This window comes from Natrix helvetica, assembly GCF_964273705.1.
Source record: "Natrix helvetica genome assembly, chromosome: 9".
Classification (NCBI taxonomy): domain Eukaryota; kingdom Metazoa; phylum Chordata; class Lepidosauria; order Squamata; family Natricidae; genus Natrix; species Natrix helvetica.
In genome coordinates, this window is record NC_138560.1 from 14,781,763 (window position 1) to 14,853,851 (window position 72,089).

At 45.1% G+C, this 72,089-nt stretch overlaps 2 protein-coding genes across 2 annotated transcripts; both read right to left on the reverse strand.

Annotated features, from left to right (window-relative positions):
* Positions 1 to 36,177: 36,177 nt before the first annotated feature.
* LOC309396521 (metal transporter CNNM4-like) lies at positions 36,178 to 46,839 on the reverse strand (the record flags this gene model as incomplete). The annotated part of the gene is made up of 7 exons (XM_081961679.1): positions 36,178 to 36,336; positions 39,401 to 39,573; positions 40,767 to 40,866; positions 41,055 to 41,224; positions 42,583 to 42,711; positions 44,092 to 44,232; positions 45,579 to 46,839. 7 exons carry the CDS (start codon positions 46,837 to 46,839, stop codon positions 36,178 to 36,180), a joined length of 2,133 nt encoding a protein of 710 aa, XP_081817805.1.
* A 4,748-nt stretch (positions 46,840 to 51,587) lies between these two features.
* TRNP1 (TMF1 regulated nuclear protein 1) lies at positions 51,588 to 54,001 on the reverse strand. Its single transcript, XM_081962313.1, has 2 exons — positions 52,084 to 54,001; positions 51,588 to 52,033 (listed from the first exon to the last, which is right to left on the reverse strand). Exon 1 carries the CDS (start codon positions 53,754 to 53,756, stop codon positions 53,130 to 53,132), a length of 627 nt encoding a protein of 208 aa, XP_081818439.1. The 5' UTR covers positions 53,757 to 54,001; the 3' UTR covers positions 51,588 to 52,033; positions 52,084 to 53,129.
* Between the last annotated feature and the right edge of the window lie 18,088 nt (positions 54,002 to 72,089).

The window sequence follows — 72,089 nt, forward strand, 5'->3', positions numbered from 1 at the left end:
AAAGGTAGTGAAAATTAAATGAAATAAATCTAATAATAAAGGACCTTGGGTCACTTTAGTTATCACTAGTTTCCTCCATTTAAAAAATAGCCAGTCATGGTTTTATTACTATGATGAAAAAAGATGACCCAGAAGGAAGAAGATTTAATCTGTGGTCAATTCAACCTAGCAAGGTTGAAATAGAAGGGGGAACAAAGTAAAAAATGTTTGTGGAACAGCAGTTGTAGAAGTAGCGTATGTACACACACATATATAATTTAAAGTGATTAAAGTGGTTTTTCCATTCCTAAACTTAAGTCTTTAACCACTAGGCCAGGGCTGCCAAGCTCAAGGCCCGGGGGCCAGAACTGGCGCACGGGGTGCTTAGATCTGGCTTACGGGGCCACCCTGAAAACAACAAGGGACTAGCCCGCAATGCCTCTGCCAGAGAAAACGGAGGTCGGGAGGGTAGCAGGTGGCCCTCCCGAGCTCCATTTTTGATGGCCGAGGGTTGCAGGAGGTTGGTGCAGCCGAAAACAGAGCTCGGGAGCCCATTTTCACGGGCAGAGTGCTCTGGCCAACACAGGTTCACTAAGCAATGCCAGCGGGCGGTGCCCAGGAGTAGGGCCTTCTCTGTGATGGGCCCAACCCTCTGGAATGACCTCCCCCCCGATATTAGAACCACCACTGATCTCCGCTCCTTCCGCAAGAAACTCAAGACCCACCTGTTCCAATTAGCTGGCCTGGCCCATTTATAGTCCTATTCTTTAATCCTCCTGGCAGTTATTTTTTAATTTTGGGGTAGATTTTGGGGTAGATTTTAATGTTGTTTCTAATTTTATTATTACTGTACAGTTTGTATATCGCCTCCTCTATGTATATGTATGTATATGGTGTTTTAACTCTGACTGTACACCGCCCCGAGTCCCTTCGGGGAGAGGGAGCGGTTTATAAATCTAAATAAAGTAAAGTAAAGGTGCCACCAACACTAGTGACGTCAAGCTGGCCACGCCCACCCTGGCCATGCCCATCCCATCCCCCGAAGGTCAAACACAACCCTGATGCGGCCCTCAATGAAATCGAGTCTGATACCCCTGCACTAGACAAAACTGGTTGTCCTCATTTAACCGTGCCATTCATAATTCAGTCATCACAGCTATTCTACTTGACTTGGCTAAATCCTTTTGCCATGAAAATATCAGGACTGGTGGAGACATTAGGTAGCATCCTCAGAGCTATATGGTGAAAACAGATGAAAACAGAAACTTAAACCCACATTCTTCGGAGCTAAAATGATATGTCCAGACAAAATTCTTTCTCGTTTTTCATTTAAAGAAAGAAAGAAAAGAAAGAAAGCTCGGGTATCTTCTATACCAGTTATGAAGAAACGTGGTACGTTTTTTTAATCGAAAAAAAATGAAAGCAAAGTAAGTTCTAGGCATATTTTATTCTATGCGCAGGGATCAATTTAATTCCTCCTTTTTCATCATTTTGAAACTCAGAGAAATGCATACAAAATGTGCATTTGGGGGGAAAGTATGAAAAAAACACCATATTCACATAAATATAGAATACTAGCTGATAACCCGGCAGTGCCCAGGTATTTATTTATCCTATTCCTGTATTACACAAGAAAAGCCCTGATTTTGTTGAAAATGTCCAGACCAACTCCACCGTGCTATAAGTAGAAGCCATTTTACGGCAGTACGGTAGAAGCCATTTTAAGGCACAATAGGCTGTATCTTAACAGAACACCCCCCCAAAGGGGTGTTATGGGTGTCTTACCCCCACAGTATTTGTTTCCAGAGAGTACGTCATCTGTGTACCAAGTTTGGTTGAAATTGCTCATATATATATGAGCAATAAATTATATATATATAATTTATAAGTGAACTCACTCCCATATTTGGGCATACCAGGGGTTGTAACACAAACACATACTTATTTCCCTGGCTTAGCTGATAAAGGAGGAGAACCGGTGGTGTAGTGGCTAGCAAGTCTGCCTAATATGTAACACATCCCAGGTTCAAATCCCAGTAAGGTTATGGCTAGCTGATGAGAGCTAAACAGCTTGAAATGGATCCATACTAATCTCCCTTTATTTATTTATCAGCACAAATAAAACACACACACACACACACACACATATATATATTAGGCATACCAGGGGTTGTAACACAAATACATGTGTGTGTGTGTGTGTGTGTGTGTGTGTGTTAGATATGATATATCTGAGAAAGCTTGGAAGTAGTGCAAATAACTGTGAAAAAAATCCCCACAAAATTAGCCCACATTTTGTTTTCTACAAATTCTCCAGCTGAAATGAGATAAGCGTAGAAATAAATGAATGAAGAACCGATCAAGATCAAACCTGTATAAAATTTGCCCTTTCCATTGAAGGGGAATCCATTAAAAGTAAAAGTGAATTCATTCTGTGCTCATGATGAAAGATAACTAAGATGACCATTTTTCACAGTTGCAACCGTTTGAAGTTATAATAGCACTGAAAGAAAAAGTGACTTATAACCAAAAAGTAACTTACGGACGTTGTGGCATTCCCATGGTCATATGATTAAAATTCAGACCCTCGGGAATTGACTCATATTTATGACAGTTACAGTGTCCCAGGGTCATGTGATCACATTTCGCGACAAGCAAGTCAATGGGGAAGCCAGATGGATTTAATAACCGCGTTACTGACTTAACAAGTGTGGCTAGAAAGATTGCTAAACGGGGCGAAATTCACTTTACGACTGTCTCATTTAGGAACAGAAATTTTGGACTCATCCGTGGTCATAAGTTAAGGGCTACCTGTATTGGCTTTTTATTAATAATAATAATACAATTATTAATAAATAAAAATAAAATAAGCAAAGAACATTAAACTATAACACAGTTACAGGTTTCCATCAATCTTAATTAAAACGGAGCCATCAAATTCACAGCTCTTGGGTGTTTTTTCCCGATTGAACTGGGATGAAAGGAAATTCAAGGCGCCCTAAGGCACGCACATGCCTGCCAATAATCTGCTAGATATTTGCATTCATTTTGAAGAACCTGACATCCAATCATCAGCAATGTAAAATCTTTTGCCCCCCAAACAAACAGGTGTGCACTGACAATCTCCTTCCAATTTTTAACTAAACTCTCTCCCACCCCACCCTTCTTTGGTTGCCAATTCAGGCAATTCAATAAACTTATTTCCCAGAGTTACAGTTGGGGAAAGTTTCTATTTGCAGCCAAGGAACTAATTCCAAGAGAACAAAAGTATTCATTTCCCGCATGTTACAAATGGTGTTGGGGTGTGTGTGTCAAAATTTGTTGTTAGTTGCAAAGTTGTGTCCAACCCATCGCAACCCCATGGACAACGTTCCTCCAGGCCTTTCCATCCTTTACCATCCTCTGGAGCCCATTTAAGCTCACGCCGACTGCTTCGGTGATTCCATCCAGCCACCTCATTCTCTGTCGTCCCCTTCTTCTTTTGCCCTCAATCTTCACCCAGCATCAGGCTCTTCTCCAGGGAGTCCTTCCTTCTCATTAGGTGGCCAAAGTACTTGAGTTTTATCTTCAGGATCTGGCCTTCTAAAGAGCAGTCAGGGTTGATCTCCTCTAGGTTTGATTGCCTTACAGTCCAAGGAGTCGCAGGAGTCTTCTCCAGCACCATAGTTCAAAAACCTCCATTCTTTGGCCCCCAGCCTTCCTTATCCATTGGGTTTATTTAAGCCCACCATGTGTGGACTTGAATCATCTGGAGAATAAACTAGGCGTCCAAAGAGCGATTCAGAAATTTCTGGCTTTTATCTCTTTGACAGCAAATCCCAAGTGTGTCACCTACTGATCCCAAACTGACGTTGTTTGCTGGTGATGCGCAAAGAATCAGGATCATTCATAAGGTTGCAACATAGGAGCTTTATCCAAGCTAAGAATCTGGTCAACTGAAGCACAACATTAAATTGCCATTAGATAAGGGTCAACGGAATTCAGGAGGGATGGACTTAAAGGGACACAATGACTCTAAACTGATGACATATTTAACTCCGCCCCCGCCCAACTCTGCCTGTTCTTCTCCTACATGATGTGACTTATGTGGTGACTCCTTCGACATGGCACCAAGAACTTCAGGGTGTTCTGGAAAGACCTTCAAGCTGGCATTCTTTCAAGTTCATCTGGATGAAAAATAGCCAATATCTTTCTAGAAAATAAATCAAACAAACTATTGTTTTCCCAAGCCATGAACCCCTGACACAGCTGCACATACCCCTTAGTGGCCAAGTATCTTTTCCTGAGATAGATATCAACTAAAGAGACAGTAGTACACATGTACATTTAATTGGCATTTTATGAGTTCTGCTTCTTGGAAAATGCCTGGTGAGCAAAGGTCAAAAAACCCTCAAGATAGGGGCTATGATGACATAAGAGTTGATCTGGCTGGTTTTTATTTTTTTTAAAAACCCAAAATGTTGATTGTTTCGACCATACTCTCTGAATAGTCTTGTTTATCTGGAAACATTACAGAGCCAGAAGTATTGCAGGAGAAGTCAGGACCTTCAGAAAGATACACCTACAGCATGAAACAAAACGTTGGATCACACCTGTGAGGGTTTGTTGCGTTGTGTCAATTTTGCAATAATTCTAAAAGGGGAAATAGTGCAGTCATTGGATGTAGATCCATTTGAGATGAACCAAAGGAAAATTCAACTTCTAAATTCCTGGGCAACAATAGTGTAAAGAGTTTGAGTGAGCTTTTTGTTCAAACGAGGTTGTTTTTAGGCATATGGATGATTTAAGAATAGATACACAGCCTTTTAATCAACGTTCACCAACTTGGTATACTCCATTGGACCAACTCCAATGCTGGGCAAACTCACGGGAGGCATTTCATTCAGGAAAGTTGGTTTAAATCATATTTACTGAAAACCCCAAAGTACTGTTGATGCTAGAGTAAGCAGAACCAATCACTTTGGCTGCAGGTGGCCAACAAAGCTTCCTGCAATATTTTGTGAGCATCCAGTGGTTGTCCAGATGTTTCCTGCCCTGATTTGGTTCACCTAAGAAAACTAGTACTCAGAATAGCCACATTGGTACATTTTGATGACTGTAGACAAAATGCCACCTACATTACTGGAACTGGCAGATACGGCAGCCATTTAGAGGGCTACACCTTTTAAACTGGTAATTTCAAAGGATATGTCACAGAGGACAACAAACACTGGGGTGGGGCTCTACAGAAATCAGGCACAAAGGTGTGCCGCTTGCTCATAAAACAGCAGTCCTCTTAACTACAGAAACAAACATTCAAAGTGTGAGAATCCAGCTGGTAGCCAAGTTAAAGACAGCATCTGTTTATCTCTCCAGGTGTGACACCTGTGTCTGACAAACTAGACATGAGTTTTGGGGGTGGTAATATTTCCCAAATATTACATCATGGGTGTATACTAAATTTTTCTCTATTGTTTGTCTGCAATCCCTTATCTAATTTTGGAAAGAAATGTGTTTACTTCATGTTTTGTTAAGAGTAGCAACTTTTTAGTGTGCAGAGGAGATACGACGGAAATACACAAAACTATTGTGCATGGCGTGGAAAATGCGGGCACCGTGTTCAGCTTGGTTTCTCTTTCATTCTCCATTACAATGCTAGAATTTGAGAGGCATCCATTAAAATGAAATGTGGGAAGATCCATGAAAGGAAGTAATCCTTCATGGAATGCATAGCTAAACTGTTGCACACACCCACTGCTATCAGATGTGCTGATGGCCACACTTTGAAAAGAGGATTGGGGGATCAAGCAAGCAGTGGCTATTAGTTCTGATGGCTCTTTATCCCTAGAACTACAGTCCACATCCCTCAAATCCTTGTTGCTCAGGAGTTGACAATATGACTCGTTCTTTTTCCATGCCCCACAGCTCCCTGAATGTGTCCCTTGGTGGGGTGCAGAATCCAGGACTTGATTCTGACAGATCCTTCTCATATTCTTGTGATCCTAAAGAAAACAGTGGTTAATCCATCCTTGTGATCTTCTTAAAAAGCAGTAACATGGGCCAATTGGAGGAGACTCAGGGGTTCAACTGGTGAAAATGTATTTGGTTTTGAGAGTAAACTGCACACTCTGGCTAGTTATCTAAGCCCATCTTATGGGCGTGCGTGATTAAGGCACCTCACTAGAACTGAATCTGACTGTCTGGTCCAGAACTTTAGTAAATTCCTGCTGAGCAGTTTCCCTTAGGACCGTGTTGGTGAACCTATGGCACGCGTGGCAGAGGTAGCACACAGAGCCCTCTCTGTGGGCACGTGCACTGTCATCAGCTGCTCTTCTGGTTTGTGACTGATCTGTGGCCCGACAAATGGCCAAAAAACAGGCCATTTTCAGGCTCTTTGGGGGCATTTTCAGGCCGTTTTGGGGGCGTTTTCAGGCCAAAAACAGCTTGAAAGCCAGAAAAACAGCCAAAACCAGGCCATTCTTCAGGCTATTCTCAGGCCATTTTTCGGGCCAAAAACAGCCTGAAAACAGCCAGAAAAATGGCCCAAAACAGCCCAAAAGCAGTCATGCACATACCGGCCAGCTGATTGTCGGGTTTCCGATGCTCTGGGGCATGCACATGCGTTCCAGCTTGGACACTCGGTGCCAAAAAGGTTCGCCATCGCTGCCCTAGGATGTGAGGTGGCAGGCCTTCTTGGTGATAGTCCCTTCCATTTGAGACACCCTTCCCTTCTGTTGCATTGTTTCCCAACCTCGGTGCATATTATTGTTGGCACTATCGTTGCTTTCTTTTGCCAGAGTTATCATTATTTCTTCATTCTGAATCTTTGTACGTTTGAAATAGGTAAACAACTGTCCTTCTAGTTGTCTTGTAGCTACTGGCCCTGGTTGCTGAGCCAAGACTCCCGAGTCTTATAACCCATTTGTAACCAGAGGTGGAGGAACTCTTACATAATGCAGTCTATGCTGATCCAGGCAATGACCAAACTAGTATAGGTTTCTGTATATTATATCCCACCATAATGTTTATGCCAGAGATTCTTGATCTGGCTCCTCTGATGAGACCTGATGTAGATCACCAGGCTGAGTCCTGAGGGAGGAGGTCAAACACATCATCAGTCTCGAGTCCCTTCACGCCCACAAGAGATCTTGTGGGTATGTTTAGCTAAACATGGGTATGTTTAGCTTAAGAGAAAGAAGGACTAGGGGAGACATGATAGCATTGTTCCAATATCTCAGAGGTTGCCACAAAGAAGAGGGAGTCAAACTATTTTCCAAGGCACCTGAGGGTAGAACAAGAAGCAATGGGTGGAAACTAATCAAGGAGAGAAGCAACTTAGAACTGAGGAGAAACTTCCTGACAGTTAGAACAATTAATCAGTGGAACAGCTTGCCTCCAGAAGTTCTGAATGCCCCAACACTGGAAGTCTTTAAGAAGATGTTGGATAGCTATTTGTCTGAAACGGTATAGGGTTTCCTGCCTAGGCAGGGGGTTGGACTAGAAGACCTCCAAGGTCCCTTCCAACTCTACTATTGTATTGTATTGTATTATTGTATTGATCTAAGTCCAGTCCATCTAGAATTCCCTTGACTCTTATCTGCCTCCAATTTGCTTTGACTGTTAGTAGTTCAGATTCTTGTAGAGAGCTTAAGCTTGCAATAAACATTTGTATTCATTTCAATGGTCTGGATTTCCTGATTTCCTCATACTTGACACCTGTCCAGGATGGATGAACCTCTGGCAAACGCTCATCTTCCTCAGAGCACACAAAACCCACAACCACATCAGGATAGTGTCTGACTAGAAGGCAAGGTATTATTATCATCATCATTCCCAACCCATCACAGCTGTTTATAAGCGAGGAAAAAAGAGGATTTGTAGCTTTCTACAGAAAAGACTGGATAAGCATGACATGGAACAGTTCACCCAGATGTGCACAGCGAAGAACTAGACCAGCAAAATAGAGTATGTTCAAACAACATATCTTTTTGGATGGTTCTGGATAGAAGTTATGTTGTCTTTCCTTGCCAGGCCTGTAGGATATGGGAGTTAAAAAGAACATATTTGTCTGCCAACAATTATGTGCTACACTGTTAAGCACATGGCTTATCGAGCAGTTAATTACGCAAATAAAACTTGTGTGATGGTTGCACGAACCTGTCAAAGTAACATCTGGCCCACAGTACTGGATAAGGATGAGGATAAGGGGAAAGGGCACCATTCCCCCTGACAGTCGCTGTTCCACACAGCCATTCAAATGAAGAGATTAAAGGGGGACGTTTCCCAGCCTTTAAAAACGGGACCTCCTGTCAGGCTTCATATTTATGGATGAACTGCTGCCCATCCTTCACCACTCCTAGCTTCAGAATTCCTGAGGAATTCTTGGAAAGATCCATGCCTTTGCATTGGACTTGCTTATCTGCACAGTTAAATAGGTTGGAAAGGCAAAGAAAAGAGGGAACGTGAAAAATCAGCTTCCAATTCTGGCATATTGTAGGCTACAGTGCGTATGATACAATGGTGGGATTCAAAAAAAATTACTATCAGTTCTGTGGGGTGTGGCTTGGTGGGCGTGGCAGGGGAAGGAATCTGTAAAATCTCCATTCACTCCCCACTCCAGGGGAAGGTTACTGCAAAATCCCCATTCCCTCCTGATCAGCTGGGACTCGGGAGGCAGAGAATAGATGGGGTGGGCCCAGTAAGAGGTGGTATTTACCAGTTCTCTGAACTACTCAAAATTTCAGCTGCCAGTTCTCCAGAACTGGTCAGAAGCTGCTGAATACCACCTCTGGTACGATGGGCTTCAACATGTACGGAGGAAGATCTCATTGTTCTGACCTAGGCTTCCCAAGATCATGAATAGTGTCCCGATAAAACCTCTTATTTGGGTTAAAGGGAATTCCTCTCCAGCAAAGTCCCGGCAAACAGTTTTTCATGAGATTTCACAACGACAGACCTTTATCAGGCTTGGAGAGTTGCTGGGCTAATATCTTCCAAACGCCACGCTGTAATAGCAATTACTTGGCAAGAAGTCAGGAACAGATCTTCACCTTAATGAATTGAACTAATTTTCTCCTGCAAACTCCACTCCCCTTTCGCTCCTCTTTATTCCCTATGGGAGGGGCCATTCACCTTCCACCTGTGCCTTTACTGCTGAGTTGGCTCTTGTTCCTTAGCATTTGCTTCTCCTGGCAGCTCTGCACATGCACACGCTGGGAACAGTCTCCAGCGGTTCTTCTGCCCCACTGAAGGCAGCTGATAACTGTTGGGCAGCCCTGGCCCCATCTCTGCCTTTGACGCAGAGCACTCATCGGAGTCTTCCCCAGACTCCAGGACTGGCCCATGTTCCTCCCAAACCTTCTCATTGTCTGAGTTGGCCACCAGCTCCGCTGGCCGCTGGCTGGCCACAACACTCATGTTGGTGAGAGAATATGCCATCAATATGGCCCAATCCTGGTCCATCGTCATTTAGTTTTCATCCTATGTATTTTACATACAGGTAGCCCTCAACATACAACAGTTTGCTGAGAGATTCAAAGTTACAACAGCGCTGAAAAAAAGTGATTTATGACTGTTTTTCATAACATACAACAGTTGCAGAATCCCTGTGCTCATGTGGTCAAAATTCCACTGCTAGGCAACTGACTGATGTTTAGAACGGTTGTGGTGTCCCAGGGTCATGTGATCCCCCCTTTGCAACCTTCTAACAAGCAATGTCGGTGGGGAAGCCAGGTTCATTTAACAACTGTGTTACCAACTTAACAACTGCAGTGATTCACTTAACAACTGTGACAAGAAAGGTTGTCAAATGGGACAAAGCTCACTTAACAAATGTCTCGCTTAACAACAGAAATTATGGGCTCCATTGTGGTCATCGGTCGAAGGCTAGCTGTACTATAGTTTTATTATCTCTTTTATGCCCGTTTTACTTGCTCAGTGTTGAATGTTGTATGTCGATCGTTTGAAGGCGCTTCTGAGAGAAAAGGTAGGAAGGAAGGAAGGAAGGAAGGAAGGAAGGAAGGAAGGAAGGAAGGAAGGAAGGAAGAAAGAAAGAAAGAAAGAAAGAAAGAAAGAAAGAAAGAAAGAAAGAAAGAAACAAAGAAAGAAAGAAAGAAAGAAAGCTTCAGATTGAACCTTCATTTCACATCTGACATGTTTACACAACCTCAACCCCACTGCAAAGTTTGGTGGTGATAAAGATCTGAAAAGACATGTGTCAGACCTGGAAGCCATCTTTTACATTTGGGTCTTCAAACCTGCCACGTTTCCTGCTGAGGGAAAATGGGAGGGGGGATTATATGGAGTATGAGAGATATATAATCATAATAACATTCTTTCTCAGGTCAAGGCCACCTGAGCAGCAGCGATGAGGTGAACGGGAGGCATGTCCAGTTGGGATGGTGCCTGATTGGGCCATGTGACGGACATGTGAGTTCTGGGCAGGGGCTTGGGCTTTTTTTTGGACGGGGAAAACCTGGAAATGTTCAGATTCAGGTTTTCCCAGAGGTGCCAATATGACATCGCTAATAAAATGGAACTTTGAGGAAACTCAAGCCTCGGAGTCTACTTTCGTTGGGGGTGTTACTTGGAACCCTGACTAAAACGTTTTGATTATGCATTTTCCTTTTTTCTACATCACATTTCCAGTTTTGCAACAACAGTATACTGGCTGTATCAAGTCCTTTTTAAATATACCTAGTATTATACACCCTGATTATAACCGTTATTCTCATAGTCATACAGCATAGTCTCTTTTAAATACATGATATTGTATATCATAGTTATATCCCTTCTTTTCATGGTTGTACAATAACACTCTATGCATTTCACATTTTATACATTTTAATCCATGGTCGCGTACAGTCCGATAGTAATATTGCTTACAGTATATATTATAATATATATCTATACAACTGTATTTATTTCTAGTTTTTTAATCTTCACTGGTTATTAAATTTCTAATCTCTGCACCTGTTATCCAGCCATAAGTCCTATGTTGAGTAATACTCTCCCCTTTATGTTTAAGTCCCATCGTTAACCTGATCAGTTCGGCACATTCTAATATTTTCTTTATTGCCATTTCGTCGGTAGGTATATTTACATTTTTCCAATTTTATGCACATGTAATCCTAACTGCTTTTATTGCATGTAACACAGTGGTGGGATTCAAAATTTTTTACTGCCGGTTCTGTGGGCATGGCTTGGTGGGCGTGGCATGGCTTGGTGAGCATGGCTTGGTGGGCGTGGCACGGGAAGGATACTGTAAAATCCCCATTCCCATCCCACTCCAGGGGAAGGATACTGTAAAATCTCCATTTCCTCCTGATCAGCTGGGACTCGGGACGCAGAGAATAGATGGGGGCGAGGCCAGTCAGAGGTGGCCAGAGGTTTACCGGTTCTCCGAACTACTCAAACTTTCTGCTACTGGTTCTCCAGAACTGGTCAGAACCTGCTGAATACCACCTCTGATGTAACATTAAGTATATGATTCTTTTATTGTATTTCTCCAGTAGTATATCTAATAAGAATAGTTTTGGTTTTAGATCTGTTTGTTGTGTTGTCATCTCTTCTAGCCACCCTTTTATATTTTAACCAATATTTTTTTGCCGATGGACAAGTTCACCACATATGATAGTAAGATCCCTGTGCCTGTTTACATTTCCAATACTCTGGTGATAAATTTGGGGACATTTTTGCCATTCGCTGATGGCAAGTGCCATCCGTAGAACATTTGGTACAGGTTTTCTTTGTATGCTGTTGACATTGTTAATTTGTAATTTCTTTCCCACAATGTTTGCCAATTATCCAATTCTATACTGCACCCAAACATTTTTGCCTATACTATCATGGTTTCCTTTACATATTCTCCTTCCATTTTAGAATTCAATAGGTAATTATAAAATTTATTTAATAATTTTTCATCTGTCCCTAACAGTATCTTGTCCAGTTCTTGGGGTTCTCTATAGTAGCCATATAATTCTGTAAAGAATGTTGATTTCTGAAAGCTAGAGATTAAAGTGAGATTATTAAATTTAAAGGGTTACATCAGGAAAACCTACATTAAAAACGTCAGTATCACAATCAGTTTACATAATAGGGATCATGGGGAAAGTTTCTGTTTAAAAATAATCCTCAAAAATGTTAATTACGTACATTAGGAGAAATTGCATGCAAAAATAAGTTGGACACTTATGAACGAAGCATATTTGTTGCTTTAGACAAAAGATTAAGTTGACAAGTTGAAGAATTGCTGCATGTTTCAGTTGGTGAAGTAGACCACATATTTTCCAATCCATGCTTCCCTAAAGGGGTATATTATGATTTGATCTGGCCTCACCCACTGTGGCCCTCCACATCTCTGCAAACAGCCATAAGAGGTTTATCAATTAACAATATTTCTTTGCAGCTTGATGAATTTTGTCTTTGCATTGCATAGAAAATTCCAGAATCACCCTGTATTCACTCAATTTTTTTTTAAAAAAAATGCTGGGTCTGAAAAGTTCTAAAGGGATTCCAAACTATTTCTGATTCCAAAAATACTTGTTTTTCAAAGTCAGCCTTGCCTGGCGGTGAAAAGTTATCATAGAGTACATGAGGATAGGCAAGAAAACCTCAATGTAGTCCTATTTAATATCTGGGCTTTTCTTACACATGTACAATTGCCGATTGCCCATCTTCTTTGGCAAAGCAGCTGTTGCCTTATCACAGCCATGTCATTGAATGAAGACGAAAGATTGCCATGCCAACCCTTGCTCCAATGCTCTAACTCAGGGGAGGGCAAGTCTGGCTCCTTTATGACCTGTGGATTTCAACATCCAGAATTCCTGATCCCTCAGGAATAGTTGTCCACCCCTGACTGATTGATTGATTGTGTCTGAAAGTTCAGCTAGCTTGCACCGAGGCTCTCTGTGGTTTGTGCTCTGTGCTCAGTAAGTTTCCCAGGCATGGGAAAATCTAAAATAGGTCAGCCAATCCATTCACACACACACACACACACACACACACACACACACACACACACACACACACACCACAAAACAAATAAGCAAACATCCTTTCAACCAGTTGCTAAACTTAGACTTCCAAGGTAAAATTCCACCCTGTTATTGTGTTGTGTTGTGTTGTGATGTGATGTGCTGTTCTAATCTAATCTATGATATTCTATTCTATTCTATGCTATGCTATGCTATTTTAATCTATGATATTCTATTCTATTCTAATCTATGCTATTCTAATCTATGCTATTCTAATCTATGCTATTCTAATCTATGCTATTCTATTCTAATCTATGTTATTCTATTCTAAACTATTCTATTCTTTTCTAATTTATGCTATTCTATTCTCTTCTAATCTATGCTATTCTATGCTATTCTATTCTAATCTATGCTATTCTATTCTATTATAAACTATTCTATTCTATTCTATGTTATTCTATTATGAACTATTCTCTTCTAATCTATGCTATTCTATTCTCTTCTAATCTATGCTATACTATTCTAATCTATGCTATTCTAATCTATTCTAATCTATGCTATTCTATTCTAATCTATGCTATTCTATTCTAATATATGCTATTCTATTCTAATATATGCTATTCTATTCTATTCTATTCTAATCTATGTTATTCTATTCTAAACTATTCCATTCTAATCTATGCTATTCTATTCTATTCTAATCTATGCTATTCTATTCTGATCTATGCTATTCTATTCTATTCTAAACTATTCTATTCTAATCAATGCTATTCTATTCTAATCTATGCTATTCTATTCTAATCTGTTATTCTATTCTAAACTATTCTATTCTAATCTATGCTATTCTATTCTATTCTAATCTATGCTATACTATTCTAATCTATGCTATTCTATTCTATTCTAATCTATGCTATACTATTCTAATCTATGCTATTCTTTTCTAAACTATTCTATTCTAATCTAATCTATGCTATTCTAATCTATGCTGTGCTATGCTTTGTTTTTTGTGTTGTGTTATCCTACGCTTATAATTGTTATAAATAAATCAAGGTGACGAACATACTTAATGCTCCTTCCTCCTCCTATTTTCCCCACAACAACAACCCTGTGAGGTGGGTTGGACTGATAGAAAAGGACTGGCTCAAAGTCACTTAGCCAGTTTTCATGCCTAAAGCGGTACTAGAACTCACAGTCTCCTGGTTTCTAGCCTAACCTTAGCCCTAACCATTACACTAATCTGGCTCTTTGGAATGATCTGTAGAATGATTCATAGGTAGTCCTAATTTAAATTTGAAACCATATTCATTCCTTCTTAGAAACCAGAATGATTCCAGCTGGGTGACTTGTAGTTCTACAGATCTTTGCATGTCTATTACAAATTTTTAATAGAATTCTAGTTAACTTTCCACACCCTTGGGAGTGTTGCACCATTCCTCTTATGTTCCAATACCACAAAGTTTTCCTGCAAAGATCTTTAATCATGAAGCTTCCGTTCACTTAGGATCTGGTAACTCATTTTTTTTTCTAACGTAACATCTGGATCCTGGTCTATACTAATCTTCCTTGTTTTTGTTAGTTGCAAAGTCATGTTCGACCCATCGCTACCCCATGGACAACGTTACTCCAGGCCTTCCTGTCCTCTACCATCCTCTGGAGTCCATTGAAGCTCACGCCTACTACTTCAGTGACTCCATCCAGCCACCTCATTCTCTGTCGTCCCCTTCTTCTTTTGCCCTCCATTGTTCCCAGCATGAAGCTCTTCTCCAGTGAGTCCTTCCTTCTCATTAGGTGGCCAAATTATTTGAGTTTCACCTTCAGGATCTGACCTTCTAAAGAGCAGTCAGGGTTGATCTCCTCTAGGACTGGGCACTTTGATCACCTTGCAGTCCAAGGGACTCGCAGGAGACTTCTCTAGCACCTGAGTTCAAAGGCCTCCATTCTTTGGCACTCAGCCTTTCTTATGGTCCAACTTTCACAGCCATCCACTGCAACTGGGAAAACCATAGCCTTGACTATACACACTTTTGTTGGCAGGTGTTGTCTCTGCTTTTTAGTATGCTGTCTAGATTAGCCATAGCTTTCCAGAAACAAGCGTCTTTTAATTTCTTGGCTGTGCAAATCCAAAATCAGAGTCGTAGAATTATAACAAGACCAGGCAAGCAGGAACTGGAACATTCCATTTTGCACGTTTAGCACACAGAAAGGAAGTGATTCAAGATGTTCCTGATGTTTTCCCCCCAAAAAAAGTCCTTCCCCAAAGCTCCTCTATTTTTCTGCCCTGATGGAATTGGAGCTTCTAGAAACGTTCACATTTATGCTTTCTAACAGCTGTGAGAGAAGCCCAAATCCAACTGGCAAAAATTGTTCCAAGTCGAGGAAAAAGAAAAGAGACCAAGGGGGAAAGAAGAGACCATTTTGGAAATTTTGACCATTATTTATTTCCTAGACTTATCTTCATGAGGGACATGCTGGCTCAGTGGCTAAGACGCTCAGCTTGTCGATCAGAAAGGTTGGCAGTTCAAATCCCTAGTGCCGCATAATGGAGTGAGCTTCCGTTACTTGTCCCAGCTTCTGCCAACCTAGCAGTTCGAAAGCAGGTAAAAAATGCAAATAGAAAAATAGGAACCACCTTTGGTGGGAAGGTAACAGGGTTCCGTGTGCCTTCGACGTTTAGTCATGCTGGCCACATGACCACAGAGATGTCTTCAGACAGCGCTGGCTTTTCAGCCTTCAAACGGAGATGAGCACTGCCCCCTAGAGTCGGGAAGAACTAGCACATATGTGCAAAGGGAACCTTTATCTTTAGACTTCTCTTCCTTCTACTCAGAAGGAACATTTGAATGGACTTTCCACTTAAAACAATGCAAATTGAGAAGTGCATAAAGTACAAAAGAGTAAAAGGAGAGAAATGGGCAGGGGAAACAAGGAGTCATTCTGAGGCAACATGCATCTTATTTGCAAAAGGACAGCTCGCTATTTTAAAGGGCTCCTTATCTGAAATCTGCTTTAATTTTAAAAAAAAAAAAAAAGTCAGCAAGAAGGGAATTCGAAGTCTTGACAATGTTCTAACTGAGAGCCAGTTGGCTGTGTTGGAAGGTTGTCTGCATGAAATAATGTGTTTCTGTTTAAATCACTCTTAAGTTTCCTCCACTCTGTGCTTGCAGTCAATTCAAATCAGTGTCTTATTTTGCCTGGTTTTGGGGAGGAAATGCTCACTACTTGAAGAGTGGTTAGGCAGAGAGGCTGGCATGCAGGCCTTGCTGTTTGCTTACACACACACACACACACACACACACACACACATCAAAAAGAAGTGGGAAATCTGTATTCTTTAAATCCCATGTTAAATATTAAGATTTTATTTTCACACACACAGAGACACACTATGATGAAGGGTGGTCTACAGGGTCTCTGTTCTGACTGAGGCTTCCCGAGAGCATGAAGCAAACTCCTTGTCCTGACAAAAACCCCTTTTATTAATTTCCTGTGAATTCTGCTCATTCACATCCAGCAAAGTCTTTCAAGGGAGGCTTTACAGTCACAGACCTTCTCTGGCTTGGAGAGCTGCCAGGCCGGTATCTGCAAAACTTGGCCAGGAGTCTCAGAGAGTCACAAACCAATTAAGTGAACTAATTGTCTCCTGCAAACTCCACTCCCCTTTTGCTCCTCTTTTATTTCCTCTGGGAGGGGTCATTCATTGTCCACCTGTGGTCTTACTCGCAAGTTGACCCCTGTTCTTTAGCTGTTCCCTTTGTCTGGCAACTCTGCGCATGCGCACACTGGGAACAGGCTCCAGCTGTTTGTCTGCCTCACTGATGTCTGACTCTGAAGGCAGCTGATAACTGGCATATGGCTCTGGCCCCCTCTCTGCCTCCGACACAGAGCCCTCATCAGAGCCTTCCCCAGACTCCAGGACTGGCCCATGTTCTTCCCCAACCTCCTCACTGTCCGAATCTGCTGCCAGCTCCGCTGGCGCTGGGGGGGGGCGGGGGGGGGCTCAACAAACCCACTTTGTTCACTTCTAGATGTAATGCCCATTATGTTCCCATTTGCTCGGCTACCCAAGAGTTTTAATTTAGAGCCCTAGATAACCATTTCAAGTTGAAATGTTGCTTTCTGGAAAAGGTGCTGATCAAAGCTGGGTGATGAGCCCCACAGAGAAAGAAAAACGGAGGCATTATCATTCCATTGCCCGGTGCTCTGGCTTGGATGATGCAATAGGGAGGCCTGGAGTATTTCCTGTGAGTTCCCGCTGACATCAAGGGCTTTCCCCATCGGCTCTCTCCATAAGAGGAGGTGTTTCAGCAGTCAGTGTGCTATGTAAAGACCTGCAGATTTTCCCTTGCCTCCCTCCCGGTGTTCTTCTCCATAAGAGGCAAGGTGGACAAGCCAAAAAAGAGAGCCACCTCCTTCCTTGGCACCCTGGTGCATTCCATTGTGCTCTCTCATGGACCAATATAGCCCATCACTTCACTCTTGTCAGTCTCAGCCAATGGATCAGCCTTGTGTTGAAAGCCCATGCTCAAAACTTTGAAGTCAATGTGGCTTCTGGGTTGCGGTAACTCTATCCCTTCACCCTGGATCAGGTGCCATCGAATCCACTGTGCAATAGAAGCAACGGCTGAATGTACTAGATGGCCAAAGTACTCCTTATACCTTTATGTCTTCCCCCTTCTCAGGGTCCTGTTGGATTCTGCTTTCCTTGGGATGACAAGCCTTGCCTGTTGCCTGTTGCTGTTGCCTGTTGCCTTTGCTTCCTGCCTCTTGTCTTTGCCTCTTGCCTTTTACCTCTTGCCTCCTGCTTCTTGCCTCACCTCGCCTTTTCTAGATACCAGGGAATTGGACATGTCCATCACCAAAGCCATTTTGGGTGGGAGCACTGAGATCTTACCACATCTCAGATAGGTTCATTGGCTTGTCCGTCCCATAAAGATGCTATGATTTGATTGGGGAATAGAGGCATCTTCTTCCTTGGCCAGAGGAAAAGAAGGTGGCTGTGTCAGAACAAATGCTTTGAGCATTCTGGTGGAGTTTGTGAATATTCTTTTGATATTGTCTCAAAAAGTGCAGGGCCTGTTTGGAGGAACCCAAAGATGTCTGTGATGACATGATGATTTTCTTTTCATCTGTCACACCTCAGGTGTCCCAAAGTTGATGATGAACTTTCGGAGAGCATAGCTTAATAGCCTTAAAAGCTTAATAATGGGCTTAACAAGCCATTTCCAGTGTAGGAGAATTATGCTCATTACATTTATTGATTGATTAAATGTATATCCCCTCTCTCGTTGAGGAGCTCAAGGTGGCATACAGAATGTTCTCTCTAGCTTTTCCTCACAGCAATATCCCAGTAAGGGAGGCTGGGTTGAGTGGAAGGGATTGGTCCAAAGGTCCCCAGGAGTTTCCATGGCTAAGGGTGATCTAGAACAAGTCTCCTTGATGCCAGCACAATATGTGTGTGTGTGGGGGGGGTTGTTTGTTTATTTTGTCAAACATGTACCTGTTAAGGTATAAGTATAAACATGGATATGAACACAGGAAATGGGTATGAATAAATGGGGACAGTAGGACAGCGACGGTAGGCACGCTGGGGTGCTTATGCATGCCCCCTTTGCAGACCTCTTAGGAAAGGGGTGAGGTCCATGCTAGACAGTTTAAGGTTAAAGTTTGGGGGTTTGAGACTGTGACAATACAATAGTAGAGTTGGAAGGGACCTTGGAGGTCTTCTAGTCCAACCCCCTGCCTAGGCAGGAAACCCTATACCATTCCAGACAAATGGCTATCCAACATCTTCTTAAAGACTTCCAGTGTTGGGGCATTCACAACTTCTGGAGGCAACTTCTGTTCCACTGATTAATTGTTCTAACTGTCAGGAAATTTCTTCTCAGTTCTAAGTTGCTCCTCTCCTTGATTAGTTTCCACCCATTGCTTCTTGTTCTACCCTCAGGTGCCTTGGAGAATAGTTTGACTCCCTCTTCTTTGTGGCAACCCCTGAGATATTGGAAGACTGCTATCATGTCTCCCCTAGTCCTTCTTTCTCTTAAGCTAGACATACCTAGTTCCTGCAACCGTTCTTCATATGTTTTAGTCTCCAGTCCCCTAATCCTCTTTGTTGCTCTTCTCTGCACTCTTTCTAGAGTCTCCACATCTTTTTTACATCGTGGCGACCAGAACTGAATGCAGTGACAACAGAGTCGGGTAGTGCATTCCGGGCATTGACCACTGTGTTGCTGAAGTCGTATTTTCTGCAATCGAATTTGGACTGGTTTACCTTGAGTTTATATCTCTTGTTTGCCCCTGTATTCTTGAGGTTGAAGCTGAAGTAGTCATTGACAGGTAGGATATTGTAGCAGACAATTTTGCGTACTATGTTTAGGTCAAACCGTAGGCGGCGTAATTGTAGGTTGGCCAAGGCCAAAATTTCACACTTTGTGGCATAAGGTGGTGAAGATAAGTCCTTCCAATATCCAATCCTGTGGTCTATGTTAGATATTAAGGCGATGTAGTGCTTTGATGCAAAGAGAAAAGAGAGGGTTGCGGCATCTGGAATCTGTCAGGAGATTCTTAGGAAATTTCCAAGTGAAGAATTATTCAAAAGAAAAAGTGTACGGGGGCGTGTTTATGACATCGATGTTTGTCCTTTCGCTTGATAGCTGTCCCAATGGATTGCAGCTTTCTTCACCTTGGATACCTTTCAGAAGTTTGGACTTCAGCTCCCAAACTTCAGTGCAACTGGCACGCTGGTTGGGGAATTCTAAAAGTTGAAATCTACTGATCTGGAAGCTTCTCTGGTTGGCTACATCAAGTTATCCCCAATGTCTGATGACATGTTCTGATGGAACTGAGACAATGTGCATTGTCAGGACAACCACCATGCGATTATGGGGCCAGATAGATGAACTTATTGCAACAGGCAGCAGAAGTAGCCTGCAGTACTGCATTCTAACCACTGCGCCACCACTCACAAATGCTCACAGTTTCCCAGTTGGTACTATGGTTGAGTCTGTCCATGTGTTGTGCAATTAAGGAGTTTCCTTCATGTCTTCTGACTGCTAGTTGAGGTTCAGGAATGCACTCTGCTAGCTTTCTGTTTATCCTATGTCAGAGGTGGTATTCAGCCGGTTCACACCGGTTCAAGCGAACCGGTAGCAGAAATTTTGAGTAGTTCGGAGAACCGGCAAATACCACCTCTGGTTGGCCCCCACCCTCCTGCCCCCATTGTTCCCTAGCCTATATTCCCTTGTTTTTTAGCTCAGCTGATTCACGCGGCAGAACGGATTGCCGCCCCTCAGCTGAGCTATAAAACGTGCATGCAAGAGATAAACCCAGTTTTAATTCTTGGCATCTGCAGTGTGACTTGAAAAGATGCTCATTTGAAATCTCGTAAAGCTCAATGGAATTGTAGCCCTCTATCCTTTAAGGTAGGGACCCAGGGATGTGGTGGCTCTGTGGCTAAGATGCTGAGCTTGTCGATCAGAAACCTGAGCAGTTCGGCAGTTCGAATCCCTAGTGCCACATAACGGAGTGAACTCCCGTTACTTGTCCCAGCTTCTGCCAAACTAGCAGTTCAAAAAGCATGTAAAAATGCAGGTAGAAAAATAGGGATCACCTTTGGTGGGAAGGTAACAGCGTTCCATGCGCCTTCGCCATTGAGTCACCACAGCTCAGCTCACCAGCGCTGAAACCGAGGGCGGTCTTTGAGTGCTGCGCACGCTCGAAGCACGAGCATGTGTACGAAGCGCACTCTCACAGAACTGGTAGGAAAAGATTTGGAATCCCACCACTGTCCTGTAGTGGCTGTTACAGTCCTTACACTGATAGAAAGATACAGAGAATTGGAAAAGAGCATGAGTTTCTGGCTGGAACATTGAGTACATGTCAACATTTATTGTCCACTTACTTAAAGGTTAAAAATGACACACAGAATATACACAAACAATAACTGTTTTCCTTGGCTTTCACTCTGTCCAGTGCGTGCAGCTTGAAGTTAATGAAGTCCTCGTATTGTTTACCATCCATGTTGACAGAAAGGCTATATTCCCAGCTTTCTACTTAAAAGAAATTAGAAGTTCACTTGTGAAAAGATTTCTGTATTTATATAGTCAATTTCTTCTGTTTATAAGTGTTTTACCAAGGAAAACTCACCACCTTCTGTTCCGGGTAGAGTAGCTTTGCTAGGAATTCTTCCAGTCTTAATTGCCTCAATTTCTAAACTACATCTGGAGAGGAGCTTTGTGATTAGCTTTAATTTGTCTGTTTGTGCCACAAATTTAATCAGATTACAGGAAGTTCTCTATTTATGACCACAGGTAAAGGTAACGATTCCCCTCGCACGTATATGCTAGTCATTCCCAACTCTAGGGGGTGGTGCTCATTTCCGTTTCAAAGCCGAAGAGCCAGCGCTGTCCGAAGACGTCTCCGTGGTCATGTGGCTGGCATGACTAAACGCTGAAGGCGCACGGAACGCTGTTCCCTTCCCACTACTTGCATTTTTTACGTGCTTTCGAACTGCTAGGTTGGCAGAAGCTGGGACAGGTAATGGGAGCTCACTCTGTTACGCGGCGCTAGGGATTCGAACCGCTGAACTGCTGACCTTTCTGATCGACAAGCTCAGCATCATAGCCACTGAGCCACCGCAAGTATGAAAAATAGTCAATTTTTTTTCAGTCCCTTTGTATCTTCAAACAGTTACTAAACAAATGTTGTAAGTTGAGGGCTACCTATATTAGAAATCCAGCAGATGTTCACATAATATACAGCTTCAACGTTGACTTGTTTTGGATGGGTTGCTTCATATAGGACAGTGTTTCTCAATCTTGGCAACTTTAAGATGTGTGGACTTCAGCTCCCAGAATTCCCCATCCAGAATTGAAGTCCACACATCTTAAAGATACCCAGGTTGAGAATCACAGCTGTAGGGGGTGAAGCCAGTCCATTTAACTAGCGTAGGTAAGATGTAAAATATGTAAATTGTAAAAGCATGGAAAATAAGAAATAGATGGTCGTTTTTTTAGCCTTACCTCTTAAGCAAAGTTTAAATCCATCGGTTAAGAAATTTGTGAGAAAGAAATTCAAGTAAAGCACACGGATCATCATTTGTTTCCAGGATTTTGTACTCTAAGCCCTTTTCCCCAGAATTAAATCTAATTAAGGAACTTCTGGGAGAATCTTGTTTTTTTTCTTTGTGCTATAGTTTTATTTACTCATTTGAATCATGTAGCCACCCATTCTATACACAGGCCTCTGGGCAGCGCACAGAGAAAACTCTACAAACAACCAAAATGTTAACAAGAATATCAAAACACACTAATAATAACTATTAGTCTATTATTTTTTAAAAAGGGGTTTAACAACCTGCTTTCTACATAAACCTGTTTTCTAAATTGCCACAATAGGACAATTTCTGAATTGTCACAACCAAAGGAAGAATGACCCAAGGTTAAAAATAATTAAGGCTTTTGATGTTGTGCAAATGCAGCCACCTGGCCCATATCAAATCTAAGCAGGCATTTGGTATTAACCAAGTGTATAATTCAATATATTATTGCACAAAATTAAAAATAGGTTGATTCAGCAGTCAGAAAAAGGTTGATTCTGTAGTTCAGATATTTTTCCTCTTAAAAATAAAAGATATACCCCTTTGTATCTCCTGATAGGTAGTCCTGGGCCTTTTACCCATGATTTCAACCCAGCTCTAAAAAAAAACAGAAACTAAGCTGTTTTGGATCTTCCTACTCCAAGTCCAGTAAGACCTTGATAAGAATGGAAAACACAGGAAATGCAGTCATCATATATAAATAATTCTATATAAGCTCAATAAAGTTTGTAGTTCAATTAGTTGCATATTACTTCTTTGACCAAACTTTTGGTTTTTAGACTAGCTGACCCTCCCTCTTAGATATTTGCAGGCAGGCCTTCTTGTTGGTTCTTGTTTCTTCCTCTTTACTCATGTGTACTTACCATTGATTGATTGTTTGTTTGATTGATTGATTACAAGCCTTCGAGACAATGTCAGCTCTTAAAACTCACATAGACAGATTTTCTGCATGATGATCTGTCCCTAGCTTAGTCTTTCAGATCTTCCATCACTGGACCTATCATCTCCTTCTTCTTCATTTTCTTCTTTGTGTGTATGTTCCAGCATAACTCTGAAACGCCTCGAGCAATTTCAACCAAAGTTGGTACAAAGATGACTTACTCTCTGGAAACAAATACTGTGGGGATAAGACACCCATAATACCCCGGGGGGGGGGGGTGTTCTGTTAAGATACAGCCTGTTATGCCTTAAAATGGCTTCTACTGTACTGCCTTAAAATGGCTTCTACTATACAGCACAGTGGAGTTGCCATGGAAACAGTTTCACACTACTCCACAAGGGGGCTCCCTCTGGTAAAGGGGAAAATCTAACATTAGAAATTATCTTTGGTCCGGACATTTGTGAATGTCTAATACAAGATTGGGATAAACAAATACCCGGGCAACGCCAGGTTAACAGTTAGTTGACTATAAAGTAGAGGTGTACTTAGCTTTACTTTCACAGAATGTGGGGCTGAAGCCAAAGTCAGAATCTGTAGGGAATTCATTCATTCCATTTCTATAGCTGCCCACCTCAACCAAGTGATTCTGAGAAATTTACACTTTTAAATTAACTACTCTTTTATCCAATCGGAGTCAATATTCTACGTGAGACATGCTGGATCTAGCCAGCAAATGAGGAATTATCTAGGAGCTAAACTTTACATGGCATTACAAAAATGTAGTCTAGTTTTTACCAGTTCTACCTGTATATAATGGGAAATGTACTTTGGGCAAAACCAGAAAATCTGAATTGTCCTCTCTACAAACTTCTCCGCATGGGATCAGCTTATGAGATCCTGTCGAGAGCACTGTACGTAACATTAAGCATGTTGCATGTAAGAAGATAATAAAAACTTTTAAAAAACAAGAAATAGACTTAGGCAATCAGCTTCATGAATACACAAGATGCAAGCTATTTTGGGAAGTTAAATTGAATTTAAGAGGATCCTTTAGGAACAAGAACAAGGTAAGTTTAGAAGAATGTCCTATGGAACATATGGAAAGAAAGGGTTTAAGAAAGAAAGCTCAGAATCCTACTTACTTCACATTAACATTACCAATAGATATTCCTTAAGTTTTGCCAAGATCATGAATTTCCAGGGATTAGCTCAGAGCAGTCAGTGTTATAAAAACATAGACTGGAAGGGGATTTAAGAAATACCCCACCTAGTCCAAAAGTATACAACTTTTCCTGGGCCAAGAATCCCATTTGAGTGGTATACCTTGAGAAGAGCCCACAGAAGTTAAATGAAAATTAAAAGTTATTTCATTTGCTTTCAAATTGAGTAAATTACATTACGTATAATTAACGCGAGAGCACTCCTCTGCCCTGCCTTTCCAAATTTCTCCCTGCTGTCACATTAAGAACATCTGATGTGTCAGCTGTGATGGGACCAGCTGCCATCACGAACTCACCATAGGCTGAGATGGCAGCAGTTGATAGGGATTGGATTTAAGACAGGGGTGGGTTCTGGCAGGCACTACTGCTGGTTTGCTCATGGGCGCGCAGAGCGCGCTTGCACAATGCAATAAAAAATGGTCTGCGCATGCGCAGAAACAGAAGACAAGATGGCACTGCCTATGGCGCTACCTGGAGAACCGGTTCAGGGGCATGGCAGGGCTGGGTCGCTGCCGGTTCCAGTGACCCAGGCCACCAAACTACTACCAGTTCAGCTGAACTGGTCCGAACCAGTAGGAACCCATCACTGTTTAAGAGCAACTGAAGAGCAGCATGCATTCATCCATCCATCTTGTCCTAGGAATGAGCATTCCATCACTAGTTCTCATCCAACAGTGAGATTTTCACCCATAAGTGAGTCACCAAAAAGGCAAGCTATAGACCATCATGGTAGACACCAAGTATGCAATCTCAAAAAGGTTGTCATTCATTATTTTTAAACAATGCATACATGCATCCTTTAAAGGGCTAAGATTAGAAAAGCCGAAAATCACTGCTGGCATAGCCATTCTGTTTGTCATCCTAGTAAAAAGGTTTCCGGATTAGTCTAAACACCGAGAACTGACTTCAAACAGAGAACTGTAGGGCTGGGCCAGGTTATCATCTTGTGAGCAGTTTCCCTAGGTGTCTCCTCAAAAGACAAACACGCTTGTTCAGCTCCTTGTCTCTCGTTTGCAAGCAGGAATTAAAAGGGAATTAATCTAGAAAATGTGATGGTTTGGGCAAAAATTCATTTAGTGACCCTTCAAAATTACAACAACACTGGAAAAAGTGGCTTATTTCTCACACTTATTGCAGCATCCCAATGGTCACCTGATCAAAATTCAGACACTGGACAACCGACTCGTATTTATGACAACTGCAGTGTCCCAGGGTCATGTGATCACCTTCTGTAACCTCCTGCCAAGCAAAGTCAATGGGGAAACCAGATTCATTTCATATCCACATTACTAATTTAACAACTGCAGAGATTCACTTAACAACTGTGGAAAGAAAGGTCGTAAAATGGGGCAAAACTCACTTAACAAGTGTCTCAGCAACAGAACTTTGGGGTTCAATTGTGGTTGTAAGTCGAGGGCTATCCGTAGATGGAAATGAAGTTATTCACAATACCATTTCAACCAGTCTGTTCTCAGTATGACTCAGAGGTGATATTCAGCCAGTTCGGACTGGTTCACTTAAACCGGTAGCGGAATTCGCAGGTGGCTCAGCCTACCTGCCCCGGCTCTATGCCGTCCTATTTACATTTTTGAGGCTGAGGACATGTGTGGAAGGCATGTGTGCGTGCAAAGCGCATGCACAGAAGGCGGGGCGCATGCACTCAAAGTGAGAGGGCACACATGCAGCAAACCAGTGGTAACAATGTGAAATCCACCACTGGCATGACTTCATTCAAACTCTACCTTATTGGTGAGATTCACACATTGAGCCAACTTTTGACTGCTTGTACTATGGCTCCCAAAATAAGCTGCGGCGATAGTGTGGTCACAAATCAAACCATAAACTATGATTTGTTAGTCCTGGTGGCTGGGTATGTTTCTTACGCCGAACGAAAACCAAACCGAACTCATTATTGATTAGTACAATGAGTGATGCGATTCCAGGCAACCTGTATCAGCTATCAAATCTTGGATCCAGTTTCAACACCCTTTATGTAATCTGGTGATGGGAACATAGTTTCCATGGGAGGATGCCAACACACGGAACATGTAGGTTTCACGCACCAACTTGAAATCTACTGAGGAGCAGGAAAAGGACATTTCACTAGGATAGTTGTATGAGAAATAAGTAACGTGCAAGATACTCCAGATTCAGAGCTGCTATGTAAAGTCACAGGGACCTCTTGCTAATTAGGGTAATTTGGACGGATGTTTCAAAAAGGTAAGGACAGATTGTTTCTTCCAAGCTAGGAATTTTGGTCAATTCTTATGGATGATTTTTATTACTTTGCTATTTTTGTTCCCTCATAGATCTAATAGTGGTTTTTAGAGTACCCAACCAACTGATGTATGGTTATCTTTACATATAAAAGGTAAAGATAAAAAGTTTCTCCTGTCAAGTCGCGTCCAACTTTAGGCGGTGGAACTCATCTCTGTTTCTTGGCCAAGGGAGCCAGCATTGCCTGAAGATGCTTCTGTGCTCATGTGGCCAGTATGGTTGTATGGAACGCAGTTGCCTTCCCGCAAAAATGATACCTACTTATCTACTCGCATTTGCATGCTTTTGAACTGCTAGGTTGGCAGGACCTGAGGTACGTCCCGGGAGCTCACGCTGTCACACTGCAGTGGGATCTTGAACATGGACTATCGGCTATCTAGCTGACAAACCCAGCGCCTTTAGGTGCTAAGCCATTGCACCCCACCCCACCCATCCTTATATATGGTCTTCATTTAAGGCTTGGATTGAATAATAAAGTTTTTTTTTTTTGCTTAGCATTTTGTGTTTGCCAAATGTTTACAGTTTATAAATATCTCTTTGTATGGTACATTGTTTTCCTTCCTTTTTTTACTCTTTCTATTCATTACGACATTTTAAAAGGGAAATTTTATTTATTTATTATAGGTAAAGGTAAAGGCTATTGACAAAAATAGGATTGCCAACATGATCGGCAACATCTGATGACGGATATGGATAGAGAAGGAGGAGGAGGAGGAAGAAGAAGAAGAAGAAGAAGAAGAAGAAGAAGAAGAAGAAGGAGAAGGAGAAGGAGAAGGAGAAGGAGAAGAAGAAGAAGAAGAAGAAGAAGAAGAAGAAGAAGAAGAAGAAGAAGAAGAAGAAGAAGAAGAAGAAAGGTAAAGACTCCCCTTGCACGTATGTGCTAGTTGTTCCCGACTCTAGGGGGCGGTGCTCATCTCTGTTTCAAACCCAAAGAGCCAGCGCTGTCCAAAGACGTCTCCGTGGTGATGTGACCGGCATGACTCAACCCCAAAGGCGCACGGAACGCTTTTACCTTCCCACCAAAAGTGGTCCCTATTTTTCTATTTGCATTTTTTACCTGCTTTCGAACTGCTAGGTTGGCAGAAGCTGGGACTAGTAACGGGAGCTCACTCCGTTACATGGCCCTAGGGATTCAAACCCCCGAACTGCCGACCTTTCTAATCAACAAGCTCAGCGTTTTAACCACTGGGCCATCGTATTCCTTACTTATTAATTATAATTATAATAAATGTATTATTAATTATTTTTATAAATGGTATCCAACACACCTTTCTATTCTCCCAACTACAACAACCCTATGAGGTGGGTTGGCTTGGGTTGAGAGAGAGACGAACTGGCCCAAAGTCACCCAGCTGCCTTTCATGGTTACGGCAGGATTTGAACACCTGGTCTCCCACTTTCTAGCCTGGTGACTTAACCAATCTATCCTAAACCTGCCTGGTTCACTGTAGATATGCAGTTAAGAACGGATAGGCAGCCCACATCTGAACAATATAATGAATACATTAAAATATTAGTAGGTTGCTGTGAAGGAGGCTAGAATTCGCTTTTAATTCACTTTAAAAAAAATATTAGCACTACCAAAATGATTCCCCTGGTCGCCAGCTGTGTGTCAAGGAAGACAAGGGCACCCCCTTGTGGACGAGAGCGTCCTCAGACAAGACAGGACGCATTGAAACAAAGCAGAAGTCTATTTTAATTGTCTTTTCTAGAGTGAGGACAACGTAATATCCTCCAGATGTTTAGATTTCAGATCTCAGCCATCCTGTCCAAGTGAACTCTAGTCCAATTTTGTTTACAGGAGAGCAGATTAAGGAATAATCATTCCTTAATTATTATTGTTTTTTCATTGTGAAGTTCATTTAGTGCTACGTCGAACCTTTAAAATTACAGATACCGTACTGCTGTTAAGCTGCCTTGTGGCTGAAATTCTACTGCCTGTAGTTTGCTATTTGAGGGAAATGATATCACTGTTCCCCCTTGGGGAAAGGATAAATGATATTCCCAAAGCAATCGAGGCTTACAGTTCGTGGGCTGTAGCGGCCATCTGAATCGCCAAATTGTATTTTGGCAACTCAACAGTCCCTTTTCAGTAACAAAGGCTAAAAATTGTTCAGTGTTACTTCCAATTTATAAATGGCTTGCTTACAGAAGTAGGTTATGTACAGAGTATTGCAGCGAGATAGGGTCATTGATGCTGATGTGTAAAACCACACATACAAAATTATATATATATAAGACAAGCCATTGTCTATATACAGGTGGTTCTTGGATTATGGCTCCTCATTCAGGCAAATCTTCCACCTTCAATGGTGCCGAACATGTAGTACTTACAACCAGTCCTCCAAATTCTGGCCATTCCAGCATCCACCTCAGAGGTGGGTTGCTCCCGGTTCGGCCTGGTTCAGCCAAACCAGTAGTGACAGTGGCGGGAAGTTCCACCCACCTACCTGGGCACTTCTGTGCATGCGCAGAAGCATTGCACAAGTAAACAAGTGCGCAAGCATGAGGGTACGAGCATGAGAGCACGAGCGAACCAGTAGCACCGGGATTTGAAACTCACCTCTAATCCACCCGATGACATGATCACAATTCAGGAGCTTGGCAACTAGCTCGCATTTATGGTTACAAGATCACAATTTTCAACATTCCTTGGTGGCTTTCCACAAGCGAAGTCAATGGGGAAGCCAGCAGGAAATCGGAAGTTGTGTTCATGTGAGGTCTTTATGGTCCATGGTGATTTGCTTAATGATGGCAACTGGGATTGTTGAATTGCAGACACTAAGTGACATGGTCACATGACATCATGTTTTACAACTGTGTCACTTAGCAACTGCAAGTCCCAATTGCCATCATATCCCAAGGACTGCCTGTAATCTGTGCTATTGTTGTATTGCTTTCTTTTTTTACTTTCCTTGATTATTTTCCTCTTTGTTCTGCTTTATTAAATAAATCCACCCACCCACCTACTCACCCAGCAGCCCTATAATTGTTGGAGCTCTTTCTTGAAAACTGCATGGTAATCTCTTCACAAAATTGAATGTGTTTTTTAAAAAGCTTGTGGTGTTTGTTTGTTTGTTTTTTACAAAAATCCATCACATACCTAGAGAAAAAAATCCCTGGAAATACCAGTCATGTCTATAAACATGGCAAGGCTCTGCTCATCTTGCATTTTACCTCGGCCTTTCCCTCCCACTTGTTAGATGTAGCTACTCAACTCAACTTTGCCCAACTATGATGTACATCACAGTGCCAACTACCAAGCCAGAATTTGGTTTAAGCCAACTGTTGAGTTCACAGCCATTGAGTAGAGCAAGGCAATGGCTGAGACACTATGATTTAACTTTTGATAAAGTGGGTAGAATAAGAAAGGCTGAACGCCAAAGAATGGAGGCCTTTGAACTCTGGTGCTGGAGAAGACTCCTGTGAGTCCCTTGGACTGCAAGGCCATCCAACCGGTCAGTCCTAGAGGAGATCAACCCTGACTGCTCTTTAGAAGCCCAGATCCTGAACAGGAAACTCAAAAAGACTTTGGCCACCTAATGAGAAGGAAAAAGGATTCACTGGAGAAGAGCCTCATGCTGGGAATGATTGAGGGCAAAAGAAGAAGGGGACAACAAGAGAATGAGGTGGCTGGATGGAGTCACTGAAACAATTGGTGTGATCTTAAATAGACTTCAGGAGATGGTAGAGGACAGGAAGGCCTGGAGGAATATTATCTATGGGGTCACAATGGCTCGGACACAACTTCGCAATTAACAACAACAACCTAGGAAAAAAAAACCTGGAAGTACCAGCCCTGTCTATAAACACGGCAAAGCCCTGTTCATCTTGCATTATACCTTGGCCTTTCCCTTTCACTTGTTAGGTGTAGCTACTCAACTGAACTTTGCCCAACTATGAGATACGTCACAGTGCCAACTACCAAGCCAGAATTTGGTTTAAGACAACTGCTGAGTTCACAGCCATTGGGTGGAGCAGGGCAATGGCTGAGACACTATGATTTAACTTTTGATACAGTGAGTAGAATAATAATATTCATTTAATGCAACTGAAGTAAACAAATACCATCCATCCATCCATTCACTGATTTTTTTTTACTTTATGTTTCCTGCTAGAGCATATGGTGTCTTACTTAGATGGTGGAGCTGATTTGGGGGACAGGGAAGAATGGAGTGAGCCTGAGATAAAAGCTTCCAAACAATCCCATCTTCATTTCATTTAAGATGGAACAAAAAGATGGAACAAAAAGATGGATAAGCTTTCAAGGTTCTGCTAGGCTACTATCTGCAATGAAGAACGAAGCTGCAAACTCTCCCATGCCTGGTTCTTGATCTTGCCAGAATAACAGAGTTGGAAGAGATCTTGCAGGTCTTCTAGTCCAATCCCTGCTCAAGCAGGAAAACCTATACCCGTGTTGGCGAACCTATGGCACGCACGCCAGTAATGGCATGAAGAGTCCTCTCTGAGCATGCACGCTTGCCAGATGCTCCTCATGCATGCTACACTGCCTGAAACCCGAAGACCAGGTGGCCAGTGCGCATGCGGCAAAGCTGGTCTTTTGAGTTCCTGGTGCTCTGGCACACACGCATTCCGTTTTGGGCACTCAGTGCCGAAAAGGTTCACCATCACTGCCCTCTACCATTTCAGACAAATGGTTGTCCAAAGTCTTCTTAAAAGCCTCCCGTGTTGGAGCAGCCACAACTTCTGGAGGCAACTCATTCCACTGATTTAATTCTTCTGCCAGCCTACCTCAAAAACACAGAGTTCTCCCTCCATTTTAGTGCAGACTTGTCTGCAACCTTTGGGATGGGAGAGTAAGTAGACTGTCTGAAAGTCTTCTAGTGCAGGGGTCTCCAACCTTGGCAACTTTAAGACTTGTGGGCTTTGACTCTCAGAATTCCTCAGCCAGCTGGCTGAGGAATTCTGAGAGTTGAAGTCCAGAAGTCTTAAAGCTGCCAAGATTGGAGAGCCCTGATCTAGTGATTGTGAGACTGAGAGAGAATCTGAGCCTCTATCTCCCTACTCCTCGTCCCACACTTTCACCACTCTCCGGAATTTCCCTGCGTGCTGCAAGGCCACAGACTTCAAAGGACCCAAGCCAATTAAGGGAAGCCATACGCTAAATAAATAAATAAAGGAAGAAAAAATGGGGTCTCCATGTAAGGGAGGTGGAAAGAAGGTGAGAGCTGGAATTGATCTTTTACCAGTGAATCTTCCAAAGTCTGGATCTAAAGAACAGATCCTGAGCTGAACGTAGACCTCTTATCTTAAATCAGAATACAATGAACCTGTCTCTTTGTTCAGACTTCCAAAAACAAGCCTCTTCAAGCTGAGAAAACAGAATCTTGTCTTACCCGCTGTGCCCTAGGGATAACTGGCAACCCTTCAAAGCCACATCTAGCTTAAGCAAACTCTGTTAACCTCCTTCCTCTTCCCTGATGGGCAAGCATGTTTTTCTCAGGACTGACGCAAAAGGTTTTTTTTTTTTTAATGTGGCTGCGTAGGGCGTGTGCTTCGCCCGAGCTCACTTCTGTTGGTATTCACAGACAGAGACCAACCCATCTGAATAGTACGTAATTGCGTGTGTACAGCAAGCTGACTTGAAACAGGTTGGACGTAATGGGGTCACAGCAGAAGGACCGAAGTTGAAAAGTGACCTTTTGCTCTTACTAATTCATTTGACACGGATATCAGAACAAGTAGTAAGTCTTCAGAGTCCCCCAGGTGTTGTTTTGAACCAATTAGAGAGCCATGCAAGAACTACCCATGGGATTAGTAAAATATTCATGTGGATAATTCCATTCAGACTACAAGGACAAAGAGAACAAGTGACCTGCCAAAAACCGTCTGGCTGGGAAATTCTTAGAATTGAAGTCTAGACATCTTAACACTGGCAAAGCTGAGAAAGGCTAATTTCATGTATTGTACAATATATACAAGTTGGTTCAGAATGCGGCCGCGCGGGCAGTCTCGGGAGTCGCTAGATACTCCCACGTAACACCTCTCCTGCGCGGGCTGCACTGGCTACCTGTAGCTTTTCGGGTGCGTTTCAAGGTGCTGATTATCATCTTCAAAGTGCTCCATGGCACAGGGCCTAGTTATTTGCGGGATCGTATCCTGCCCCATACATCCCTTTGGCCGATTCGCTCACACAGAGAGGGACTCCTCCGGGTGGCGTCCACTAGGCTGTGCCAGCGGGTGACGCCCAGGGGAAGGGCCTTCTCTGTGATGGGCCCGACCCTCTGGAATGACCTTCCCCCTGACATTAGAACAACCACGGACCTCCGCTCCTTCCGTAAGAAGCTCAAAACCCACCTGTTCAATCTAGCCGGCTTGGCCTAATTCCAGCTCTCCCACCCCAGCCTGTATTTTTAAATTTTGGTCTTAGGCTTAGTTTTTAATTTTTATAAATTGGTACAGGGGTTTAATGTTTAATTCGCTTTTAACTATATTTATGATTATTTGTAAGGTTTTTTAATTCGGTACCTGTACACCGCTCCGAGTCCCTTCGGGGAGAGGGGGCGGTCTAGAAATCAAATCAAATCAAATAAATAATAAATAAAATATAGTGTGTGAATGCCACCAAGCCATGACCCATATATCTGCTTAATCTGTTACTGGGATGATGGGTGAATTCCATCACTTCAAAAGTTGTGCTTCAAAAGTTTCCCCCCCTCTCAAATGAATTTACTCAAGGCAGCACTTCAGAGAAAGCAGCAGTCACCAACTGGTGGTCCGTGGGGCACTGGTGGTCTGCGAGGAAACTTTGGTGGTCCGCAGAAAAATTATTTACATTTTTTATATTGCACTAAATCAGGGGTCCTCAAACTACGGCCCCTGGGCGGGATACGTGCAATGAACGCTTGTGTTGCTGCAGAGAGTCTCCCCCTTCAGGGTTTTTTTGTGTGGGTCGGAGTGGGTAGAAATTCCAACTTGGGATCTGCTTCAGCCTCCTGGTGTGGGGCTTTGGGCGAAGGCTAGAGGGAAGCGCCACTGGTGGCAAAGAGCCGGAGAACCTCGTTCCAGTGGGACTGCATCATGGAACTGGCTGACCGTCTCAGCCCACTGAGCCTCTAGGCGCCAGTACCTGGCCTTGCACTCCCGCAGGTCTTCCCTCTGCTTGGAAAGCCTATGCTCCTAGTCCTCAGTGAGGTGCTTCTGCTGAGCCTCCTTCTTGGTCAGATCCAATTTCAACTGAGCCAGCTGTTTTGCCAACTCTTTCTCATGTTGGCTGTTTAGCTCCAACAACTGTTTCCTGTTGGGGCCCTAAGGAGCCTGGGCAGGAAGGCGAGGAGTGGCTGGGAGGGGAGGGGCAAGTAGATGCCGGCAAGGTGTCCCTCAACACCTTGAGTTAGCCATGTCCATCCAGTCACATGACTACCTAGCCATGCCCACCCAGCGGGATTTAGAATTATGAATTTAGTGACCCCTGAGGTCCAAAAGCTTGGTGACCCTTTAGATAAAGGACACCTTGTGGCAAATAATTGTTTGCAGATATCCTGTTAAACAGAGGCCTGAACTCTGCAAAGGAGGATCCAGTAAACTACCTAGATAAATCTTTAACAAACCCGAGACACGAAAGTATCAACCGTGCTTTTTCAAAAGGCAACTGGACTGGTTGTTTTTTTTCCCTTGAGTTCAGTTGCCTTTTGAAAAAGCACCGTTGAAACAACTATGACCTGGATGACTAAGAATCTCCATAGATACCAAGACACAGAATTAACACCGTTGAGCCCCTGAGAATGGCAAACTGCAGTGGCCCTTCTTTTGCAAGCTTTTTAAAATGTCCTTCTAGAGGGAAACTCTATCTGTCAAGGAGAACAAGGATGGTACTAGTTGGCATGATGGTCCAAGGAGGTGGTGGTTTAGCCCAGATGTTTTAATATTTTCATAGTTTGGAACAGTGGTGGGATTCAATTTTTTTTTTTTACTATCGGTTTGGTGGGCGTGGCTAGGTGGGTGTGGCAGGGGAGGGATACTGCAAAATCTCCATTCCCTCCCAATCAGCTGGGACTCAGGAGGCAGAGAATAGATGGAGGCAGAGCCAGTCAGAGGTGGTATTTACCGGTTCTTCGAACTACTCAAAATTTCCACTACCCGTTCTTCCAGAACTGGTCAGAACCTGCTGAATACCACCTCTGGTTTGGAAAAGGAAACTTGTGCTTTGACTGTATTTTTTTAAAAAGCTATTCTTATTTTCTTGGAAGAAAACTAAAAATTCAATCCTACTAGTTGAAATTGCTGAATTTACTTTGAAGATCAATTCTATTCAAGAGTAGTTGGTAGTGGCATCTGAGCTTAAAGGTGCTCTACCTCTGGCATCCATTGATTTGCTTTTCTTGGTGTGTGAGAGCTATGCCTTCCATTTTCGAATAAAATTATTCGAATATTATGGACTAGCTAAGAGAATAAATAATTACATGGGGCATCGTGACATGAGTATGAGCCTTAATATTAATAGAACATACCCATGGTTCCCCGAAAATAAGACAGGGTTTTATTTTTCTTTTGACGCCCTGAAATAAGCACTTGGCCTTATTTTCGGGGAGGTCTTATTATTTTTGAGGTGCAGGAGGCGGCGAGCATGGTTACCTCATGGCTGCTGCTGTGTTGCAATATTTTCGGCGAGGGCTTATTATAGCGAATGCGCTCAAAAGCCCAATTGGGGCTTCATTATCCAGGGAGGTCTTATTTTCAGGGAAACAAGATACCTAGATATCCTTAGGTATAGTGAAAAAATGAAGATGGCACCAATAAAAGAACAATGGAATCTCTGTCCATTTTTAGGCATCACATCATCTAGATATTTTTTTTTAAATTATACTCTGGATGTCCTTTTCTGGGATATCAAATCCTGACAGAAACACATCCAAAGGACAAAAAAAGTTTAGAAATCAATGTGCATTTTATTATCAACTCAAAAACAGAAACCCCGTTTTACATATGAGCAAGTAGCATAATTTCATACGTAAGGGAATTCCACATTGAAAAAGAAAAAAAAATCACACATTTCTATCCGAGTGGCCTGTGGCAAACTCAAATAAACAGTGAGCTGATTTATGAGAAGGAAAAGTACAGACAGAAAGTCAGACGGAAATAATTGCAACCCACTTGTTAAATCGGTAGCTTTTTGAAACAGGAAGGTGTCACCCACTTCTCCAGGTATAATAATCCCCTAAGCATTGAAATAAGCATGTTTTGCTGCAGAATTATATTCTGAAAACTTCTAAAGTACTCCTTTGAAGTAGGGTCAAGCCTATAAAATATATTCTAGAATCTTCTGCAGTGAAGGAATGGCTGCCAAGTTGTACCTCATTCCAACAGTTTGTGCAAAAATTCCTCAGGCTCAACACATGCTTGAGTTTGTTTTATTAATAAGAATGCTTTGTTTTGTTAATTCAGTACAAAGTGGGAGCAGGCAGATCTCGTTGCATTCCCTTTTGAGCCACAGGATCAATGAAAACCTTTCTCCTCACCCATTGATATATTAGAAAATAAAACAGCTTGTATTAGGGGCAGTCCCTAAACCAACCAAAAATGAAGAAAGACATAGAGTGCATTTTGGGGGGGGGGATAAAAACATAAGTAGACAAGAGCTTCCTCACTTCCCAAATGTGGAGCTTGTCATCCTGAAGATGATAAATGGATTCTCTTGTGAGATAAAGGACCTCCGATGACAACCGGAAGGCAAATGATGGGGTTCGAGCAGAAGGCTTCCTAGAATCAGGTCCTTATATGATCTGTTTGAATGATGTGCAAACACACACCCCCTTATTCTGATTCAGATGTTTCTTCTCTGACCATCTTCATATTGGGTGGAGAATTGTCTGGGAGAGGGTTCAAGAGGTCAGGTGTCTTAGTAGATTCTCCAACGGCATTGCTGTCTATTAAGGAGGTCAGTAAACAGTTCTGGTATTGCTCCTGGGTGATCTGGGTTAGGAAGAGAAAGCAACTATTCAGTAACTTACCACCGGCTAATCAAAGGCATGGGATAATTTGGGAGAAGGTGCTCCAGAGGTTTCTTCCAGCTATTTTTGTCGCAGGAACCAGCCAGACATGTATTAAGCTGGCCAGAAACCAGAGAGGATCAGGAAGTGGTGACCTAAGCCTTTTCTCCAGTTGAGAGGAGGCTTGGAGGCAAGTGGACCAAGCAGAAACGATTGACTGGGTTGGCTTACCATGATTAATTTAGCTAAGGTTTGTAGAATAGCAAGAACACTTAGACTTATAACGGGGGGGGGGGTGTTTTATTTTTATTTATTTATTTATTTCTTAGATTTTTAGACCGCCCTTCTCCCAAAAAGGGACTCGGGGCGGTGTACAGTCAATACAATAAAACCAGTCATAAAATTAAATACATTTAAGCTACATTTAAGATACATTTGGAGGGGAGATAGGCTGTACTAAGAAATAAATAATTCTAATCCTAAAAACATCACAATTAAAACCCCAAACCCTAAAATAAAATAAATCCCTGGGAGGTAAAACTAAGAAAGTGCCAGGCCAGCTGATTGAAACAGGTGAGTCTTTAACTTTTGCCGGAAGGAACGGAGGTCGGTGGTAGTTCGAATGTCTGGGGGGAGGTCATTCCAGAGGGTTGGGCCCATCACAGAGAAGGATCTACTCCTAGGTGTCGCCCGCTGGCATTGCCTAGCAGACGGCACCAGGAGGAGCCCCTCCCTGTGTGAGCGGATAGGTCGCAGGGACGTATGTGGAAGGATGCGATCCTGCAGATAACTAGGTCCTCTGCCATGGAGCGCTTTAAAGATGGTGATCAATACCTTGAAACGCACCCGAAAGGCCACAGGTAGCCAGTGCAGCTCGCGCAGGAGAGGTGTTACGTGGGAGTAACGTGTACTTCCCATAATAACCCGCGCGGCTGCATTCTGAACTAGCTGCAGTCTCCGGATGCGTCCCAAGGGAAGCCCCATGTAGAGGGCATTGCAGTAGTCCAGGCGAGACGTCACCAGCGCATGAGTGACCGTGCGCAGGGCACTCCGGTCCAGTAGGGGGCGCAATTGGCGCACCAGGCGAACCTGGTGGAACGCCCCCCTTGCCACGGCTGCCACATGGTCCTCCATTGACAGCCGGGCATCAAGGAGGACGCCCAAATTGCGCGCCCGCTCCACAGGGGACAGTTGTTCGCCCCCTATGGCCAGCGATGGGGTCAGCTGGCTGAACCGAGGTGCCGGTAACCACAGCCACTCGGTCTTGGAGGGGTTGAGTTTGAGTCTGTTGTCCCCCATCCAGACCCCGACGGCTTCTGTGTTGCTTCTGTGTTGCTGCTGCTGCGGATTTGCACGGGTTCAGGCGATTCTCTAGCTAGGATTCTGCCCAGTTTGTCGAACCCCCAAAGGCCACCCCTGGCTGGCTATGCCCGCCATGCCCCTCCCACCCCACCACGCCCCTCCCAGGAGTCTCCACACGGCCTGTTCATCATGCCAGGTAAGTGCAGTGCTTGCGGAGAGGGGGAGGGGGGAAATGGGCCTACCGGAGGGTCCAGAAGTCTGGAAATGAGCCTGTTTCGGGCCTCCGGAGCCCGGGGACAGCAGTTTTCGCCCTCCCAGAGGCTCGAGGGAAGCCTCCGGGGCCTGGGGAAGGTGAAAACATTCCCCCACCAGAGGTGGGTTCCTACCAACTCGGATCAGATCGGTCGAGTAGGTGGTAACTCAGCCGGCCACACCCCCAAACCGCCTGCAGTGCATCCCTGAGCAAACCAGCAGTTGCTGCAGCCAGAACGCACCCCTGACCCCCACCCCCACTTTAGTGCAGGAAGCCGACTAGACCATGGCCACCATGGCCACGGCCACCCCGCAATGGGGCAGCGAACCCATTGCTGCAATTTTTGAAGCCCACCCCTGCTTCAGAGTGCTTTACAGCCCTCTCTTAAGCAGTTCACAGAGCCAGCCTCTTGCCCCCAACAATTTGGGTCCTCAGTTTACCCACCTTGGAAGGATGGAAGGCTGAGTCAACCTTGAGCCTGGTGAGATTCGAACTGCTGAACTGCAGGCAGAAGAAGTAGCCTGCAATACTGCACTCTAATCACTGCGCCACCTTGGCTCACAATAAAGATTCAGCTGAAGTCACACATCAGATGAAGCCCAAACTAAATCAACAACACGCTTCATGTGTTACAAGTGTATCCACTAAGCCACTTATAGACTGGAAAGGTGGACCGGACAGCAAAACTGCCATTACCAAACTGGACAAATAGATTGCCAGATTTCTAGAGTTATGGAACCATCTCTAGAGTTATGAAACTTGTGCACAAACGGAAGGCATTGGGTTGAGGAAAGTGCCAGGGTTCCAAGTAACACCCCCAACGAAAGAAGACTCCAAGGCTTGAAGTTCCTCAGAGTTCCATTTGATTAGAAATGTCATATTGGCACACCTGGGAAAACCCGAATCTGAAAGTTTCCAGGTTTTCCCCACCCAAGTGAAAGTCCAAGCCCCTGCCCAGCACCCACATGTCCATCACACGGTCCAATCAGGCACCATCGCAACTGGAGATGCCTCCCAGTCACACCCCTCCAGGGGCAGGGCAAAATGTCCTTGACTCTCTGAGAAAGGAATGTTGTTATAACTGTATTTCCCATATTCCATATAATCCCCCCTCCCATTTTCCCACAGCATTGAAATGTGGCAGGCTTGAAGGCCCAATGCAAATGATGGCTCCCAGGCCTGACGGAAATTTCTTTGTAGAAATATGCTAGACCTGGAGAGTCAGCCTTCGTACAAACCCGCCACTATAATATTTTGCCTGTCCCTAAAGAAGGGAGGAAATTGGTAAATCAAGTGGATGTTAATTATGTGCCTTAGAATTGGATAGAAGGCAACCATTGATAGAAGTGAGTAACCATTGGCTCTCCAGATGTTTCTGTTGACACAGTTGAGCAAACTCTGCAAGATCATGGGGTTCTCTTAACCCGATCTACAATTACTGGGTTATTTATAGCTTAGAATAGACTTCTGACTTACCCAGAACTTGGCTCACCTTGATATACAGGAGGTCACTGAGGGCTCGGACAGTGAAGTCAGCCATATATTGCAGGCTGGTGCTGGGGAGAACCTGGTTAGTGCTGATGGTGCTGATGTAGGCAGAACTCATCTGTTCGTAGCTCTTCCGGCTGATGCTGTTCAAACGAGCAATAGTGCTAGGTTCAACCCCTAGACATTGTAGACAAGGAGACAAGAATGGTACCCTCTCTGGTTCGATCCTCTCTCCAGCTTGTTCGTCATCGTATTCTCCTATCCATCTCTCCAGACTTAGCCTTTTCAACTGGGGCATTTACTGTGTACTAAAGTATGGTTTATTTAAGCTTCTTTCCCTGAAGATGCCATGGTCCCATTCACCAGTGTCTTTCTCCCAGCTTGGAACGGAACTAGATGGATTTTCCTTGCAACAATTCAATGCATTGTGCAAACATGAGTTAATTCAATCTCTAGCACAAGAGGCTTGTGAAAACGCTGCCTTTGCCTAGCTCTTTGCCAGGGAAGATTGTACAGCCATTTGTCCGAGATGAAATAGGATCTCCTGACTTAAGCAGGAGATTGGACTAGAAGACCTCCAAAACTTCCAGCCCTAGGATTCTCTGATTCAAACCAACAGAGGGCGCCAGATAGCATTAGACTTACTACTGTCATTGATCAGCCAGCAAAAAATCTTAAATCACATCAAAGATATAAAAGTTTGCAATTAGACTCTTAGGCTAAGGGGAGCAATTAAACCTTATAACTTGGATCAAGCTTCAAATCTCATGCTATAGAGCAGGGGTCTCCTACCTTGGCCACTTTAAGACAATGAAAGAAAAAGGCTGCGGGAGGGAGAAGAATTGGAGGAACGTGGAGTGGCGGAGGTCTCATCAGACACTTTGCTTGAAAAAAAAGTAATAATGAACTCACTCACCCCCCATCTTCCTCGGGAATCCGGGGTTACTGTAAGCTTACTGTGAGCTTTAAAGATGTTGCTGTGAGCTTAAAAGAGCCCCAGCTGCCTCTTTATCCTCCTCCTTTTGGTTGAGGGAGAATTTGCCTTAGAAATAACTTTAGTAGAAGAATGAATTTCTGCAACTTTCTCGGAGGTAGAACACCGTATTCTTACACAGGTATCTTAGTTGCAGAGTAGCTAAAAAGTAGGATGGGGAAGACGCATCCTTCCTTTGATCATTCACTCATCTCTTTAGAAATCTAGAATAGGATGATGTTTGAGAGAGAGAGAGTTTGGTCTTGTGGTTAAGACACCAAGCTAGAAAACGGGAGATTGTGAGTTGAAGTCCATAAGCCTTGAAGTTGCCAGGGTGGAACACATCTGCATGAGGCAAAGCACACAGATGAGCAGAGAGCACAGAGTGGTGATTTACCTGCTGGGATAGACGGCCCAAGAGCCATGAACCCATAGTAGGAGAAGGGTCCATTCTCAAACTTCATGTTTTCTTTACACGCTTCTACCTCCACTTTCCCCTGGAACAGAGAGAACGTTATAGTTGGAAAACTCTATGTCCTGGTGGTGAAGAATTGAACTGGGGTGCACCTGGGATGTCACAGCACTTTACATGGGCTGTGCAGGTGGAATTCCTGTGCCACCCAGTTGTATTAATGGAAAAGGCCCATTCCTGGGGCTGAAGGGAGAAGAGGAGACTGCATGGTACCTGCAAGATCAGGATGAAATAATCTGCCATCTTATTCCGTTGGTACAAGTAATGGTGGGGGGAGTCCTTGAAGTTCTCATCAAATTTCAGCTCACAAATGACATCATGGTGCTTCAGCAGACGCAAGAGGTATTTTTCAGAGATGAGAGTGGGGCTAAATTGCAGGACCTCTGTGTGATGGGAAAAGGGCAGAGGCATGAGCGTTCCCAAGGACATTTCCCCAAAACTTAATTCATTAATACGATCAAGCAGGTCCAGAGGTATTTCACGAAAAGAATCCTCCACTCCTCTGCTCACAATAGAATCCCTTATGCCACCAGACTTGAAGATCTGGGCTTGAACAATCTGGAACAGCACCACCTATGATCTGACCTAAGCATAGCACACAAAATTGTCTGCTACAACATCCTGGTTGTCAACAACTACTTCAGCTTCAACCTCAACAATTACACGGGCAAACAATCGATACAAACTCAAGGTAAACCGCTCCAAACTCGATTGCAGAAAATACGACTTCAGCAACAGAGTGGTCAACGCCTGGAATACTCTTCCTGACTCCCTGGTTACAGCTTCAAACCCTGACAGCTTCAACCTTAAACTGTCTACTGTGGACCTCACCCCATTCCTAAGAGGTCCATAAAGGGGGCGTGCATAACCACCCTAGCATGCCTACCATCCCTGTCCTACTGTCTCCATTTATTTGTATAAATTTCCTTTGTCATGTCCGTGTTCATACTTATACCTGCTATCTTGTATATGTTTGACAAACTAATAAATAAATAAAATGCAGGGCTAGGTCACTATGTATGACTTACAACACTATGTTGTAAGTCCAAGGACCAGACTTTTATTTCCTCTGGGAGGGTCTATTCATCATCTCACCTTACTCCCAAGTCGACCCCTATTCTTTAGCTGTTCCCTTTGTCTGGCAACTCTGCGCATGCGCACACTGGGAACAGGCTCCATTTGTTCTTCTGCCTCACTGATGTCTGACTCTGAAGGCAGCTGATAACTGGCATACGGCCCTAGCCCCCTCTCTGCGTCTGACACAGAGCCCTCATCAGAGCCTTCCCCAGACTCCAGGACTGGCCCATGTTCCTCCCCAACCTCCTCATGGACCGAATCTGCTGCCAGCTCCACTGGCCGCTGGCAGGCCACAACATAAGACCAACACATTACTGTCAAGGTGCGTAGGCACAAATGCATGAGGATATGTAAATTGGGGAGGGGGGATGACAGTCACCTTCAAAGTAAAAGCAATGGAGTTGCATTGCATGTATGGCATACACTAATTTACTTTTGAGTTCTAATGTCTGATTGAGCTCACACAGGCCGGGCAAGGGCACTCAAAGGACTGGATGTGGCCTGGGGGTCATAAAATGCCCTAGACGTTCTGAGGATACATCAAGTAGGTAAGAAGGTTATAACTTTAGTTTGGCAAGATTCTGTCCATCTGGGTTAAGCAAATAGAGGATTGGACTCCATTGGGTTTGGTGTGTTGGCTTTGGGCTAGTGCCTGATGTCCTACCTGTGGAGAGGAAGCGATGAGCAGCCAAGAGCAATTGCTTGGAGATCTTTGTTTCAACTTCATAATCCCTGAAAGCAGAGAAATCCCACTTCCTTAGGCCAGTGACTTTCCTTTTAGATCGATTGTCAACTGCAAAGGTGAAAAGCAAAGAAAAAGTCACCTACACATTCATGCTGGACAGTCATGCTAGCTACTCCCTCTGTTTCACTGAGCACCGCCAGGGTGGATGTTATCCAGGAGATGGACTTGAAGTGGAGAGAACCAGATTCAGCTCTCCACTCAACCGTGGGTGACTTTGGACCAGATACGCTCTCAGTCTAACCCACCAGCTTCAAATCCCATCAGGTCAAATCTTTATTACAGTCTTAGACCAACATAAATGTCTGTGTGTGTGTGAAAAGCTGTAGAGGATACATTAGAGAGGAAAAAATATTTTAAAAATTATAAACAGCGAGAAGATATAAAAGATGTAGGGATTAAAAAGGGAAAGCATGTGTCCAAACAAGAATCTAAAAGAAAAAGTGGGATAGAAATGCACTAAAATAGAAAATACAGGGAATTGCATTCCACAGTCACAAATATTATTTATACAGAGTGTCCTGATGCGAACCCGGGAGCATATGAAAAGTAATGAGGGCTGATAAAGCTTCATGTGGAGGAGAACCCCTGGTATTTTCCGTCCTTTTACATCAGTTTTAAGCAGTTCCAGCTAGACTGGAGGGAGGTGTTAAGAGGGGGTCTAGTTTAGAATCCTTGCGGTGCAGAAAGCAGCAGAAGCCTGACCTCCCACAGAATCCTTGAAGTCTTTATCTGACCATTTCCAAGGGAATGCAGTTAGTCCGGGAGATTCTTGTAACATAGGTGCCCAACAATAAAGCTCCTATTGGCAAGTGGTTTTGGCTGCTTGCTCCTGGCAGTTCTCTACCCTCCATTTTTCTTAATTTTACATCTTTTTTCCTCAACATGCCTTCTGAAGTGGCCCAGATACTGTCTATATTACATAAAGAAACTATGCTCCTGCAGCAGCTTCATTTAAAGAAGCTGAATCTAGTGTGTGCATAAGCGCACCAGCATGCCTAACGTCCCTGTCCAACTGTCCCCGTTTATTTGTACCAATTTCCCGTGTTCCTATTCATGTTTATTCTTATTCCTGTTATCTTGTACCCGAGTGGCAAACTAAATGAATAAAAATAAATACATTTCAACTAAAATTCCTCACCCTTCAAAAGTGAGGTGCAGGTGTATAATCATACAGAGTTTCCAAACCAAAACCATTTGCAGAAGAGAAACCAATAGCATCCGAAGCAAGAAGGATGGTGTAAGATTTTCAAAGACTAATAGCGTTTATAATGAAAGTTATCAGAATCTTTATGCAATAATAAACACACTCATCTTTAAGGTCCCACAAAATGTGTGACTGTTCATATAGAGTGAGATTCTGTCTGTCGTTGTCTCCCTCACACGTATGGACACAACTATTCTCTACAAATACTTAAGAATAAAACTAACCGTAAATATCCGATTCATCCACAATTTCAGACTTGATGATTTCTTCAATGACATCCTCTAAGGTTACTATGCCCACCACTTCAAAGACTTGTTCGTGGTTAACCTCATGCATCTTTTGGACAATGGCCAGGTGAGACTTACCTGTGGGACAGATGAAGTTATTTTGTTGTGATCAGAGTCACACCAAAATAGCCCTTTAAAAATAGAATTCAGCTTTGTAAAATCTAGTAAAGGTTATGTCTGATAAATAACCTATTTCATGTCACCTTGGTTCACAGCTAGGGGGCGTGAAAGCTCAGTGGTTAAAGACGCTGAGCTGGTCAGATGGAAAACTGAGCTCCCATTACTTGCTCCAGCTCCTGCCTGCCTAACAGTTCGAAAGCATTCAACTGCAATTAGATAAACAGGTACCACTCCGGCGGGAGGGTAACTGTGTTCCGTGCACCTCAGCATATAGTCATGCTGGCTACATGACCACGGAAATGGGTTCAAAGGATGCTGGCTCCCTCAGCTAAGAAACAGAGATGACATGATTGTCCAGTCATGTCCTGGAATTGGACACAACTGGACAAGGGAAGCCTTTATCTTTACCTTTCTGGTTCAGAGCAGGGGTACCTATTGCCTTACATATTGTCTTACAACAGCTTATATAAACTCTTGCTTATATCTTGAACATAGAAGGCATTTTGGATTGAGATTTTAGACCACGGGTGTCAAACTCGATCGCATCACATGAGGTATCGTGACTTATCATGACTTTTTTGCCTTTGTGGAGCCAGGGTGGATGTGGCCTACATGTGACACACCCAGCCTGTGAGCTGCCAGTTTGAGTGACCTGTTATATCTCTTTAGTTCGGTTCAATAATTATAGCATCAAAATGATGAAGAAATTCTACTGCAAATATACATTTTACGGGGGGGGATTGCTACTCTTAATTTACTTTCTTATTTTATTACCAGTGAGCTGCGGTGACGCAGTGGTTAGGGTGCAGTACTGCAGGCTTCTTCTGCTGACTGCCGGCTGCCTGTAATTTGGCAGTTCGAATCTCACCAGGCTCAAGGTTGACTCAGCCTTCCATCCTTCTGAGGTTGGTATATTGAGGAGCCAGATTGTTGGGGGGGGCAAGAGGCTGACTCTGTAAACCGCTTAGAGAGGGCTGTAAAGCACTGTGAAGTGGTATATAAGTCTATGGGCTATTGCTATTGTTATATATGTTTTTCTCCTTATTCAAACATAAAGCCAAGCTATTGGATCTTTACCAAACTTTTAGGAGAGGGAGAAGTGGGATCATGTGAGCAGGAATTGTGGAAACCTCCAGAAAAGTTGATTTAGCTACCTGCGTGGAGGTAGTTGTGTGATTGACCACAACTCCCTTTTTTTTAAAAAAAAAGAATAGGACAGCCGCTTTTGCCTGTCCTAAGCATCCCTTAATTGTTCTATTTTATCAACCATCCCAAAGCCGGTATGAAATCCACTCTGTCATTACCTTTTTTGAATTCTTCGAGCACAGCATCCAGCCTGGTAGTGTCGGAGACATAATGGATTGGGTGGTTGTAAAAGTTGGTGATTGTCTTGAGTGGGGTGCAATCATCTGGATCGACAAATGCAAGATCTTTGACATACAACATGTCAACAATGTTCCCCTTCTCCTTCTTGTAGATTGGGATCCGGGTGTAGCCACTCTGTAGGATCTCGGTCATTGTATCAAAGTCCAGGATGGCATTGCTGCTGATAAGGAAGCAGTCGTTTAATGGCGTCATGACACTTTCCACCGTCTTAGTCCTCAACTCCAGGGCTCCTTCGATGATATTCAGCTCTTCTTTCATCAAGTCGTTATAAGGCTGAGTCAACCGAAGCATCTCCATCAGTTTCTCTCGGTTGTAGACGGTGCCCATTTCTTTCCCAAGGAGGTAGTCCAAGAGCTTACTGATAGGGTAAGCGACCGGGAATGTGAGCAACATAACCAACCTGGTGATGAAGACAGTGTTGGCACCTATTGCCAAACCATGACGGGAGCTGATGGCCTGTGGAAGGATCTCCCCAAAGAGGACGATGGAAATAGTAGCTATCACAATAGACCAAATGTTTTCCCCAATAACTGTGTCCAACAATATGGTGAGGGAAGAATTGACTAAAACGTTACCCAGCAGCAGAGAACAGAGCAAATAATTCCCCTTCCTTCGGAGGGGTTCGATCTTGGTGGCATATTTCCTCTCCTTGGGCGTGCCACAATTTTTCACAATGCGCAATCCCATAGGGTCAAGGGCTATGAGGCCTATGGTGAGGCCACTAAAGAGCCCCGAGAGCGCCAAGAGGGTAACTACTATGATAATTTGAAACCAGCGGGGTAGCTGCAAACTTTTGTCCTCTATCACTCGAAGCAGCAGGTGACTCTCCCTGAGCAGCTGGCGTGATCTCCCATGATGATCCTCAAGGCATATCATGTAATCCTTGAAGTGGATATTCTTCCGCAAGATCTGGACCTTCACAGAGAGTATGGCGGAAGTAATTTGCAAGTCGCCAAGGTACGGCTGTATCAATAAATCGCTTGTTCCTTGAGGGCAGACTGAAAAGTTCCTGATAACAGTACTCAAGGAAGTCGTCTCCACAAACCGAATCCTCTGCCAGCTGAATTTGTGGATGTCTTTACCATAGATCCGAATGTGAATCAGGCTTCCTTCCACCACTTGGGTCATGCCATCTTCCAAAATGATTGTGTGGTCCTTGCTACTATTCTCCAGCCTCATGCCTATAATTACAGTGTCATTAAGGGATGGTGCTGCCTTCCCAGCAATGGCTCGCCACAGGAAGACAAAAAGAAGCATAAGGTCCTTTGGAAGCATCAGTACCAGATCTGTGACCTAATCGCTTCCTTTCTGTCACTCACCAAAACACCTCAATGGATCAAGTCCATGAAGGATTACCTTCATTTAATGTATCCATGGATTCTCTCCAGTGACTCAACAAGCCACGCACCGAACGGAAGCTGTAGATGTCACAAACCTATCTTCCATGCAGACCCGCCCACCTCATCTGCATTCTACATTCTTACCTGGCAACTTTGAATCTCACCATTATCAAAGCCTCTTCCACTAGATTGATTCACATCTGAGTTGAAGGCACCAGAAATCTCTGTGTTCTGAACGTGTGAATGTTGTATTTTACAGAAGGGAACTAGTTTTATGAGGATCAACATCTCCCATAAATTGATGTGCAGTATGTGTTATATTTCTATTGTCTTCAGTTAATGATACTTTCATAGAAATGGACTTCTGCCTTCTCGGTGCCCCATTATACCTTCCTCTACTTCCTTCCTTCTATGAATCTCTAGCATGTATACACTGTTGAAACAGCAACATCTGCGCTGGCTTGGGCATGTTGTGAGAATGGCCGATCGTTGGATTCCGAAAGATCTCCTGTATGGAGAATTAGTGAAGGGAAAGTGCCTCAGAGGGAGATCACAGCTGTGATATAAGGATATATGCAAGAGGGATCTAAAGACCTTGGGAATGGACGTTAACAACTGGGAAACCTTGACCTCTGATCATTCAGCTTGGAGACACAGCATAGCTTTCTCCAATTTGAAGAGACACTCATTCGGCAGGCTGAGGCAAAGAGGCAGTCCCGGAACCAGCAAAATCTGGGGGCTGGGCAGGAGACAGAATGTATCTGCCCTCAGTGGGAAAGGATTCCCACTCCCGAATTGGACTCTTTAGCCATACCAGATGCTGCATTAGGACCTCTTTCCAGAGCACGATACCATCGTCTTTTGAGACTGAAGGATGCCAATGAGCGAATGACTTCCTTCCCTTATTTTGCTAGATGGGATCTGAAACGTTACTGCCAATTATTGTGAAACAATACTTCTCAACCTTGGCATCTTTAAGATGGGTTGATTTCCACTCTCAGAATTCTGAGAGTTGAAGTCCACCCATCTTAAAAGCTACTAAGGTTGAGACATGCTGCTGTAGACAATGGGTCTGTGCTGGTATGGAGCTGGTCTCCCTTTCTTCCAACATACAGTATAAAAAAATCCTAGAATCCTGTCTTGTATTGATCCATTCTAGAGTACGGACCTGAATTTCTGGATATACCTCCTCGATTTCCCCGACAGCAGATAGATATATTTTCCAGATCTATCTGGAAATCCTAAGACTTGATTTGATGACTTTTTACACCCAAGCCATGGGACCAGAGATGGGTTCCTATTGGTTCACACCAATTTGGGCGAACTGGTAGTGGCATTTTGGTCTTGGTCGCCCAAACCGGCAGCAACCCAGGCTGGCCACGCCCCTGAACCAGTTCCCCGGTCGGCGATGCCATTGCTGGCATGTTTTTTACTGTATTTTTTCATGTTCTGCGCATGAGACCTGCATGGGACCTTAACCTCCCTTGGTAATCTATATAAAATCCTGGCAGTTAAACCCATGTTTTTCAGCTGAAATGGATCCTTTTCTGTGGTTCCACAAGCCTTTTTGGCTCTCAATCTTAGCCCAAAGCTGCATTTACCCCTAAAACAGAGGTGATATTCAGCCGGTTCTGACCAGTTCTGGCGAACCAGTAGTGGACATTTTGAGTAGTTCAGAGGACCGGCAAATACCACCTCTGACTGGCCCCGACTCCATCTATTCCCTGCCTCCCAAGTCCCAGCTGATCGGCTGGGTCTTCTTTTGTTGCCCTGCACAGGAGAACGGAGCTGGAAAGCAGGTTAGTGGGGTGAGGAGGGAATGGAGATTTTGCATTGTCCTTCCCCTGCCACGCCCACCAAGCCACGCCCACAGAACTGGTAGTGAAAAAAAAATGTGAATCCCACCACAGGCCTAAAAGGACAGTCAGCATTGAGTCCGCTGCTAAATCTTAATTAAGATTGAATGGAGGAAATGGTCTCCTCTTGTTCCGTACATTGCATTCTTGTTTTTCATCCCTGCGTACCATTCGTGTGTGCCATCCCATCTAAGCAAGATACCGGATTTTTATTTCCATTTACACACTAAATGTTGCAGCTTTTTTTTTCAAGCACCCAACAATGCCTTTGCTTACAATTTAGTCTGTAGTGGTGGTGATGCTAAGTGTTTTTCCTCCCTCCCATTTCCGTGAACCTAGCTTAAAGCGCACTCCAATTTGGAATGAGGCTACTCCGGATTTCCCATGTGTAGATGAAAGGTATGAAATGCAAACTCCTTTATTCTTCTGTTGAAGGCTTCTGGAGTTCAAGGAGGTGCTTCCATGGGTATTCATGTGGTCCATAGGAGCCCTCGCTCATAACCCAAGTTCTTCTCCCCAAGGTATCACCCTGTGTAAGATTTGCATCTCACCTTTTTCTTCCCACTTCTGATGCAATATCACAGACAATATACAGTGAAAATATATTTATTTAGGTACAAATGATATGTTTCTTTCCAGTGGATGCCTATGCTATTTAAAAAAGCATACATTCATTGCAGGAGTTATTATCCATCAGAAATGATGGGGCCCTAAAATTATACAACAAACAACTGTCTCTCTATAAATCAGGAGTGTCCACCCTTGACAATTTTAAGACTTGTGAACTTCAACTCCCAGAATTCCCCAGCCAGAATGGATTGGCTGGGGAATTCTGGGAGTTAAAGTCCACAGGTCTTAAAATTTGACAAGGTTGGATTTCCCTGATGTAACTGGAGCTTTTCCTTGTACTCCCACAAAGAAATTTTTATAGGGGGGCTTCCCCCCCCCCATTTTTTAAAGATATGCATCGAAGCTGCTCAAATAACTTAAGGTTTTTTTTTCCCCACAAGAGATACTGTTGTAGGCAACAAAAGGCATTCCTGATGAAATATAATGAAGCAACAAGGAGTTTTCCTATCTTTTTGACTCCAGAATATTGCAGGGCAGTCAGCTCAGAACAGATGTTAATCCCCCCCCTCAAAGTACATTTGAAAACTGCCCATTTTTCTTAATCCAACCTGCTTTTTTACTCTATAAATAAAAGCTGTTTAACAAGCCATCTGCTGGGCCAAAAGGCTGGGCCTTTTTAGGCTGCGATTCTATGCCCACTTAGCCGGGATTACAAAATGTCAAATTCTACAGGATTTACTTCTGCGTGTACGTTTTAGTATTACATGGACTGCTGTGGGAGAACTTACTTAGCACGGTCAGCTAAATATCTAGCAGCTGTATTTACATTGCATGTTTAAGTTCAGATAGCTTAGTTTTTAACTCATTTTCAGTGTGTTGCATGAACCCACCCAGTTAAATGATTCAATGTACGTCAACCCCCCAAAAAAGATATATCCAATAACCAAATTAATTATGGTAGTGAGTCCATCTACTGCTAAGCTCCTGCACTGTATATTTCCGAGAAGAAAGTAATATATGCTCAGGTAATGGACACACTTCATGGAAAACCTAACTTAATCAGAGAATGTGGTGTTTTTTTTTGTTTCATCCTAGCATATGTAATTTTCAATCAAGGCAGCATTTAATTATAATTAATTCCTACCCAGGATTTCCACCTTTCATCACCATCTCTCAGTCCTATTCCACTGCCTTTAATAAAACCTGACATGCAACCATTAAGAGCTTTTTTTTCATGACATGGGTTGTTTGCATGTGCTAATCCATGGATAACATCCCCAAATCAACTTTTCCTAAAGTTAGCCTTCTCCAGGGAGGTAATAATCAGAAGTTTTAAACTTTTTGAACACTGATCACAGTACTGCAACTTATGTAATGCCAGTAATTTTCTAGACAGGGAAACAATATTTTCCAGGGAATTGCCAATTAAACTTTTGCAGGGCCTTTCCTTTCCCTCAATCAGCTCTTCCTGCTTCCATACTGTATTCACCCCACACGTGGAAAAGAATTACAGTGAACAATAAAATGCTATACATCTGTATAGTTTTGATTGCTGTCTAAACTAGCACGACTGTCTCGAATGCAAAAATGAGCCAAATTTTAAACTCTTGTGTTTTGGGAATTGGACTGGTATATGATTAAATTACCACTGTTGCTGCTTACGCGCGCCTTCAAATCAGTGCTGATTCCTAGCAAGTGCCTAGGTGAGTCCCTGAAGTTTTCTTGGCAAGATTTCAGAAGTGGTTTGCCATTGTCTTTTTCCCAGGGCTGAGAGAGAGGGACTGGCCCAAGGTCACCCCTTTGCCTCTGTGCCTAAGGTAGCACTAGAACTCACTGTCTCCCAGTTTGTAGCCTGGGGGCCTTAACCACCTTACCAAATTGGCTCTTATGCTCCTTAGACTGTACAAATATCAGTTCTAGAGTGATGGAGTTACCCAACCGAAGCTTAGTGGGGCTTCTCCCCAAAAGCGTTTTTAGGATGGGCTATTCATGTTTTGAAAAACATTTCAGTGTTCAGCTTCAAAGAAGCAGTGTAAGGTGTGTGTGTGTGTGTGTGTGTGTGTGTATACACCCTATACCCCTCCCCCAGGCCTGCTAAATGAAAAGACCAATGTTGCAACATTTTCTGCGTATTGTGTTTCAGATTAACACACTGCATGAATTCAAAAGACCAAGAAACTTGTTTTGAAAGTGTAAAAAAAAAAAAGTCCTAATCACTTAATTCTTCCCATGCACATACATTTTTCATTTATGTTGAAAAGAATCCTATGACTGTCTATCAGCACATAAGGGCCTGAAGGCATCATTTAAGCTACTCTTTGCTTTAAAAATCTGGCAGAAACACACAGCTGTTTCTGGTCTTCCAGGCTACCTAGAAGTCCATCAATATTTCTTCTTCCTGGATTCCCACTGAGTCAAGCAACCTTCAGCAGTGGCCATGATGATTAAGGATTCAGAGAACTGATGCAGTCAGAGAAGGATGGACTAAAAAGCATTCTAAGAGACACAGATCAAAGCAAAGCAACTGTTGTCCTGCTGATTAGAAATGAGGGTAACCTTATCAAACCAAGTCAGTGCGCAATCCATCTTCTCCTGTCTGTTTCCAACCTCTGCTTCTCAGAAGCTACAGCTAGAAAACTGCAAAGCTGCTGTGTGACAGAGAGGGGGGGGGGAAGAGGGATGAGGAGAGAGAGAGATCTCAATTTACTAAAATATTTAGTTTATGCCTGAACTAATTTTAGGGCTTTTGTTCCTTTTAAGTATGTTGGTAGAATTGCAAAACAAGGTTGACAATTGTGTGAACATGAACTGACCTAGCTTTTTAAAATAATACGGTAACAATAATAATGATTACTGCTTTTGGGCACATCCTCAATCCTCTGCGTTAAAAATGTGAGCTCAAGTACGGAATATTGCAAAAATGGTTAAAATAATTTAACATCTCAAGCTAGGCAGATGAACACTGGAATTCATGTCAGCTGGCAAGCCTCTCCTCTACCTAGAAAAATTTAGATATAATTTCAATCACAATATTATTTTAAAAGAATTATGTTGAAAAATAATTGGAAGGTTTCCCCTCACACACACAGACACCCTAAAATATATGCTCTGCATTTCATTTCAGGGCGTTAATTTCAAATCCACACAGGATTCATTCATTCCATAATTTATGGATAATGTGAAAATTATTGATGTCCCTGTACTCTTTCCGATATTACTCTAGGTTATAAAACATTTCTCCAACCCCATCCCTTTGCTGAATTCACACAAGACGCTTCGCCTTGAGCCAACAAAACGCAATTGTGGTATTCAGATAACACGCCATGCCCAAAGAACTACTAGATGCTGGGTTAATATGTTGGCTTGATGTGTAGCATAAACCAAAGCCGTGGCTGAAACCCCCGCATCTATCAAACCCGAGTTTAGCAAAGTCTAACAGGCTGGGCAGAAGCCAGTCCGCGGAAGATGATGGGCAGGCGAGCAGCCAACGGTTAATGCGGTTAGAGTCACGAGCATCGAAGGGGGGAACAGCTGCCGCCGCAGTCCCCATTTCCAGCAGCCTCCCTTTCCCCTTCCCGGGCGGGATCGTCCCAGGTTTGACGCGCGATACGTCCATCAATCAATCGATCAGAAGAGAGCTGGAAGGGACCTTGGAGGTCTTCTAGTCTTTCCCTGTCTTTGCCTGCAACCCTCCCGGGGACTCTCACGAAGCGGCGGCGCTGCTCTTCCGCGGCTCCCTCTCGCTCCGTTCCGGCGGGCTCAAAGCCGCCGCCGCCGCCGCCGTGCCGGGCAAACTCCTCCGGAACGGGGATTCCGGCGGCTCCGGGCCGCCCCCTCGTCTCATCCGGCAGGCCGCCCAAGGCACGCAGCTGCTGAGGGCCAGCGCCGAGGCCAGCAAGGCGGGCGGGCGGGCCTTTTTGTAGCGCCGCGCCGTCTTCTTCAGGCGCTGCCCGTGCGCCGTGAGATGAAGCTCGGCCTGAGCCACGCCGCTGCCCAGGCGGCCCAAGGTCTCGGCCCGGGTGGCCATGCGCAGCTCGGCCTCGATGAAGACGCGGTGCAGGTGCTGGACGCGGCTCTCCAGCTCCGAGACCAGGTGCCGCCGGCTCTCCGCCTCCAACAGCCGCCGCCGGGCTTCCGCCAGCTCCAGCGCGCCCCGCACCGCCGCGGGCAGCGAGGAGGAGGCGGCGGCGCGCACTTCCAAGTCCCGGCTGCTCGCTGCAGGAGCCGCTGCCGCCGCCGCCGCCGCCACTTTCGCCGGCAAGGCAGCCACTTCGGCTCTAGGCGGCTTCAGGGCTCGGACGGCAGGAGGCGCAATCCCGCAGCCGGGCATGAAGGCTTAGCGCCGGGAAGGGAAAGGGAGCGCGTCGGTGCTTCGGAGCCCCGGTGGAGATGCGCGCCTCTTGGTCCAGGCGGGGAGCTCCGAGCCTTCCCACCGGCGCTCCGCGAAACGGCTTGCGGGAAGGGAGCGGCGGACGCGCCACTCCCCGCCTCGATGCTCCAATCCGGGGTGGATTCGGTTGGCAGCGTGCGCGCTCGACAGCTCTGATTGTCAGTCAACAGGCCGAGTTCGCCTCGCCTCGCTCAGCTCAGGTCTGACCAAGCGGCCTCCCGAAAGCGCTTATAAGGAAAAGGGGGGAGGGGACTGAGAGATGCTTCGCTCAGCCAATTATGGAAGCTGCCGGCGCTTCGTCCATCTCTTTAATCCCCGCCTGGCATCTGTTCGCCCGCTTTCCGGAGCTCATCTCGCCTCTCTGCCCGCTCTGCCGGCTGTTTTCTTTTCTGTGGTGGTTAGTTGCGAACTCGTGTCGAACTAAAGAGCAGTCAGGGTTGCTGCCTTCTAGGACTGACTGGTTGGATCACCTTGTAGTCCTTGTCATACAAAACGAAAGATTGTTGTTGTTAGTTGTTAGTTGCGAAGTCGTATACGACCCATCACGACCCCATGGACAATGTTCCTCCAGGCCTTCCTGTCCTCTCCCATCCTCTGGAGTCCATTTAAGCTCACGCCGATTGCTTCGGTGACTCCATCCAGCCACCTCATTCTGTGTCGTCCCATCGTTCCCAGCATTAGGCTCTTCTCCAGTGAGTCCTTCCTTCTCATTAGGTGGCCGAAGTATTTGAGTTTCATCTTCAGGATCTGGCCTTCTAAAGAATAGTCAGGGTTGATCTCCTCTAGGACTGACTGGTTGGATCACCTTGTAGTCCTTGTCATACAAAATGAAAGATTGTTGTTAGTTGCGAAGTCGTATCCGACCCATCGCAACCCCATGGACAACGTTCCTCCAGGCCTTCCTGTCGTCTACCATCCTCTGGAGTCCATTTAAGCTCACACCAATTGCTTCAGTGACTCCATCCAGCCACCTCATTCTCCATAGCGCTGCTTGGAGAGTCCAAGGATGGGTTAACACAGCCTGTTTGCCCATGGACTGAGTAGATTTTTCCCCTCTGGCCACGCCTCCTTTGCCTCTTCTGGCTCAGTTTTAAAAACTCAGTCCGCCCGATAGGACGAGTTTTGGGGAACACTCAGCTTTGAGCAAATAGGCTGGGTTCTCCAATAGTAATTTTAGAGTATTTTATGTGTTGATATTTAGTTGTTATTAGGATTTTTCCCCAGGTTTTATTATTTTGACTTTTTATTTTCCTTTTTTCTATTTTTTACCAAGAAGAGGATTTACTAAAGTAAGGCTGAGGCAGCGATCGGTTCCACAGCTGCTTAGTCGCAGCTGGGGGAACAAGCGAGGCCGCTTGTCCGGCGTCTGCTGGCGAGCGCAGGGAAGGACGGCAATCCCCGTGTTTCCCTGGTCGTTTTGGAGGAGAGGCTTTTAAAAAAGCCCTTGCTTCTCCAAACGGCGTCTTTTGCCGATCGGGAGAGCGGCGGCCATTTTGAAAAGCGCTGCTTTGGCGCGCTTTTCGGCTGCAGCCAATGGGAAGCGCCTGGCCCTTAAGTGAGGCTTTTGGCGCGCAGAAGAACCGGTGGCCATTTTTTTGAGACTTTTTTACTGTCCGGAAGCAGCAGCAAGCAGCAGAGCTCTCCGCCTCAAGCAGACAGCCGCAGAGGATTGCGAGGGCTTGCCTGGGTCTCCAGGAAGCCTGAAGTTCCCCAGCCAACTAAGGGGAAGCGGCAAGGAGTGTCCTGGTGCCTGATCCAGCCTCCCAACTGAATCTGCAGATGCTTCTGGAGCCGTCGGGCCAGCGTCCACTGCCCTTCCCACAGCAGCGACCTCTTCGACTCAAGATCAACCAAGGATGGCTGATGAAGGTTTGGAGCGAAGGGAGGAGCTGGCAGGGCCATCTGCAAAGCGCAGTAGGCCAGATCCCTCAGGCCAGGGGAGAAAGGCAAACAAGGGCGCTGGGGGGAAAGCTTCCCACTCTTCAGTTGGGAGCAAGGCCCCCAAAATTCAAGGGGACAAGGGGCAGGACTCCCTAAAGGACAAGTCTGCTAGGCCCCAGGTTCCCTCTGCACCCTTACCAAGTGAGGCTGGGCCAGTTCCTTCCCCACCCATCCAGAGGGAGATAGAGCAGGGGGAGGAAATGGGGGATAGATCCCCATCCTTCTGTGATAGGGATTCCATGTCAGGATCCCCTGCAGCCTCTCTGGGTTACCCAGGTTCTCCTAGCTCTTCAGTCAGGGAGGATATCCCCTCCTTTCAATGCTGTTTTCATGCAGAGGATCAGAGAGATCCTCCTAGGGGTGCCAGGGGACAGGCCTATGACCAATCCAGGCCTGTAGAGGACAAGGGCCCAGCTATGTCAGCAGAAATGAGGGATCTCATCACGCAGGCTATTTCCCAGAGTGTGGTAGAAGCCATGAGGCTACAGGAAGGCAGGGGTGGCAAGGCCTCTAGGCCTGCTCGCCCCTGGGGGAAAAGAGGACCAGAGTACTCGATTCCCCGGGCACTTCTATCACCACAGAGGTGTCTACGTGGGAGGAGGAGACTGCTGAGGACTTTGCTCTTTCGGAGGATGAGGATATGCCTCCAGACAAGCCCTCCTTCACTGGTCTCTTTAAGTCATCCTTATTCAAGTCCATCTTACACAAGGCCAGAGCCTCTACTGAGCTTGGTGCCAAACCTAAGGTCAAGGAAGTCCCCTCTACTTCCCAGGACCTCATGGCAGGGCTGTTCAGCGAAACAACCCCTGACCCAGAACTGATACCAGTCCCTGACATGTTCATGGAGGTTATCCAGCGCCAATGGGCACAGCCAGGTACCCTGGCCAACCCCAGTGGCGCAGACAAATCACTGTATCCCTTAGAACCTAGGCTGGAGGATGTATTGAAGCCTCCAGAAGTGGATGCCCCTGTGGTCTCTCTGACCTCTAATTCTAATCTCCCGGCCGAGTTATTAGAAGGGTTAAAGGCAGAGGATAAGAGGGCAGAAAAGGCTTGTCTCAAAACGCACCAGGCGGCTGCCTGGGCGATCAAAACCTCCACTTCTGCCTCGTTCTTTACGAGGGCATCCCTATTATGGCTGCGCCAACTCAGATCTCAGCCCCCATCTGAAGCATCTCGTTGGCGACATGATCTTAACAAGATCATTACGGCTGTGGAATATGCCTCTGATGCATCTCTGCATGCAGCGAAATTCGCCTCCAGGGCACTAGCGTCCAACATCACTTCTCGCCGCCTGCTTTGGCTTCGGCACTGGCAGGCGGACATGAAGGCTAAGTGGAAGCTGACTTCAGCTCCATTCAAGGGAGAGAACCTCTTTGGGGATTCCCTAGAGAAATTCCTAATTGAGACAAAGGATAAGAGGAAGGTTCTTCCTTCCACCTTCAGGAAGCATGACAGGAAAGGTCAGGGCTCGTTCAGGAAACAGGCCTTTCGGGCACAGGAAGGTGCCCAGGCCTCCTCCTCTTCATATTCCTCCCAAAGACAGTTTAACCAGTCCTCTGACAGGTCCCAGGAACGAAACAACTTTTCTTCCAGGGGCAGACAATCCAATCAGGGGTCCTTTCGGAAGCCCTTTCGTGGGGGATCCCACAACCGTCAGTTTAGACGTGGGAAGTGACCGTCTGGGGTCTCCTCCCATCGGGGGCCGCCTGCAATTCTATGCAGACCGTTGGGAGGAAACAACCTCGGACAAGTGGGTCTTAAATACCATCAGGAGGGGTCTAACCTTGGAGTTTCTATCCTCTCCTCCGCGGACCTTTGTTCGCTGCCCACTATCCAAGAACCCTGTAAAGAGGGCTCTCATGCAGGCAGAGATAGATCATCTTCTGCAGATCAACGCAATAGAGGCAGTTCCTCCAGAACAGGAAGGGGGGGGGGTCCTATTCCATTCTCTTCCTGGTCCCCAAGAATTCAGGGGGGTGGAGGGCCATTTTAGATCTGAAGCGCCTGAACAGACATCTGGCCTACAAGCGCTTCAAAATGCAGTCTCTTCAGTCGATCCTAAGCTGCATGCGACAAGGGGATCTGCTCACCTCCATCGATCTCAAGGAGGCGTACCTGCATGTGCCCATCCATCCTGCACACAGGAAGTTCCTGCGCTTGTGTTACAACGGAAAGCACTTCCAATACAGGGCGCTTCCGTTCGGACTTTCTTCTGCACCCAGAACGTTCACGAAGCTTCTTGCAGCTGTGGCGGCCCACCTGCGCAAGCTTCCAGTCCACCTGGAGTGCTATCTGGACGACATCATCATCCACTCAAGGACTCAGCAGCTAGCGGTGAGAGATGTAAACGTCACAGTTCACACCTTACAGGACCACAGTTTTTCCGTAAACATGGAAAAAAGCAACCTGACTCCTGCCACACGCATTCAACACCTGGGCGCCATAATAGACTCAGTATCTTGCCAGGTGTCCCTGTCTCCGGAAAGAATCCGCAACCTCAGGAGCAGGATCCGGTCGTGTTGCAGGAACAGGTCCTGGCAGGTAGTGCAGCTATCCCAACTGTTAGGGATCATGATTTCTTGCCTCAACATAGTTCCCTGGGCACGTCTTCATGCAAGGGAACTGCAATGGTTCTTGCTTCCAATGCAAAGAGCAAAGACCAGCAACTCCACCAGGAAAGTTCGCATCCCACCAAGAGTGACTCGGTCTCTGAGTTGGTGGCAGTCTCGAGCAGTGGAGAAGGGCTGCCTATTCAGAGAACCCGACAGGATCGTGGTAACGACCGACGCCAGTCTCTATGGTTGGGGGGCGCATTGCCAAGGTCAGCTGGCGCAAGGCAGTTGGTCCAGCGCGGAGGCAGCCCGGAGCATCAATTGGCTAGAACTCAGGGCAGCCCGGCTTGCGCTGAAGAGATTTGCAGAACAGCTGAAGGGGCACCACGTTCTGCTACTGACCGACAATGTGGCCACAAAGGCTCACGTGAACCGACAAGGAGGGACCCACTCCAAAAGACTCATGTCAGAGGCGGAGGCCATAGGACGATGGGCAGAGATCCACTTAGCGTCGCTGAGGGCGGATCACATCTCCGGAACCAGCAATGTGAGTGCGGATTGGTTGAGTCGTCAGACCATCGACAACTCGGAGTGGCAACTTCATCCGGACCTGTTCGCACAGGTGGTAAGGAGGTTTGGTCTCCCACAGGTCGACCTGTTTGCCTCGGCGGCAAACACACAGCTCCAGCGGTTCTTCTCCCGCTACAAGTCAGCACAAGCGGAGGGGACGGATGCCCTGAGGTCCAGCTGGCCTCCAGGGCTTCTATACGCGTTTCTGCCCCTCCCTCTGATCCCGCAGGTGATCTACAAGCTGCTGAAGGAGGGGGCGGAGCTCATTCTGGTGGCTCCATATTGGCCCAGGAGATCCTGGTTCGCGGACCTGGTCGATCTGTCTGTGGAGCAACCGTGGAGAATTCCTCCAGACCAGGTATCCTTGCGTCAAGGGGCCATCAACCATCCAGAGCCCCAATGGTTGCAGTTAGCCGTCTGACACTTGAGGGGCAGCTCCTGAAGGACCAGAGCCTCTCAGACAACGTCATTAAAACCATCCAAGCTTCCAGACGTCCGGCCACTACTCGCATTTATGACGCGACTTGGGCTGCCTTTTCTTCCTGGTGCAGCAAACAGGACATTGACAGTGTGGAAGCGTCCATCCCTCAGTTATTGGACTTCCTACAAGAGGGCTTGGACAAAGGACTGGCACCAGCCACTCTCAGGCGCCAGGTTGCTGAATTATCCACCATCTTAGCCAGACACCAACTTCAATCCCTGAGTCACCATCCTCAGGTCAAGAGCTTCTTGAAGGGGGCCTACAACATCCGACCCCAGGTGGTGCACAGGTACCCGACCTGGAACCTACCCTTTGTCCTGCAGGCATTGACAGCAGCTCCCTTCGAACCTTTGAGGAAGGTATCTCTTCGACATCTGACTCTTAAGACTGCCTTCCTCATAGCCATTACCTCAGCCAGAAGGGTATCTGAGATTGCGGCCTTCTCGGCCAAGGAAGAGCTGTGCATCATCCACCCAGACAGGGTCATCCTACGGTTAGACCCCGCCTTCATGCCGAAGGTGAATTCTCATTTTCACAGGTCTCAGGAGGTTATCCTCCCGAATTTCTGTCCCAGCCCTCAACACTCCAAGGAGCGCAGGTGGCACAAATTGGACGTGCGAAGGGCAGTCCGCATTTACCTGAAACGAACTAAGGACATCAGGCACTCCGAGGCCTTCTTTGTGTCTTTTCAACTAGGCTCGCTGGGTCGCAAGGTGTCATCTTCAACCATAGGTCGGTGGCTGCGAGCTTGCATTAAGATGACATATGACCTTCAGGGCAAGCCGGTTCCACCTCGTGTAACGGCACATTCCACCAGAAGTGCGGCCACAACCGCGGCCTGGGCGACTCAAGCATCTATTCTGGACATTTGCAGAGCGGCCACGTGGGCGTCTCCCACGGCTTTCATTAGAAACTACAAGATCGATTCCTTTGCCTCTGCCGAAGCCTCTTTTGGCCGTAGAGTATTACAGAAGGTTATTGAGGCTCCGGACAATGTCACTTCTTCCCGCCCTGGGACACAATAGCTTGGGCATGTCCCATCCTTGGACTCTCCAAGCAGCGCTATGGAGAATGACCGTTGTCTTACCTGAACGGTCGTTCTCATGGCGCTGCGGAGAGTACAAGACCCACCCAGGGTGATTGTTTAGCTCCGAGATTGTATCTTTACACAGGTGTGAGCTGAGGACGTCTTCGTCGGACAAGACCTCGTTTTTAAAACTGAGCCAGAAGAGGCAAAGGAGGCGTGGCCAGAGGGGAAAAATCTACTCAGTCCATGGGCAAACAGGCTGTGTTAACCCATCCTTGTACTCTCCGCAGCGCCATGAGAACGACCGTTCAGGTAAGACAACGGTCATTCTCTGTCATCCCCTTCTTCTTTTGCCCTCAATCGTTCCCAGCATGAGGCTCTTCCCAAGGGAGCCCTTCCTTCTCATTAGGTGGCCAAAGTCTTTGAGTTTCCTCTTCAGGATCTGGCCTTCTAAAGAGCAGCCAGGGTTGATCTCCTCTAGGACTGACCTAGAGGTGGGTTGCTCCTGGTTTTACTACTGGTTTGCTTTGGGCAAGCGCAGAACAATTTACAGCGAACTGCATGCACACACGCAGTACTAAACAACATTGTTTGTTCCTTCTCCTATGGCACAAATTGTTTGGGCAAACAAGCAGGAAACCTAAGGCTTACATTCCCAAGCTGGTGTCCTCCAAATGAGGATGGAAACTGAACAAGCAGAGGTTCAACCTAGAACAGGACAGGACAGGACAGATCTGGAAGGGAATCTTGGACATCTTCTAGATCATGTGATCCCCTTTTGTGACCTTCCCACAAGCCAATTCAATGAGGAAGGCAGATTCACTGACTAACTTATCAACTGCACTGATTTACTTATCAAACTGAGACAGGAAATGTGGCAAAACTCACTTAACAAATGTCTCACGTAACAGAAATGTTGGGTTCAATTGTGGTGGTACGTTGAGGACTACCTATACGTTTTACTCATTCCTGTTCAGAACTAAAAAAAATTGTTAAGTTTGAAAGGACTAATGTTTTCACTGAATTCTGATCATGAGAACAATTTATCAGTGAAATAGGTTGCCTTCAGAAGTTGTGCTCCATCACCTCAGACTTTTAAGAAGAGATCAGACAGCCATTTGTCCCAAGTGGTACAGCATCTCCTGCTTGAGCAGGGGGTTGGACTAGAAGACCTCCAAGGTCCCTTCCAACTCTATTATTCTGTTACTCCTCACATCAGAAAGCTGCCTAAAAGGCAGTTTTAGGTCTTGACAGTGTCCTCCTCTCCCTCTTTGCTGTTTCACATAAAAGGCAGCTATTGCAGGTCTGAATCAATTTCATTTGCTTCTGCTATGACTCACCTTGACTTCAGGAGGAAAAAAAAAACACAGATGGGTTAGAACAACCTCGTAACTTCCAGGAGGAGTTGTTTCTATAGTGATCCTTGAATAGGTATGTTCCCAGGGGAAGAGCTGTTGGAAAGAACATTTTATTGACAGAGCGAGTAAAAAGTCTCAAAAGGCTAGCCTATCTAAACTGCAAAATCTCAATAACCACTAATGGATATCTGGACTTTTGCTGCCAGAGAAGAATAGAATAGAATAGAATAGAATAGAATAGAATAGAATAGAATAGAATAGAATAGAATAGAATTCTTTATTGGCCAAGTGTGGCTGGACACACTTGTGGTTGTCTTTGGTGCATATGCTCTCAGTGTACATAAAAAGACAAGATACATTCATCAAGAATCATAAGGTACAACACTTAATGGTAGTCGTAGGCTACTAATAAGCAATCAGGAAACAATCAACATCAATATAAATCAATACAATACAATACAATAGTAGAGTTGGAAGGGACCTTGGAGGTCTTCTAGTCCAACCCCCTGCCTAGGCAGGAAACCCTATACCGTTCCAGACAAATGGCTATCCAACATCTTCTTAAAGACTTCCAGTGTTGGGGCATTCACAACTTCTGGAGGCAAGCTGTTCCACTGATTAATTGTTCTGTCAGGAAATTTCTCCTCAGTTCTAAGTTGCTTCTCTCCTTGATTAGTTTCCACCCATTGCTTCTTGTTCTGTCCTCAGGTGCCTTGGAGAATAGCTTGACTCCCTCTTCTTTGTGGCAACCCCTGAGATATTGGAAGGCTGCTATCATGTCTCCCCTAGTCCTTCTTTCTCTTAAGCTAAACATACCCAGTTCCTGCAACCGTTCTTCATATGTTTTAGTCTCCAGTCCCCTACTCATCTTTGTTGCTCTTCTCTGCACTCTTTCTAGAGTCTCCACATCTTTTTTACATCGTGGCGACCAGAACTGAATACAGTATTCCAAGTGTGGCCTTACCAAGGCATTATAAAATCGTAAGGATATAAGCAACAAAATTACAGTCCTGCAGTCATAAGTATGAGGAGATGGGTGATAGAAACGATGAGAAGACTAATAGTAATGCAGCCTTGGTGAATAGTTTGACAGTAATAATAATAATAATAATAAATTTGGATTTATTAGCCGCTCCCTTTCCAAGTAGGACTCGGGGCGGCGTACAATGGAGCAAAAACATAAAAAATATATAACAACACCAAACGTACATATATACACAACACACATACATACACGGAGGAGGAAACAAATTACATCAATAGACAGTTAAAAATCAGCTTTAAAATACCCCAATTGTAAAAACCCAAAAAATTAATAGTTAAGGACAATTTAAAAAACAGTTTGGAGGAATGGGAAAATTACGATTGCGATTGAGCCAGGCCGGATAATTGAAAGAGGTGGGTCTTCAGCTGTACACGGAAGGAGCGGAGATCGGAAGTAATCCTGATGTCGCGGGGGAGGTCATTCCACAGGGCTGGGCCCATCACAGAGAAGGCTCTGCTCCTGGGTGTCGCCCCCCGACACTGTTTGGCGGACGGCACCCGGAGAAGTCCCTCTCTGTGTGCGCGAATTGGTCGTAGGGATGTGTGGGGCAGGATGCGATCCTGCATATAACTAGGCCCTGTGCCATGGAGCGCTTTAAAGATCATAATCAAAACCTTGAAACGCACTCGGTAGACCACAGGCAGCCAGTGCAGCTCGCGCAGGAGAGGTGTTACAGGGGAGTATCTAGTCCTCCCCATAATCACCCGCGCGGCCGCGTTCTGGACCAACTGTAGTCTCCGAGTGCATCTCAAGGGAAGCCCCATGTAGAGAGCATTGCAGTAATCCAGGCGAGACGTCACTAGCGCATGGGTGACTGTGCGTAGGGCATCCCGGTCCAATAAGGGGCGCAATTGGCGCATCAGGCAGACCTGATGGAACGCCCCCCTTGCCACGGCTGTTACATGGTTGTCCATGGACAGCCGGGCATCCAGGAGGACGCCCAAATTGCGCACCTGTTCCATGGGGGCTAGTTGGACGCCCCCGATGGCCAGAGATGGAAGCACCTGGTTGAACCGGGAGGCCGGAAGCCACAGCCACTCCGTCTTGGAAGGGTTGAGTTTTAGTCGGTTGCCATCCATCCAGACCCGTACGGCCTCCAGACACCGGGACATCATTTCGACGGCCTCATTGGGGTGGTTCGGAGTGGAAATGTATAGCTGAGTGTCATCAGCATACAGATGATATCCCACTCCAAAACCACGGATGATCTCGCCCAGCGGTTTCATATATGTGTTGAACAGGAGAGGCGAGAGCACCGATCCCTGTGGCACTCCACATGTGAGTGGCCTCCGGGTCGAACTCTGCTCCCCTGTCAACACACGTTGCGTCCGACCAGAGAGGTAGGAGCCAAACCACCGTAAAACGGTGCCCCTGACTCCCAGCCCCTCTAGCCGGTGCAACAGGATACCATGGTCGATGGTATCGAACGCCGCCGAGAGATCTAATAGGACCAGGATAGAGGAACAACCCCTATCTCTGGCCCTCCAGAGATCATCAACCAATGCGACCAAGGCCGTCTCCGTGCTGTGCCCGGGTCGGAAGCCGGACTGGCGCGGGTCTAGATAATCATTTTCCTCCAGGTGACGTGGGAACTGCTGTGCTACCACACTCTCTACAACCTTCGCTAAAAAAGGAAGGTTGGAGACTGGACGATAATTGACTAGGTCCGTTGGGTCCAGGGAAGGCTTCTTGAGCAGGGGCCTCACCACCGCCTCTTTCAAGGCGGCCGGTAGAGACCCCTCACCCAACGAGGCGTTCACCAGGCCCAGGAGCCAGTCGCGCGTAACCTCCCAGGATGCCAGTACAAGCCAGGAGGGACACGGGTCCAATAAACATGTGGTGGGTCGCAGACGTCCACGCAACCTGTCCAAATCCTCGATGGCAACCGAGTCAAACTCCTCCCAAAGCGGTCCCTCAAGACTCGCAACGGGCGTCTCTACTGAACCACTGAAAGGGGTCCATCCCATCCGGATTTGAGCGACTTTGTCCTGTAGATAATTCCCAAACTCCTCTGCTCTGCCCTGTAGTGGGGCTTCCCGTGGTCTCTCAAACAAGAGGGAACGGGTCACCCGAAACAGGGTGGCAGGGCGGTTATCTGCAGACGCAATAAGAGCGGCGCAATGTTGACGTTTGGCCGCTCTTAATGCCACAAGGTACGTCTTCAAATAGGCTCATGCCTGTGCTCGGTCAAATTCGGAGCGGGAGGATCTCCAACGACTCTCTAGGCGTCTCTTGTGGCGTTTCATCACCCTTAGCTCCTCGGTAAACCAAGGTGCCAGGGTGGTTCGTCGCCGCAGGAGAGGCCGCAAAGGCGCCACCCGGTCTAGGGCCCCGGTAGTCGCACTATTCCATGCGACTACCAGGTCCTCCACTCGGGGGCGGGTCAGGTCCACAGGAGGTGGCCCAAGTTACGTCTGGAACCTATCCGGTTCCATCAGGCGCTTGGGGCGGAACCATCTAATACCTTCCAGTTCCGCCTCCTCGCGGCGGGGGGTAGCACCAGGGAAGTCCAGCCGGAGAAGTGAGTGATCCGACCATGACAGGGGAATAGTGTCTAGATCCCCTATTCCCAGATCACTCGTCCACTGGCCCGAGACAAAAACAAGGTCCAGGGTGTGGCCTCCCTCGTGAGTAGGGCCCTGAATTAACTGGGTCAGGTCCATGGCTGTCATGGAAGCCATGAACTCCCGAACCCCCTCAGACGCTTCTCCCATCGACGGCAGATTAAAATCCCCCATCACTAAAAGTTTGGGGGTCTCAACCGCCACCGATGAGATCAGCTCAAGGAGTTCGGGCAGGGCCGCTGAAGTATAGCGAGGAGCCAGGTATACTATCAGCAGGCCCAACTGCCTCCCTGGGCCCCATCTCACGACGAGGGACTCACACCCGGATGTCTGCGGCACAGTGAACTCTCTCGGCTCTAAGTCTTCCCGGATAATCACTGCTACCCCACCGCCCCTTCCCTGGGCCCGAGGCTGGTGAAATGCTCGATAACCTGGAGGGCACATTTCCACAAGGGGTAGACCTCCCTCGTGGCCCAACCAGGTCTCGGTTATTCCAGCGAGGTCCGGGTCCCCCTCCAAAATTAGATCGTGGATGAGGGGGGCCTTATTGACAACGGACCTCGCATTGCATAACAGCAGTCTCAGGCCTTGGGTCTGTCGATCCTGACCACCTAGTATGCAGGGGTTGGTACAAACGACCGGGAATGACCAAAAACCCCGGTCTCCCAACCGACTACGTGCTCTTAAACTGTCCTCGCACCTGCCCCTCCCCACGACCGTTGGTATTAAGGTGCCCTGCACAGGAATGCTTTCTTCCCTCTCCTCCCCCACTCCGCTCCCTCCTCTTTCGACAGTGGTGAGGGAATTATTTGTTTAGCAGAGTGATGGCATTCGGGGAAAAACTGTTCTTGTGTCTAGTTGTCTTGGTGTGCAGTGCCTATTTTGGGGGTAGGAGTTGAAACAATTAATGTCTCACAGCCCTCTTTTTGACTCGTGCAGTGTACAGGTCTTCAATGGAAGACAGATTGGCCGTAATGGTTTTTTCTGCAGTCCTAATTATCCGTTGAAGTCCGTGTCTGTCTTGTTGGGTTGCCAAACCAGACAGTTATGGAGGTGCAGATGATAGATTCAGTAATTCCTCTGTAGAAAGCTGTATCAGCAGCTTTCTTGGGCAGTTTGAGCTTCCCACTTCATTTCAGAATAGAAACCCCAGTATTTTATTCTCCCTGCTCCCGCCAATTCTCCAAACAGTGCTTCAAGTTCAGAAAGAAAATGAAGCTGGGGGAAATCTGTGCATTTTTTTTTTTGAATTATGGAATCTTTTCAAAAAGCGTTTCAAAAACCTGATATTGCAGCCTGTCTGCCAATTGCACGTTACATAATGATTTATTAATACAGCTAGATTGGGCTGATTTTGTCAGGAAATCAGAGCCAGCTAACGAGTCCTGTGACACTCAAATGTCATTGTCATGACTGTCTAGATCAGTGTTTCTCAAACTTGGCGACTTTAAGTCCTGTGGACTTCAACTCCCAGAATTCCCCAGCCAGGCTGGCTGGGGAATTCTGGGAGTTGAAGTCCACAAGTCTTAAAGTTCCCAAGTTTGGACACCCCTGACTTACAGCAATAGCAGTTAGACTTATACCACATTATAGTGCTTTACAGCAATTGACCATGTCAGAATATTGTCCCCAACAATCTGGAGTTCTCATTTTACCGGCTTTGGAAGGATGGAAGGCTGAGCCAACTTTGAGTCCTGTCAGGATCGAACTGCTGGCAGTTGACAGAATTAGCCTGCAATACTGCATTCTTACCACGGCGCCACCACAGCTCTTTGTCATGTAAATTGTGCACATTTTTACAACCTCTTTTGCCATGTTTAATAAGTGAATCACGGCAGTTATTAAGTGAATCACACAGTGAGTTAAACAAATCCGTCTCCCCCCCGCCCCCGTGACTTTGTCAGAAGTTGATTGGAATAGTGATGTCATCACCCTAGGAGGCCGCAGCTGTCATAAATGCATCATGGTTGCCAAGCATCCCAATTTTGATTCCATGATTGTGGGGATGCTGTAACAGTTGTAAGTGAAAGGATCAGTCAGTCATAAGTAACTATTTCCAGTGCCGTTGTGTCCCTGGCCAATCGCTAAATGGATGATTGATTCTTGCTCTGTCAGTGTTGATGGGAGTAGCCTTGGTGATTCCTTGATTAGGCTGTTTTTTTTGCTGTTAGTTGTAGCCAGCAAGAAAACCACCAAACTCAGAGAGCACCAAGGACCCCACAGTCACTTTCTGCGCTTCCTTTCCTAACACTATTTGTCATTTCTTCCCTCTCCAGCCCACGTCAAATATGAGATCTTGAAGCCTTCGATCTGTAGGAAGTTAGCACCCACCCCTCTCCTAGGAAGATGAGATATTTTAGGAAACATTAAAAGGGCAGAATATTTCCCTTAAAAGGGAGGAAGAGACTCAGCCCCTCCCCTTTGTCAATGGGCCATTAAGGCCTGAGCCAGTCTATTCTATATAACAAAGATCTACCTCCTTCAGGCAGAGCCATAGTAGGAATTGCCCAAAGCCTTTTCATTACATCATCACCCAGCAAGTGTCAACCAAGCTTGGGACTCAGGACAGCCTACAGAGTGGCCCCTACATGGCCCCATGGGAGTCTGCCAACCAATCAGAATACAAGCTCAAATTTAAAGCCCAACAGAGGGTATAAATCTCTCTCTCAATCTCAATCTCAATCTCTCTCTCTCTTCCTCCCTCCCTCCCTCCCTCCCTCCTTCCCTCTCTCTCTCTCTCTCTCCCCCCTTCCTCCCTCGCTCTCCCATATGCCTTTTTGCCCAGCAGCTCAAACCATGTGGTCCTGTCCACCATTAAACCTTCTTTCCAAGCAACTTCCATGAATCCAGTGTCTTTCCCCCCACATGGAACTGAACCCAGAAGGACAGATCCATTTTCCTAGGAAGAAGGTCCTCAAAAAGGACTTACCTAAGAAAGACTAGGTTGGCCTGCCCAACCTCTCCTAACCTGGTACAATGAAGGGTGCTAGTGCCAATATTGAACTAAGTTTCCAGGGGGTCTTTTTTTGCAAAGCATTATGGGATCTGGGTGTTCTCCTTCAACAATCTAGGTAGCAGGTTTTCTGGTTCAGCTTTTATTCTGCTCCCATTCTTCCTGCCAATTGATTAAAATAATAGCAGGCTCACCACATGGTGGGTAATGTGGATGGATAACAGTGATCATCTGGAGGTTAGAGAAAATTAAATACCAGCTCATTTCTGTGCTGCATGTTATGACTAAAAGCTTTAAGCCTCTCAAGCAGCTTGTCTCACCCCCCACCCCACCCCTCCCCGTGTTCTATTCATATCTGGACTGCCAGATACATCTGTTTATTCAATCCAAAGAAATGGATGATAAAGGCCTTTTACATAACACCAGGCGCTCTCCAGGAGATTGGAAAGTGGGTAGATTCAGCACTTCGCTTAGAACAAATCCCTGCATTCTGCAATCATCTTTAGCAAATACAGTTGATTGTTTTTTTCCACCACCAACTACTACATAACTGCCAGTAAATTTGCTCGGTGGTTTTGTTTACCGATGCAAATCTACCCATCTCCTTTTCAATAGAGATAGTCCTTGATTGATAAGCACTCATTGAGTGACCGTTCGAAGTAACAGCACTGAATAAAGTGGCCTGCTATGACTGTTTTCTACACTTACGACCATGGTCATGTGATCAAAATTCAGGTGCTTGATGGTTTCAGGGTCCTAGGGCCATGGGATCACTTTTTGGGACCTTCTGACGAGACAAAGTCAACGGGGAAGCGAGATTCATTTTACAGTCATGTTACTAACTTAAGAACTGCAGTGGTTTACTTAACAACGGTGGCAAGAAAGGTCGTAAAATGGGGCAACATTCACTTAATAACAGTCTCACTTAGTAACAGAAATCTTGGGCTTCATTGTGGTTTTAAGTTAAGACTACCTGTATCCAGTTTTTGTGGAGTCCTGTGTTTATCCATCTCTGCTGAAAACAAAGCAAATATTCGGTTGCCTTTAGTGTTGATGCAAGAGATTCTCTACCATCTTCTCGCACCTTTCTCTCTGCCTTCCTCCAACTTTCTTTCCTTTTGCCTGATTTTTCTCTGCAATCCATCCAATGCCATGATAGATGCTTTGCATTGCAAAGCAATGTACTGTTTCCAGCTTTGTAGGCTTTTCAATTAACCAGTGAAACAGCTTGCCTCCAGAAATGGTAGGCGTTCCATCACTGGATGTTTTTAAGAAGAGTCTGTAGACAATCACTTATCTGAAATAGTATAGATTCTCCTGCTTAAGCAGGGGGCTGGACTAGAAGACCTCCAAGGCCCCTTCCAGCTCATTCACTATTCTATTCTATTCTATTCTTCTATATTGTGGCTTGAGCAGATTCTGCATTCCAGTGTGCTAGTAAACATTCACAGCCAATTCTGCAGCTAGGCAAGCAAGGTGAGGCTGGAGACTTTCCAGACAAGGTGACCCAGTAAAGCTAAATCAGGCTGCAAAAGGAGCTGGCTTTTGCTGATTCTTGTTCCTTTTGTCTTTGGCGCAGAGGACGATTCCAATCTACAGGAGGCGAGGATAAACATCTCAAAGCAGCAGAAAGAAATGCACCGTTTTTCCATTTTTGTATGTGCATAATTCAGCTTAGGGAACCAGTCAGAGGTGGTATTCAGCCAGTTCTGACAGGTTCTGGAGAATCGGTAGCAGAAATTTTGAGTAGTTCGGAGAACTGACAAATAGGCTGGCCTCGCCCCCGCAGCCTCCCAGCTGATCTTCTTTTGTTGCCCTGAACAGGAGAACAGAGCTGGAAAGCAGGTTAGTGGGGTGGGGAGGGAATGGGGATTTTGCAGTAACCTTCCCCCAGGAGTGGGGAGGGAATGGGGATTGCCATGTCTACAAAGTCACGCCCACAAAGCCACGCCCACAGAACTGGTAGTAAAAAAAATTGAATCCCACGACTGGAACCATTGTATATAATCCAAATATAATCCAGACTCCAACACTGGAAGAGAGGGAGACAGCTGGGGGGAGTCTGGAATGGAGGTCAGCAATGCTCAGCAGTTATTGTTAGTGACCCCATACATTTTCTTTTAAACATACTTCCCAGAAAGTTCTTCAAAGTTTAAACAAATCAATCCTTCTTTTCAATGGTGGAGTGATGGGCAGATGTACATTAAGTATAGCCCTGTACTCACTTCCTGAGTATAAATCTTATCAACAAGATTACTTTGCATTGATAGGCCTTGGATTGTGTTGTTAATCAAACAAAAGCTTACAGGGAGCATTTGTATATTAAGCAAAGCACCTGGTCCCCATAGTCCAGCATTATCTCTAGTGGCGTTCCAGAGATCCAGACTGGACTCACTTTTAGCAGCATCCTGGGGTTGAACTTTGGACACTCGTCCAGGACAGCAGATGCTCCAGGACTGAACTGTTATCTTCGAGAGGACTAAGCCATCCACCTGAAGAGGTGCAAGACAGATGGATGAATCAGTGTTGCACTCTCTGTGAGCAGATCTGTCTAAAGACATTAGAAAATGGGTCACAAAATTTAGAGTCACATTGATGGAGTTAGGAGCTGACGTCGCGACAACACAACGTGTGATCTTGGAGCTCCAAGATCGCAGTCAATATTTTTGCCACTGGACGGTCCTTTTGGACCTAAACTGCCCCGAAGAGACAGTGACAGGGAAGAGTATGTCCTGCTGATCTCAGGGATATCGCAAAGTCCCTGATTGATCCAGGAGAATCTCTTTTTGCTGGCGACAGAAGTGCAACCATTGAAGCTGCTGAAGTTGGGACAGCTCTGGAATGTGAGAAAAAACGTAAACAGAAAGTGTGTCCATCTGGTGAGGAAATATTATTATTATAAAAGAGACTACGCCAAAAAAAATTAAAGCTAAATTAAATTTGAAAACAGAAGAGAGTAAGTGGTGAAATTAAGCTACATTAGACTGTGTTATCCTTTTTTTAAATTTTCTTTTACAGATGGAATTTTTGCCAATGTTTCCTATTCTTTAAATTGAATGGATTAGTTTTTCTTCTCCTTTTTATATTCTTTTTTTTATACCTATGGATTAAAATCTTTTTCCTTATTTTTATGATGCTGGATTGGATGGGGTGTTTTTTTTTCTCCATTTAAGAATTTTGTTTTCTTTAAGCCCGGAATATAAAGAAGATATAAAAGGAATACAAAGAGGGCTGTAATAACAGAGGGAAAGGAAGTAGCACTGCCACTTGGAGGCTGGAGGATTGGAAGGCTTGGAAATATTGTCTTTTCTTTTTTCTCTTTGATCATTTGACTTTGCATTTCAAGATTCTTCAGCTTGTTTACAGAGAGTGATAGTGAGAAGAGCATGGGTTGTTTATACAGGTGCTCTTCGGGAGCTTTATTTGCAGCTGGAGTGGAGTGAAAACAAAGCCTTGTCTTGAAAGATTATAAATGAACTTGTTTTAAATTTAATAAAAAGTTTTGAATGCCAAAGTGGCAGTGTTTACAAGTTGGAAGAATGGCGCAACATGAAAAAGAAACCTTAACATTGCAAAATATTATGTTTTCAAAAATTATTAGAAGTAACAGAAAAAATTGAGAAGAGATTGGAGAACATAGATCATAGAACAGTAAAGTTTGATGGAAAAATTGAGGATGTTCATCAAATGAAGAAAGTGAAGGCCAGAGTTCTAAAAACTAAAAGAAAAAATAAACAAAGAGACAAGAAATTGTTGATACTGACAGTGAACTGAGCGTG

What these genes read in the sequence shown, in the direction of transcription:
- TRNP1 (XM_081962313.1), bottom strand. Translation starts at nt 53,756, where the DNA reads ATGCCCGGCTGCGGGATTGCGCCTCCTGCCGTCCGAGCCCTGAAGCCG.